This window comes from Melospiza melodia, chromosome 13 (genome assembly GCF_035770615.1).
Source record: "Melospiza melodia melodia isolate bMelMel2 chromosome 13, bMelMel2.pri, whole genome shotgun sequence".
NCBI lineage: Eukaryota > Metazoa > Chordata > Aves > Passeriformes > Passerellidae > Melospiza > Melospiza melodia.
In genome coordinates, this window is record NC_086206.1 from 2,199,107 (window position 1) to 2,271,195 (window position 72,089).

Sequence of the window (72,089 nt, forward strand, 5' to 3'; positions counted from 1 at the left end):
AATGATATCGCTCCCGAAAAAGTTTACTGCTGAAAACTAATTTTCCTAAAAGAAGATGAAGCGCATTTTGACAAGCAGGCAAATCAGGAGGGAGAAGATAAGATTCAACTTGATAAGGACAGGTTATGATAAAAGTGAACATATTGCTTAACTTAGCAGTTCTGAGATGTAGCAGATAGGGAGACAACAGCAGCTGAGGCCAGGAGTCCTTGTTTCATCCAAGGAGATAAATATCCGTGTATTTGCTCAATATCCCAAACAAATGCAAATATCAGGAAATGGAGATGATTCTCCATTTCCTCAGCAATGCCAGCAGCTTGGGTTATATATCCCACATGCTGCTGGGCCCTGGGGGATAACAAAGGAAAGAGAGGATGGAATGGCTTCTCAGCTCCTCTGGGACCTTACAGAGGGAAGACACAGGCTGTTAATTGTGTCCAATTATTCCTGGAAGGTGCAGCAGTGAAATTTTGTAGGTTTTCTCAAAGCTAGACTGCTATGCTTAGCTGCAGACACTGCCAGAATTTTGACATGTTTAAAAACCTCCTGGCAGACATAGGCAGAACGAAAATAAGCTTTTAAAATACAGCCTCACACACTTGATCCCATAATTAATATACCCTTTCCATTTAGCATCTCCAAGATTCAAATAATCTACAAACTAATAGTTAAGTAGGAATCTCACTGGGTTTTTTTAAGTTTCCCCACCTTTCACTTGGGTCCACAAATAGATACAGGATTTTTACTTTAAGTCAGAAACTTGAAATGCTGGTTATTAAATTAGCAAGTTGCTCTTCTCTCTGCACATTAGCCACTGAGTAGATATCAGACTGAAATACATTTAATCAAATGATTCGTGAAAATGGCCAAGCAGAATGTTTCTGTACAGTTCACTGAGCAGGGAACTGAAAACGCAGGAGGAAAAAGATTTATTAAGTTGAACTTTACATACAGAAATAATTACCATAATATGTGCATGCATCCAGCTAAGTGCTGCAGGTCTGGGTTTGTCTTCCTGCACAGTGACCTCCTCCATACAGTGTCCACCATGCTGCCAGGTCACCTCCTCCCAGGCAGACCAGGGCTGCTCCTCTGCTGGCTGAGCACAATTAGTTCACATCGCTGGATTTTACAGTGTTCCAGCCACTGGAATTGGTAACAACCACCCGTGTCTTGTGCTCAGAATACTTCTGTGAGGAAATCATTCCCCTGACAGGAATGTCTTGTGGTTCCAGTGAGGAGCTGGAGGTGCCCCTGGTGCTCCAGGCTGGTGCTGCCCGTGCTCCAAAGGCCATTTCTCCTGCTGACTGCCCTGCAGCAGAGCAGCAACCTGTGCCCAGAGAGATGCCAGCAAGGCCTTTGGCATGATGCTCTCTGCCTCCCTCCTGGAGCGGCATTCCCAGGTTCCCTCCCTCCAGCTGCCATAACTGCCCCTGCCTGGCAAGCTCATAAAAGACCTCAAAAATGAAAACAAACTCCTGTCTTCCTCTCCTACTGTCCAGTCAGGGCTGTGACTCCACACAATTGAGCCACAAATATGCAGTAATTAGTAAATATAATAAATAAAGTTAACTCCTCACAGGCACACAATCGCTGGCTTGTGGCTGAAGGCACATCCTCAACCCAGCAGGGGTATTAAAAAATAACAGGAATCTGAAGCAGCTTTAAGGAGCTGCCTCCTGCTTGTCAGATGCTCAGCCAACACTCCTTTCCCTTTATAAACACAGCCCTGAAGCTCCAGAGGTGCAGGACCAGGGAAAATTGGAGCACAAGGAAGGTTTTGTTTTCCCACGGCTCACCCAGGAAGGCACTGAAGCTTTTATCTTGTAAAAGCAGCTCCCATTTAGGAAAGGAGGAATTAGGGAGTAGGCCTGACCCACACTCATTAACTCTCAGCATTTGTGTCTTGTCCTCGCAAGGACTTTGATTTAAAAAAAAATAAAAATTAAACAGGACCCAAAACTTAAGATTGCTGAGCAGTCTTTCCCAGGATATCCAGGACATTTAAGTCTCTTGGACCATGAAATATAACTATTCCTTAAAGCAATTCTAGACAGAAGAAATGACACCACAGAAAGGCCAGGATCAGCTGGGAAAGGGAAAATGGGCCTCAAGCACTCAGTCACCTGTGGGCAGGAGGAACTGCAGCCACGTTTGCCCTGCAGAACAAGGGCTGGGTTCCCCTGCTTTTGCTGCAACTGACCCAAAAACAAAAGCAGCTTTGCACAACACAATATTCCTGAGCAGGAAGGATCTCTGAGAGGAAGTTTCCATCTGCAGCAAACAGCACCTGCCTGTCTTGTGAGGAAGCCTCATTATTTGTGTCAGAGCGGGAAACAGGCCTTGACTTCATTCCAGTCCTGCTCACAAGCTTTGAGGGGGTGGTTTGGTGTGGTTTGGTTTGGTGTGGTTTGGTTTGGTGTGGTTTGGTGTGGTGTGGTTTGGTTTGGTGTGGTGTGGTTTGGTTTGGTGTGGTTTGGTGTGGTTTTGTGTGGTGTGGTTTGGTTTGGTGTGGTGTGGTTTGGTTTGGTGTGGTTTGGTTTGGTGTGGTTTGGTTTGGTGTGGTTTGGTTTGGTGTGGTTTGGTTTGGTGTGGTGTGGTTTGGTTTGGTTTGGTGTGGTTTGGTTTGGTTTGATTTCGTGTGGTTTCGTGCGGTTTGGTGTGGTGTAGTTTGGTTTGGTTTCGTTTGGTTTAGTTTGGTTTCGTTTGGTGTGATGTGGTTTGGTTTGGTGTGGTTTGGTTTGGTGTGGTTTGGTTTTGTGTGGTTTGGTTTGGTGTGGTTTGGTTTGGTTTGGTGTGGTTTTGTGTGGTGTGGTTTTGTGTGGTGTGGTTTGGTTTGGTGTGGCTTAGTTTGGTTTGTGTGCAGTGTTTGAAATGTTATGTGGATGCCCAGGTCATTCCTGCAGTGCTCCTGCTTCCATGGAGGCAGCAGATGTGTCCCAGCCTAGCTGGTCTGTCCCTTCACAGGATGGCATTCCCAGGGACCTTGTGGAAATCCTTCTTTTGCACCCACAGTTATTAAAGATAGTCACTCTGGGTGCAGTGACCGCTCTGAGCAGAGCAGTCTCACTGATGACCAGGGATGAAGGAGATCAGTGTTCTCATGCCCTGTCTCTAAATATCCATCTACATTAAGAGCCTTTTGAACTTGGTGTTCCCAAACAATGTATGGGATGTGTATAGCTAATGTGATGGTGAGAAGAACACAAAGCTTTGATGGAGAAAACGAAATACCATTTTTGTAAACTAGATTTTCACAGCTTGAATGAATAGACTTATTTCATTGTTTTCCATTTCTAAAGCACAGAACTGGCTCTTATTAAACAGCATTATTGACTTCTCTTTTGTAAACACTATAACAAGGAAAAATGAAAACTAAAGAAATGCACTTGAATTCATATGGTCAGCAAACACTGACATCATTTTTGATTTATCCTTCATCCTGTATACATTTTTTAATCCTTTTCCTGGAACTCAATTTGTTTCATTTCCATTTTTATTTTCATATTGAAATCTGCAAGAAGGCACAATATGCCAGCTAAACGAGGATTGATGAGGAGCACAGGTGCTCACCTGGGCTCCAGCAGGCTGCAGGGACTCGAAGGGTGCCTGAGGAGGAGGGAGATTGCAGGACTGCAGCAGCATTGCTGATGTGTTTACACTCAGAGATGATCAGCAGCAGATTGCTGAGCAGGGCCCATCTTTCCTGTTACACTTTTTAATTGTTCTCTTTCTGAAAGTTTCACTACAGTGCTGAGAGTTGGGTTCCTCCCCCTTGCAGTAGATTACAGGTTTTTATGACAAACCATAACTTTATGTTCACTGGCGCCAAGATGTACACAGCATCAATTTTCTTTCATTTTTGTGTCTCAAACACTCCACACAAAGACAACACTATAAATATGTGACATGACTAAATGATGAAGCAGCAGCTTCCTGCTGAAATTTTAAAGTGAGATAGACATTGTTTTAGCTGAGGAAGCCATTTAGATAGCAGCTGTTCCCACTGAAAAGATGTGGCAGCCATCAGCAGAAATAAGAAATGCTCTCTCTGTACGTATTGAAATGAGTTTTATCTTCCTCTCCATTCTGCTTTGTGTTCCTCCTGGTGAAAAAGACAAAATTCATTTCACACCCATATTTCCTCGCAAGCACAAACGTTAGGAGAGGAATCTGCAACCATACACACACTTAGGTGAGATCAAAACTTTGAAGCATATTCTGTCTGCAGAGAAATAAACTGCTGAGAAGTCTGGGAGTTTGGAATTAAAGGTAAAAGAAAAAACTCGAGGTCATCTTTTTCCTAAAATTATTTTTCCACGTATTTGCTTCTAGGTGATATTTCTGGCTTGTATTCTAATTAGAAGAAAAAAATTAACTTGGTACATGTCAGATACCACTGCATGAAAAGACAGAATCAGAATGGATGGTTCAGTGACACCTGAAAATAGTCTTCTTTTCACTGATCTTAGATTTAAGATTAGTACTAATCATTACAGTCACATTTTAGAAAGTAACATGCAGTTGCTCAAAGGTTTCAGCTCGAAAAATACCATAGACTGTGCTTATCAAACTTTTCATATGACTATATCTGTTCAAAACAGAATCTTCTAATGGTTGGGACAAAATATATTATGTGGTTTGCATCCAAAAAGAGGTTAAGAAGTCAACAGAGCCAACATTTCTCCCCAGAGATAGCATAAAAATCATTATATCATATTAAAGATTTTGCTTCTTTTGCCACAGGCAATCAATTCGAAAAATTTGATTAAAAAAACCTTGCATTAGTGTGGTATTCTCAAGCTGCTTCTTATTAACATTTGATTGTAGCATACTCTAACGACAACCAGTATCAGCTCTCATTATTCTAAATAAAGAGTACAGTCATTTTCTTCTTAATGACTGAAGAGAAATGTGTCCACAGGGACATTTTAGTTTACTCTCTCACACAATGTAATATCGTCATTATTAATACTTCTTGAAGACAACTTGTAGACCAAAGTTATCTTTGCACAGTCACCAGATTTTAATTTTTAAATATCCATACCCTCAGTCACATGCATTTGATTCATTCCAATACAAATAACACTAGCCTCTAAATGATGCAATAAAACAATTCACATTATGATGCCTGTGACAAAACCAAACAGCAAAGGGAGAAATAGAAGCAAATTAAATTTCACATCCTTGTGAAGGAGGTAATTGCTACAAAACTCAGGTAAAAGAAGGAATATGATTTGCTTATTGCTGTGTCAGCCAGTGAGTCAAATACCAAAGAACTATGACAATAGTTCCTTGGACTATAAACTGCATGAAAATAGGAGCTTCCCTTTTGGTCAGTGCTGAAGGCAGTGACATTCTGAAACATCCAGGATGCCTCTGGATATTTGTACTTCAGCATAAACACACAGGGCAATATTTTTCTACTCTTTCAAAGAAATGCAAAGAAAAAAAATTGTATTTCCTCAAAGTATTAAGCAAAGATCAGCTTTGCAATACAACTGGAGCAATCCAATGGCCACCAAAGGAGCTGCCCCAGTTCCACCAGCTGTCCAGACAAAACTCCCACCCTTTGAGGGCTTGTTCTCTCTCTGGACCAGGCCATGGAGAGGCAGAAGAGTCACACCCCGATGGTTTGGGGGTTACATTAACTGACTATGCTTGTTTTTTCAAAGGAACTTTAGAGCCAAAGGATGCAGGACATGTTTGGGGGTGTAAGGGAGTGTTTAAAGGAGGCTGGAATTGAGCCCCATTGATTTCCAATCCAGACAGGGACCTGCCCAATTCCTCTGCCCCAAAGGAAATCCTCACCATGCACCTCTTTCCATCTGTGGTATGTGACCAGCTCTAAACATCCATTCAGTGTAAATTTTCATGAAATCAGTGGTTACTCAGGACTTTGGTAAACATCAATTAGAAGAAACATCATTCAGAAAATTAGGCAGAGTCTGGGGAGTCTGGCTCTGTTTGGTTATTCTTGTCCTTGGTTCTGAGCCACTCCCAAAATCTGCCAGACCAGGGGCTGGTTCTTCCCAAGCCAGGCCTGGCGCAGCTTTGCACAAACAGGTGGGAACTGCTGCCTTGGAGTGGCTGCCTGGAACAGAGGCTGGGCAGAGCTCAAAGAATAAAGTGGGTGTTTATTAAAGGCCTTTAATAGACCTTGGGCAGTCCAAGAAGGGTCTGCTCCCAAGGAGGACCATGGACACAAGTTTTTCAGACAGATATAAGTTTTGTCTATTTGCATACCAGGGGTTAATTGTCCAATTACAGCTTTGGGTAAAGAAGTCACATTCCCCAGTTTGTTTCCCCCTGGTGCACTTTTGTCTGTACTTTTTGGGGCCTCAGGCCGTGATGGTGACCTTGGTTCTCAGGCCCAGAGGGATTGTTTTGTCTGACCAAAGTGCGAAGAACTCAGCTCTACATGGAGTTCAGAGTTATCTACTAATGCAGTGCAGGATCTGAAAAATAGAAAAGCTAAAAACTCAAGGCACCAGAAGGATCAAACAGCTCAACATCCAGCAGCCACCTTCGCAGGAGGTGTCCCCTGGCACCTCAGGCTTGGCTCAGAGCCCGTGGCCCCACAGAGCATCACCCACCAGAGCCAGCCTGGAGGGTGGCTGTGGGCCCCAGCTGTCCTTGCCCCTTTTCCCATTCCAGCTGGGGCTCTCACTAATCCTCACTGGCACATGGAAAGGCTGCACAGAGCTGTACCCCTGCCTCCTACATGAAATATCCTTGCTTAATTCCACACTGGTTTTGTATTAAATCCTGAATTTTTAGGAGTCATGACTCCTCCTGTTGGTATTTGAATTCAACAAAACTTTTTTATTCCCTTAGCAAACATGTAAGTTTTGGGGGGAAAATGGAGAAGCCATGGTTTGAAAGCTGTGGAAAAGCACTGCCTTTGCACATGCTATCCATGGTCTCCAGGAAGCATCCAGGGGTTTCAATCATCACTTGATTTGCAGGGTTAGTTTCATCTGCAAACTAACATCCTTTGTAACATCCTTTGGGGGTTATTATTGTGCTGCTACTACAAGTCTACTTAAACCCAGTACTCAGCTTTATAAAACTCAACAGCTAATGAAGCACCTCCAACACTGAAGAGGAAGCAGAATAAAAACGGTTCAGATGGAAAGCAGAATTAAAAAATATAAAAATCATATGATAAACAAAGAGGGTCATAAATTGCTAAAAGACGCCACAGGAAGCAGTGTATTATATTTTCTGATGCCAGATTAAATGTATTTTATTATCAAATATTAGAGCTTTTAAGTATCTAAACCCTAACTAATCTGGGAATCACTAGCTGGAAGAAAGCTTCTTTAAAGCCCTGAGCCTACACGATTAATTTTGACTCTTGTTGAGTAAACAAGTGGATATTCTCATCAAGCACCATGCTATACCACCACACACCACAAAAATTCCTGTTGGGATCAGAGAAATGTCCACAATTACAGGGCAGAAACCTGTGGCCAATAATGGAGCTATAAACTTGACACAAAACATCCCAGACTCAGACTTTCTCCCACGCGCACAAATCAACAAAATTTCTGCAAATTTTCATGGAAGCCCTATCAGACACTGGATTTTTTGAAGACCAGAGCTATGAATTGCTTTGTGTCTGCTGGGTTTATTTTTAAAATGTGGCCACCACCTGACCAGCTGGATGTGTGGAAACCAGCAGGTGTGGCAGAAATCACAGCTGAGCCCTGAGATTTTGTACTGCTCTTACTGTGCTAAAAGTGAGGCTCTAATTTGGTTTTAATAAAAAGTAATTGAAAGTAATTTAATACCAATTGATTGTTAAGGGGATACATTTTGCAGTTTATCAAGTCTATAGAAATGCAGTATAATTAACTCCAAACTGCATAGGCAATAATGTAATTATAATCTCAACAACTTTAAATTTCCAAGCATTGTTTAAACAGTTAATTAATATTTTAAAAGATAGTGCTCTGTTACATGTCTATAATGTTAATTGCTAAAAAATGCTAATCGATATTTGTTAAGTAATTCAATTAATTGAGTAATCCAATTTCTAGCCTCTCTGAAGCTAAATAAATACAGCTTCATGGCTGACTTACAAACGGTATAAATAGCCAGATATTGATTTAATAATCAATTACATATTAAATGATTGCAAGTTATTTATTAGTTATAGACACAGGGCCAAGTTGGAAGCAAGCAGATGAAGGCTTCAGTTAGATCATTTTCAGCAAGCTGCACGAACCCAGAGCTCAGTGCTCTGACATTCTTCTTCTGCCTGTGTTGGGTGAAATGTTGTTTACCACGTTGACTGAGTATCTTTATGGCACCCCTTACAACAGGTTAACTCAGCTCAGGCACAGAGCTGAGGTTCCTTCAAAGAACAGGCACAGGGGCCACATTTCCATCTGCTGCTCCCAGGGGAGCCCTCAGTGCCCAGGAGCTCCTGGTGCTCTGCATTTTCACAGGGTTCCAGTTTTCCAGCCCCTCTCCTGCTTCCTCCTCACCACCAGAGAGCTCCATGTTACACAAAGGGACCTTCCCAGCACAGCAAAAGCTGCTTTCAAAATTCCTGCTCCTCTGCTTCTCCTGCTCTTCTACTCTGTGCTGTTAAATCTTCACCATAGGAGAAAATTCATCCCTTTGTCATTTCTCTGTGTGCTATAAAGATCCACCCGAGGTGGCAATTTGCACCTGGAAAAGCTTTATCCTAAATGAGGTATCAGCTTGTGTTTACTGGTGACCACCTGGTGGATGTTCCTACCTGCTAATTTAACATACTTCCAATAAACCATGATTAAATTATTGAACTCTTTTCTTTTCCTCTCATCACTGAGTTCTGTGTTTGTAACACACTGAATGCATCTAAAATAACCTCTGCTCCCCTAATTAGGTACTTGCTCATTAAAACTATGTCAGCTCTGGCTGGAGGACTCACCAGGGCAGAGCCCACCTCATCGGTTGTGTTTGCAGCTCTCAGCACAATGTCAATATTTCCCCCAAATCAAGGTTTCTAAATAGCACTACAAACCCCAGCTGGAATGGATTTGACAAACAGTGCATCAGCACGAGAAGGAGTCAGGAGATATTTTGCTAGATCAATTCTTAAACAGATGTGTTGGGCAGGTGAAATCAGGGGCTGCATGGATAAAGACAGCAGTGCAGTAAGAGATGGCATTTTATTTCTGGAGTTCACTCTTGCAGTCAAGCCACACTCATTCTTCACTTCCTTCCCCTGGGGTTCAGTCCTCAAGGAAGAAATTTATGTCACCAGAGCTTCTTCATGCAAATGAGACAGAAAACATTGCAGGGTCAGAGTGCACATGATGGCAAGCTTGACAAAGGTGCCCAAAAGTTTTCACACTTCAATTTTATGTAATAGGAAAATAAGAAAGATAATCTTTCTAACCTTTGGGCTTGTTCCAGAGGCAGGACAGTAAATAGGTCACTGCAACATCTGGGCTTACCCATTCCTTTCTTCTTATTTGTTTTTGAATTGCCCTCAAAGGGACATCAAGGAGAGGGGAGATGAAAAAGGTAAAATCGCACCCGGGTGCCGCACTTAACACTGCCCACAGCACAAAGCATTCAAGGGTGTGTTGGCCACACTCTATCAGAACTGGGGCTCCTTGTCTGACAGACTCCTCTAAAAACTGTGACAGTTTTCACTGTAAGCAACACTGAAGGACAGGATCCTGATTCCATCATTTCATGGCTGTCAGCCCCACAGACAGGAAGGTATATTTTAGGACAACACACTCTTCAGCAGCTGCTTGCATGAATAAGAACACACTTCCATCATTAGTCATTTAGCCCATATAATGTGACAACAACATTTATTACACAGGCTTGGAGACTCATGACAGTAGCAAGAATCCAGCATTGTTCTTGATACAATTTGCATGTGTTGAGTGCTTCAAGGAGACAAAGTATTTGAACATCAATAACATTTGTCTTCCTGCTACCTTAATTTACTGGGTAGGGCTGAGGGAGGATTGACTCCCAAGGCTTCAGAATCTTGGGATGAAACACTGTTGGGCCAATCCTTGTGATGCCAGGGTCTGGCAGCAGGAGACTCATGGCACCATTCCTTTTGGAAAGTGAGACCAAAAAGGACACTGATTTTAGCAAACACCTGAAAAATAACAACCACTGATGAGAAAGATCTGACTGGTTTTATCTATGGCATGGGGAAAATTCTGATAACAGAATTAACCCTTGTTCCACCTTCCCCGAGCCCACTCTGCAGCATCATCCAGCCTTTCCCAGGATGCTCACACACCTCTGTGCCTCCTCCTGGGATTTCCCTTCCCCTGGCACATCTGCATGGGAAGGCACTGACTCAAGTCTAAGTGCTCACTTCAATCCAGTTGTTTTGCTGAAGCCTCAATTCCCTGCCATCCAAGACATGAATGTGATATTTGGGTTGATCCTGCAGTATTTGAAGACCACAGCTGAAGGAAGCTGTGATGAGCAAACCCTTGAGAGAGAGCTGACTGCTGCAGAATTAAGGTAGCAATTCAAGGTTTAAAGAATTAAAGTGTGTGGATTGGAGTGCATTTACCTCACAGCTTTTCCCCAGGATCTCTGACAGCCTGGGAAACACACACCAGGCACTTGGGGAGGCTTGGCTCTGACAGGCAAATGAGGTAAGAGTGAAAGCCAGACATAATCCACTTGGATTGCTGGAACATTCCAATTAGCCAGGGGAAAGGGAGGAGATGGCTCAGCCCTGCACTGCTCTGGGCTGGGTCCCAGCCACAGCCTCTCCTTCCAGCACCCACAGCTCCTTTGCACTTCAGCTCCCACAGGAAATGTAATTTATGTACCCACACTGGACAGGGAACCAGCTCACTGAAAAACCCACCCCAAACCCCACCAACACACCTCTGAACAGGCACAAAAGGCTAAGAAGGAGAAAAATCCTGGACTCCACACCCATATGGTCCAACCCTGCCACTGCCTGCCCACACCATTCAATTAAGAGAGAAAACACTTTTACTGATAATAGAAATAATGCTTCCCAAATCTCAGTTGTTCTGTGAGCATCAGTAAATACCAAAGCCCTGATAAATTTATGTTGCATCTCATATAGAATTCAAAATATAGTTCTAAGTATGAAAACAAGCCCCACTGCTTGCCATGCACCACAGGGCTTTGTGTTTGTTTTCCAAACAGCCATGCCAGAGATGCTGCAGGCCTACTAGAAATTTCTTAACATCTGATGCATAATGAAAATATTTAATGGAGCATAAACATTCCTCTCTTCTTCCCCCCTCCATTTCTTAAGTGGTATCCAAAGCACTGAGTTGTTGCACATAGATGAACAAGGATTAATTCCACTTAACTGCTGTGTAAAGGATCTTGGAACCAGGATTAGAGATTTCCTACCGGAGAACAGAGGGAGCTGGCACAGTCCAGCAGGAGGACCCAGGTCAGAGCTTTGAAGTGCCCACTTTAACCACAACAACAGCACCTGGAATCCCAGGATTTCCCCTCCAACTCCCCAAAACTGCCCATGTTTCCCTACCAGAGTAAAACCTTTCTGGCCCTTCCAAATGAAGCCTGTAAGACCAGGCTGCCTTTCAAAATTTCATGTCATATGATGCAAAAAAAATAGTTTACTGAGGTTTTTCATGCCTATGAGCATCACATTAAAAAGTAACTTCAGAAATTCAAGGTTCTAGTGACCTATATACTGTCAGCTTTTAAAAAAGCATAAGAAACATCATGGAAGCAGCTTTGTAAATATAGTTCATTTAATAAAAATGTAAATAAGATTCACAGAAGAGACTTAGAAACCTTGAAATATTTATTTTAAATGAAAGGGATTAAGTATTCAAGGTAAGATTTGTTTCTAAACTTGTAACTTCTGTATTCTAGGGCTATTGTGCCTTATTTTATTTATTAAAAGGACAGTTCTTATAATATAAATACATTAAGATACTCTAACATACTAACTGCTACTTTTTATTTCCTTTCAAGGACTTGTGATTGTTGCTGCCTTGGTCTGAATTCAGCACATTGGAGGAGAAATATTCAATATCTCATCACTGCTGTTTTCCAGCATTAGTCATTTCCACAAATACATTTGCCCTTTTGCATTCACACCTGGTTTGGCCTGGGAGCATCTGACACAGAAAACCTGACTGAAGAGGAAACAAAGAAAGAAGAAAAAGATCTAAGAAAGCATCCTACAGAATTCATTTATAGGAAAACAAAGGGAGGAAATGGAAGGGTTATTTGGAACTTCTTTACCTACAAAACAGAAACAGAGATTGATGATCTGAGCCCCTTGATTTACTGACAATACAGCACCAGCAATACTTAAATAGCATCTTGTACTTTCAGTGATGGACCAGCTGTGAAATCGTATTTGCAGTCTTCTAGGAAAAGAAGCTGGTGTTTTTAGGAAATATTTTTATTGAGTATGTGAGGTTGTTTTTCTGCATCCATTTTTACTAACACCTTCTGACATGGAAGTCAGCTGTGCTTCCTGCTAAAGCATTATCCAAGAGAGGCATTGATATCTGCCTTCTAATGTCAAAGTTTCTTTGAAGAGCTGGGAAAAAAAGAAAGGATTGTCAGGAGAATTCTAAGGAGTGGATGAGGCAGATTCTACGCAACAGAAAAAAATAAACCTTGTGAAGATTTTTCAACTGTAGAAAATCTTTACTACTTTTTCTCCCTCAAAATATGCTGTGGAGAGGTAAAAGTAAGAAGTGAGATGTAGAATCCCAGAATCAATCAGGAATTCACGGACAAGCCCTCCCAGCCCACGGAGTGCCAGCTGTGCCCGATGCCCGCCCTGTCCCCAGCCCAGAGCCCTCAGTGCCACCTCCAGCCCTTCCTGGGACACTCCAGGGATGGGCACTGCAAACCCCCCTGGGCAGCCCCTGCCAGGGCCTGAGCCCCCTTTCCATGGGGAAATTCCTGCTGTGCCCACCCTGAGCTGCCCTGGCCCAGCCTGAGGCCGTTCCCTCTGCTCCTGTCCCTGTGCCCTCCTGGCAAGAGCTGTGCAGAGCCACAAGGCCCCTGAGCATCCTTTGCTCCAGGCTCAGCCCCTGCCCAGCTCCCTCAGCCCTGCTGGGGCTCCAGGCCCTTCCCCAGCTCTGTTCCCTGCCCTGGACACCCCCAGCCCCTCCAGGTCCTTCCTGAATATGGAGACCCAGAACTGGACAGACAATCATGACTTGTGCAATAAACAAATATACCAGGTTTCTAACACCAGGTAATTAACGTCACATGGTGCACATTCATTAGGACAAACCAATCCTTGTGACCTTCCTTGCCTAACTCTTCCTGGCCTATTCAGATAGGCAAGAAATAAGATATTCAGAGAGGATCAATATTCAGATAAGATCAATAAAGCATTTAGCTCAAAGCTACAGTGCTGATGAACTCAAGTCTGGGAATCACTTCTGTAGGATCTCCCCACACCAGTTTGAGCCTATTTCTAACAGAGGTTGGTAAGCAAGGCAACAGAGAATTGCAGTCATCAATCCCAGAAAAGGAAAAGATTTGACTCAGGACTTCAGGAGCAGCAGGAGACAGAACTAATGCTCCACCAGAGGAGATGTTTCTCAAATGCTAACGAGATACCTCAGAAACTCCAAGTACTTGAAGTTTGAAGGCTGAGGCAGAAATAACCTGAAACCTGCTATTATCTGCACTGTCATAAACTGCTGGTCATCAGAGCCAGAGTTTGTGGGGGGGATTTAACAAATGTACAGTACTGTGCCCAAATTACCCTGAGCATTGTTTCCCCAGAACCGCACTGCAGGTAATTACACTCTTTATTCTAGGTGCAATGCAAGCACAAAGCCTGGAGAAGAAAATGCACAGAACCTTTAAAATATTTACAGCAGCAGCGCCATTTCTATAGATTCTGATTGTTGAGTTCATGCTGGATTTTTAATTAGAAGTGGTGTTTTCTGGAGAAGCATTTATTAGCTACAGGAAATTAAAAGTAATTATGAGCAGGTAAAGAAAAATGAAATAAAACATTGAAACACACAAATAACAGAAGTCCCAAGCTCATTTGTGCAAAAGCAGAAATTCAGTGGGATTCAGAAGACAAACACTTCTGAATTTTTCTCACACTCCTCCTTCAGGTTATAAAAGGACATCTCAGCTCTTAGGATGCATTTATTTTTCAGCTGCCCTGCTCAAAGTGTTAACAAGGCTGCTAATTTATAAAATTTTTATAGAAGAAACTTGTATTGTGCTAAATAAAATCTACCCAGTTCAGCAGCACTTCATGGCACAAGGAACTCAACCTGACTCAATTCAATTCAGCAAATCACAGAAGGAACCAACACACAAAATATTTGATACATTAACTCAAATTGGTTGCCAGTATTTGATCCCAGCTGCCTTTCAGGTGACATTGATCCGAACAGGGCAAATCTCAGTTACTAAAGCCCGTGAGTGCCCACAGGTGACCCCTCAGCTGCTGCCCTGTCCCCGCCCTCCACCAGCAGCAGCTGGAATATGAGAGATTCCAGCCCGGATCCCTCCGGAGCCTCTGCAGGGTGGAGGTGCCCAGGAGCTCCAGGCTGCCCTGGCACATCCATTGTGCAGCTGGAATAACCCTGGCACAGAGGGAACAAAGCCCAAACCCATGTGCAGCAAGGGCTGCAAGCTCTGCCCTGTCTGCACCGGCCCAGGCTCCAGGAAAGTGTAATTCAGATTTATGAGAAGACATTTCACATCCAATATAATTGATTACCCGCTGTAATGCGAACAGAACCTAATTTGTACTAATGAACCTGTGTGTGATACAGCAAAGCATTTAATAACACGGAGACCACAAAATGCCAAGCCAGATGTCATTGATGGGGAGGATAATTTTCCCTGATGGATAAGCTTCCTCCCCATTTTGCTGCCTTCAGGTTGGAGAAGGTGGCATTTTCCTCAGGAGATGGCTCTGATCTTCCACAGGCATTAGTTTTGTTCCATCACAGCCTCTGTTCTACACCAAGACACTTGCCTGTCCCAGGGAGGGCATGGCAATGCTTGTCTGCCCTGGCAAATTTTGATAAATGTAACATCAGATTAAAAATCATACAACTGCACACGGACAATCTGAGCAAGATTGAAGCTAACACATCTCTTTGGGTCTGTTACAGAAGAAAATCAAGATTAGAACTCTTGAAATGGTTAAAATATTCAGTTGTGGATTTGTTGTGGAAATGAAAGAACACATATGTGTTATACCAATAAAAATGTGCCTTGGTGGGAAAAAAAGCAAAATGTATAGTGTTAAAATTATTCCATTTGTTTGCTTGATTTTTAAATTTTTTACATACTAGGACTGGTAATAAAATGAACAAATTGTAGATCATTCCATGCAAAATAGCAATCAGCATGATGGACAGCCATGGATTCATACACTTTTTTAATATTCCTTATCCTGTTTGCTAAAATTACGAAGTCTTCTCCCAAAGTGTCAGGGTGTGCTGCAAAAAGACACAGAACTGCTCAAACTATAAAATTAAAAGCTGAAATTCAGCTTTGCATGCCAGAATGTAAACTCAGATTCAAAGCAGTCAGAGCCTGTAGCACAGACCTGCACGATTATTTTGGTGGGCTCATTCCTAAACACGTTGAACTCTCTCAATCAATTATTTTTCCAGAAGACAGCCTGCACACATTCTCTCATCTATATGCAATCAATCCTAGTGAAAATTATCCAAAGTAGGTTGTAAATAGATCCCCTGATTTTGCAGGCTTCACCAAATTATACAACTAAAATGGGAAAGGGGAACAGTAGGTCTGGGTAGCAGACGAGGCATTGCTGTTAATGAAGAGAAGGCAAGTATTTAAATTGAGAAGGCATCTTGATGCCTTCTATGCAAGCTGAATAGCACAACATAATAGGGAAATAAACCAGCTATCAGCCAAGATAAATAGGAATCCATCAACAGGGACTGTACAGAATTAGAATGGCGCAGCAAGAGAAGCAAAGACTTTAGAAGAATACACTAAAATTTTTACTTTGCATTATAATGACATCTTAGAAGCAGATGGCAAAATGCCACTAGAACAGGAAGATGTCAAGAAATAATAGTGTCAGCAGCTATATAAAGAGCTAAAGATGCTCCAGACTACCTTGTGTTTGTAAGGCTGTGCTTTACAAAGGCTTAAAATAATTTCATCTATGCAAGCAAAACCAGCAAAGACACTGCAAACCCTTGCCTGGCCCACCAGTCACTTTTAAAAACAAAATCTGGGTTCAGGATCAACCCAGATTCAGGAAACAAGGAGAACATATTAACATATTTATAATATTTAACATATAATAAAGAAGTATTATTGTCATAACTCATTACAAACTAGGCACAGCTCAATACAGGCTTAGGCTTGCTTATTAAATTTGTCACAACTAATTAGGAATTGTTCAGAAGAGTTCGTAGAGAGTGATTTGGGAAAACTTGCTTTAAATGTGAAGGCCACCATCAATGTCATCAATAAATCTTTTGTGTTCTCCAATGAACTGAAAACAAACTAAAATATGGGTCTGGGAGCACATAAGGATTCAGAATAATTCATGAAAGACAATTTTTGGAGCACCATAAGTCCCCCATCCTGCCTTCCTCACATTCCCAGGTAAGCCCAGGGTGTTTGGCTCTCAGTGCCACAGGCAGACGGATTCACATCCAGTGGGAGAAGGAAGGGACAAGAGATGACAGATCAGGAGGGGAAAACGCAGCATTAACAGCAATATCTGCTCAAGGGGCCCTGGTTCTTTAGCTCCACTTGGTGGGGGATGGACTTTGAGGCAGGAAAGAGAGAAGATGGAGGAGGGATGGAGAGAGAGAGCTCCCAAAGGCTCCCTGCCCACCCTGTCAAGCCAGTACAGCCACATGCCAGGGCAGTATAAGGGCTGGTTCTGGAGGGCCTTGACAATAAAGATGAACAATTTCTCAATTGTGCAGCCTGGGTGTGACTCCAAGGAATCCTACACAGAACCAGGACTTGTCAGACAGACCCTCAGCACACACATCCTTGGCTTTCTGCTGATTCTTTGTAAATTTGTCAAATCAAGAGCTTATCCCACACTTTCTGAGAAATACTCATGCTAGGACTGCCTTTAAAATGAACTCTATTATATGGTAAAACTAAAAGAAGCCAAACCCAACATTTTATGTCAAGCTTCACATGCAACAAGTCCCTCAGTTCTCAAGTTTTTATAATTTTATATAAATTGGAGCACATCTGACTGACAGAGCACCAAAAATCACAGTGGGCTTGGTGCAATGTGCGGACACAGAGCAAGGGGCAGCCCACAGCAGTAGCCTCAGCTCCCCAAACCTGCCTGCAGGGAAACAAACCAGCTGAAGCACAAAAAACCACCCCAAAAAATCAGTCCAAAAATACAGCAGTCATTGTAGCTATTAATATTTTACATTTGTGTTTTTTCATGCACCTATTTGTGCATTTGTATTTACAGCACCTGGGAACAAACCCTTGATTCCCAGCTGCTCTGGGGAGGCTGGGTGTGCCCAACTGCAGGGGACTCTGCCAAAACAAAGGGAGAAGTGTTTTGCTGACTTCAGCAGACAGAGTTGAACTCTCTTTACCATTTTCCATTTATAACATGGGGGTTGTTGGATCATTTGGGTAATAAAACACAGATTGTTGACTTGATCAGTTATTTTAGGGATAGAGCACATGGAGAACATATATTTCAATTTATTCCCCCAAAGGCTGTAAAAGCAGCCATAAAGCAATCAGAAAGCAGGTAAAGGATGACTTTTATGGCAGGCTAAATGAATGATAATTAGGCAACAAAACAGGAGGCATAAGTAGATGGAAATCTCTGTTTCCTTGTTCCATCAAGCCTTTAGGCTTGAAAATCCTGCTGACAGTCCTGAAGAGTTTGGGTGAGTGAGGATTATTAGCAGGGACACATTGCCAGAGCCACAGTGCTGGAATCTGGCAATTTAAACCAATCATTACATTCAGGAATGACTCATCAGGGCAACAAATCCAAGGGAAAGGGGTCAGGAGGGAAGTTTCATCTCCAGCACAATTCCCACATTTGAAAGGAAAATTCACATTGTGTTGAAATACACAAAAAAAAAACCAGAAGGCACAAAGGTATTGAAGGCCTTGAGCAGAAATACAGCCCCTTTTCCCTTGACTCTCATATTTGTATCTTGCAAAAACAAATACAGATTTTTAACCCTTTTCAAGCCAAGTTGCCATAGCAGGTAGAAAATAAGAACACATGATATTTTAATATATTATTTCATTTCCTATGTTATTTTCTTTTCTTCAAGATTTGTTCTAAATTTCTGCAAAGTCAGGCTGGTGGTTTTGGGTCACAGGTTTGAATTAGATGCCACACAAACACATTCTGGTTATGTTCTACTACACTCAACCTGAGAGCTGCAAACTTCTGCCTCAGCTCTTTTGGAAGGATTCTTCCACTCAGCAGATAATTCCAGTTCTAGAGTTTCACAGCTACCTTACATAATTTTACCACAAATAATAGCCTTGGAGCCTAAAGTTATTTTTAAAATAAAAAATAAATGCATTGCAGCATCCTTCCTTATTAACTCTTTTTTTAGAAAGAGAGGCAAAAAAATGTAAGGGCATTTCTAACAGTCAAGGTCACAAAAGTGAAAGACAGAGACCTTTCCTCTTGAAATTCAGCCAAAATGTGGTGTAATATATATAAGGTGTTGTGTCTGGACACAGAAGGCATTCAAGGGAATAATAGCTTTTGAAAAAGTAATTTGCACCGTATTTCACAATGTAATGAAGATATTTATTTGTGTTAATGCTTTCAACACCACAGAGCAGGCCTTGCACATAATTGCATCCAACTCCTCCTCATCTCTTTGGTAATAATGGGCAATAATTTCTCATGTATGGTTTGCATGGGTTTATTCTGCCCCAAAACCTGAGAATCTGTATCAGACAAACCAAATTAGAAATCCTTGTGTCAAGCAACGTTAAAGAATGTTTTACTCCAGCTTGGATTGACCTCTTCCCACTCTGCCACACTTCAGACAGATTCAGCCCAGCTGAGGGCCTGAGAATGGGGGTTTATTTACAAAACAACAAATATCAGCCTGGCAGGAGTGCCATGGATGCATGACAGGGGCTGATCACTGTCCAGCATTAACCATCAAGGCACAAATTGGGCAAAACATGTCTGTGAAATTGTTTCATATTGGCCTCTCTGGTGGGTTGCATGATGAGTGTTCTACAATTCCTTCCATGGCCTCCGTGTCCCAGGTGGAAAACCAAAAGCAAAACAAAATTTATGTTGCCTTCTGTCACAGGCAACTCACGTCAGCATGTTTCATTCTCCTGCTAAGGCTGAATCCCAGCTGGATTATCTGCAATCCTCTCAATCCTCAGACCCTTAAAAAAACAGGGTCCTATAAAAGTTACTCAACCTTCCAGCCTGGGGAGGTCGCTCTGTACAGACCCCACTGACTTCTCCTGAATGCTCTCCAAAGAGGGATGAGAGTTTCTCTAACTGTGCCCTTGATTATGTGCAATTGTCTCATTTCTGAGAATTGCCACAGGAAAAAAGTGTGAAAAGCAAATAAGTAAACTTTTATTTTGCCAGAGGCAAACAGGCTTTTCAAGGCAGCTGGTGGCACCAGAACTGGAACCTGAGCAGAGGAAGCAAGTCCTCAGTAGTAGTTAATGACAAAGGTTTGAAAAGAGCTTGTAACCTAGGGAAGCGTTGAATAAGTCAAAGGAGGTTTGTAGAGAAAGGGACAGCCAAAAAACCACTCAGTCTTGCTAAACCCATTTGACACCAAGGACAGGAATTGTGAACTACAGAGAAGTTCTGAGTAAATAATGATCAGAGGAAGAACACTTGAAATAAAGGAGGCAAAACAGAGGAGATTCTGTCACATTAATATCCAAAATTAACCTACACACTGCAGGGTGAGATAAGAAACCTGGGAGAAAAGTCCTCAGCAGTGGAGTAGCACTGAGCAGGAATGAAAGGAGGACCTGTGTGAGGAAATCAGACACAAGGAACTGGTACAGGAGCACAGAAGTCTCAGCATGAGAGGGGTGATGATTTAAACAGAGTGATGTTTAGCAGGAAGACTGGAAAGTGCAGGCTGGCATAGGTGCATAATTATCAACTCTCCTCCAATATCAACATGACAATTCCAGCTCAGCTTCCCTTGCCTTTTTTTTTTTTTTTTTCCCCAAGGAACTTATTTTTCATTAAAACAAGAAAACATAGATGGAGGTTTAGGAAGGCTGTGCCTGGCATCTGGTATTTAATCATCTTATCTTCTAACATTGCAAACTTCATTATGTCTCCCCATAATCTTGTCTGGTGTCATTGTGCATTACAGCTTCTGTTCTCAATAAAAGGATTGTCTGAGCCAAGACTGCATGGAGGATCTCCATGAATTTATGCTGACTAGCCCAAAATTAGCTACAGGTGCCCCTTGCCTCCCTCTTAATAACCCCTGGTGCTGCATTAACACATCTCAGCCTGCTGATTCTTCCTCTATTGCCTAGGAGACACAGAGACCTCAGTGCTCCCTCTTCACACTTTAATCCCCTTAAAATTATAGAATTATTTCAATTTCTCAAACTTTACTAATTGAATAAGTCCTTCTGTGCAATTTGCACAGGAAGGTGGGGAGCTCACAAGAGATTTCACATGGGAATCTGCTTTTGGAAGGGCTCTGCTTGGAGGATAACCTTTGTCACAGAGCATAGCCAGGTACCCAGGGGTGGAATGCCCATCCCTGGAGGTGGCACTCAGGGCTCTGGGCAGGGGACAGGGTGGGCTTTGGGCACAGACTGGGCCCCCTGGGCTGGGAGGGCTTGTCCAATGTCAGTGATTCTGGGATTCAGATGGACCTTGGCACTGGGGAACCCTTGCAGAAGAGAATATCCCAACCATCCTCCAAATAACACATTTTAGAAACAACCAATAAAGACAGAATTTTGGGATCAGAGCTGCTGATCCAAACAGTGACTTACTCCCTCAAACAATCAAGTTTTATCATCTGTGCCTGAGCTGTTTTACACATGCCCACATCCATGACACCTACTTCCATTAAAGTTATTTCTACTTGATCTTCTCTAGACAAAATCCTGGCCAGCTCTGAGGCCCAGCCTTGCTCCAAGCAGCAGCAGGGTGGCCTAAGACATCCCAAAGCACCCAACAGCGACAAGTACTCTGATGTACCAATAAAATAAATAAAATTCCCTATGTTCCTACTTCTACAAACAAACATTGATTATTCAATGGACAGTGTTAGTATGGCCTTAGAATGCCAGTGCTTACAGGACTCAGAGCCTATTAAAATACAGCTGAATACTGAATATTGAACAACAAAGTCAATCTCTCTTATTTTCATCATTATAACTTTGAGAAAGGGCTGTATAAGTTGTTTTTTTTTAATTGTGCCACAAGGTTATTTATCAAGTTGCGTTTTTTGGATTTAGTTTGGGGTTTTTTTGGAGGGGGGGGGTGGGTGTTGTTTTTTTTGTGGGGTTTTTGGGTTTTGGAGGGGATTTTTTGGTTGTTGTTTTTGTTAGTGGTTTTTTGGATTTTTTTTTTTGTTTTTTTCTTGTTTTGCTTATACTCCACATGAAGCTAAAGAAACAGGAGAGGGAAAACCAGCTAAGTTCAATTTACACTGGGTGTTTTCCTGTGCAGTCCTGGGTGAATGTGGCACTGAAGCCAAGCAGAGATCCATGCACTCATGCAATAAGGCACAGGCAATTACCTGTGCCAGCTCCTGTACCCCAAATAAAGCAATTCCCAGGCTGAGGTTTTAACCTGCTGTCCATCACACGAGCTCCTGGAGTTCTAACCCGTCATGAGAGGCAGTGGGAGAGAAAATCACTGACCTGCAGCTTCTTCCTGCCCAGCCCTGGGTAAATCACAGCTGGTAACAGGGACTGCAGCATATTTAGAAACACACAGATTATGGTATTGATCCTCCCCTCAGACTGGATCATGAACATCTCTCTCTTCCACCTGATAACATTTCAATTTAAAATGGGCTTAAATCCACTTTTATGTGTTCCTTTGGTGGCTTCACTGAAAGGCCAGAAATAGGGAAAAAAGCACTGTTATTCCAATTATACCCAATAATTACTTTTTCCTCCTGAACTTTTGCTTTCAATGAGACTCCTTAAAAAAAAAACCCACAAAACCAAACCAACAAACAAACAATAAGAAAAAACCAGTTAACACCAAGCCAAATAAATATAACAGCAATCCCACTGCTGTGCTCCCCTAAGATGATCAATTGCCAATTATGTCAGTTCTTCCCAACTTTTTTCCCCTTTCAAGCAAACCCGTCTGCATATTGTGGCTGGAAAGGAAGACACCTCTATTGCTCTGGCAAAGGACTGATAAATATATTAAATATATATAGGCATGTATGTGCAAGGATAACAGGAAGTATGTTGCACTTGAAATTAGGCCAGAAGAGCAACAAATAATTTTAAGAAACATGAATTAAGAAACAAATTATTACTTTAGTATAGAACAAAAAGAATAATAACCTGAGTCTAGCTAGTATTTACCTACAAGTTCTAATTCTACAGGGCAGCTGAAGTAGTGACTGAAATAGGAAACTCATTTTTTTAAGCTATCAATGATATTAAAAAAGGTCTCACCTAAACCTAAACAAGACCTTCAGGAAGCAAAGGCCAGCAAAATTCTTCTTTTACAGACCATATGAAATGGTCACATGCAGACTACAAACAAAATTAAATCCAAACAAGAAAGAAATACTGAAAAGTCAATATTGCATAATGAATAAAAAAAGGGAAGATATTAAATAACCTGCACTAGAATATTGTCAGTTCAACATAATCATGAGTGTTCAGGAAATGTGTATATAATAATATAAAACAAATTAAATGTATATTACATTAAAATATTTAAAATTTTGCATATTAGGTTGTTTTTTTTTTAATTATAACTATCACCTCACAGAAGATCTACAAGAAGATCTATGAAATAACAGTACAGAAATTACAGAATGGCTGGCGAAAATGAAATAAACTCAGTCTGGTTGCCTTGTGAACAAGTTCTTTTTTCGCATGAAGTGTAGACCCTTATCACATTTTGGGAAAGAGAATCAACTCCCCATCTCCTGGCTGTGCATATATCCCACATCCTATCAGGAATTCAGGAAAGGGGGGCAGAACACAAAGCATGCTCAGGGCTCCCCCACTGTGTGCCCCAAACGCCTCACACTCATCACCACTGTCAGGTCCCAGTGACCCCAGGAGAGCTCGGGGGGTGCCGAACAAAGAGTTTGTTCACAGCAATGGAGTGGATTTCACAGAAAGCCAATCCAGGCAGTAATTTTCAAAAATAAGTGGTTGAGGAGAAATATGATTGAGGTCTATAAAACGAGGAGCAGCTCAGAGATAGTGAATAGGCAATGATTTTTCATTATTTGCCATTATTCAAGACATAAGTGGAATAAAATGAAATTATGAACAAGCAGTTCAAAACAACCAAGAAGAAGGACTTTTCCTTCTCAACTCAATTAAATCATACAGCTCATTACACCAGCATGGTGCTTCTGCCAAGAGTATAAATTTTTTCAAAAGGAATTAGATAAATTCCTGGAGGGAATGTCCAGCCTCAAAGCACTGGAAGCAACTGCTCCATGTATTGGTGGAGCTGGGAGGATGCCATGGAGCAGGACCACCCCAGAGGTGTCACATCCTGTCACCCTGCTGGGGACAGAGCCTGGTACACGCAGGGTGCAGAGCTCCTGTCCTGCTCTGTTGTGTTCTTGTTGTATTTCATATTTCTAGTGTCCCATACTGTACCAAGCTGCTCTTCTCTGCAGCACAGTTCTCCATGTGTCTTCTCAGGGGCTCCTCCTGGGCTCTTGACCCACCCCTTTTTATTCCAGTTACCTTCATGAGCTACAGCTGCTGCCCAGCTAAGGACTTTGCAGCTGTAGCTCGTTTGGAGTAACTGGGACCCACACATAGATCTTGCAATACATAGATCTTAACAGGGACTCTCTCCATAACAATACATTTATTCAGGCCCCCACACTGCTCCACCATCCCTTCATCTCCTGGCACAGCCTGGAGCCCCCAGCCTGCAGAGTGCAGAACAGGGAGCTAAGGGAGGCCTATAATGTTATCATTAATGTATTAGACTCTCAGACTGTCCTACACACACAGAAAACATGATTTTGGCTCAGTTATATCACTTTAACAAAAAAACCCAATGCCACCAACCAGTTGGGATGTAGAAATTTCTTCAGCAGATTTAAGATGACTTTAATGTCACAAACAGTTTGAGGGGAAACATAATACATTTTAACATTTAAATTAAATATTTTTTAGTGTTAAATACCTTAAGACTAATGGGATGTTTGTGGCCACCTTAAGGAAACGCTTGGTAAAAAACTAAAATGGGATTGCAAAGGTCTGAAGAAAAATCCCTTTGTTCTCATTTCATGTCCCTGAACATAAAAGCTTAAATTGTCACATATTTTAGTTTGTCTGGCAAAACTGAAAAAGCTTCTCATTGGCAGGAATTGGAGCAATAAGCACTGAAACACTTTGACTGTTGAGATTACTGTGACTCCATCTTCCATCAAGGCACAGCACAGTGCAGTGACAACTTTGTCACCACCCTAACAAAGAGAGAACTCTCCTGAAAAAAATTCCTTCCACTTGCAGGAGAGCTGTTCCTGTTCTGCTCAACAGTTCAGAAATGGGAGAAACCCCACTAAGGGTGAAGGCCATAAAATAACTTGCAATGTTCCAGTCTGGGAGCCTGGGTGGCAGAGGGGTCAGTGCAGGGTCCCCAGGGCAGGGTGGGACTGGGGGGTCTCTCACCAGTCACATTTCCCCATGGGTCTCTGCCCACTCACATTTCCCCATGGGTCTCTCACCAGTCACATTTCCCCATGGGTCTCTGCCCACTCACATTTCCCCATGGGTCTCTCACCAGTCACATTTCACCGTGGGTCTCTCACCAGTCACATTTCACCGTGGGTCTCTCACCAGTCACATTTCCCCGTGGGTCTCTGCCCAGTCACATTTCCCCGTGGGTCTCTCACCAGTCACATTTCCCCGTGGGTCTCTCACCAGTCACATTCCACCGTGGGTCTCTCACCAGTCACATTTCCCCATGGGTCTCTCACCAGTCACATTTCCCCATGGGTCTCTGCCCAGTCACATTTCCCCGTGGGTCTCTGCCCAGTCACATTTCACCGTGGGTCTCTGCCCAGTCACACTTCCCCGTGAGTCTCTCACCAGTCACATTCCACCGTGGGTCTCTCACCAGTCACACTTCCCCGTGAGTCTCTCACCAGTCACATTTCACTGTGGGTTTCTCACCAGTCACATTTCACTGTGGGTCTCTCACCAGTCACACTTCCCCATGAGTCTCTCACCAGTCACACTTCCCCATGAGTCTCTCACCAGTCACATTTCCCCGTGGGTCTCTCACCAGTCACATTTCCCCATGGGTCTCTGCCCAGTCACATTTCCCCATGAGTCTCTCACCACTCACATTTCACCGTGGGTCTCTGCCCAGTCACATTTCCCCGTGGGTCTCTGCCCAGTCAAACCCACCTGGGTTTAGCTCCTGCTGCTCTCCTGCACTGGTGCCCCCCCCAGCCCTCAGCTGCAGCAATGTTGAGCATCTCCTGCATCTCCTGCTGCATCCCAAGGGTACCAGACACAGGAAAGGCTGACTGGGCTGCTCCCCTCCAGCCACTCCAATGAACAAAGAGAAACATGGGAGAAAAAACCCAAAAGTGTTCATTTCAACAAGGTCTCTGTGGCCCTCTTCTTTGCAGGTTTTTATCCTGATGACCCATTTATTGATAGCAAATCTTGAGAGCTCAGGAAATGTAGATTAACTGTGGGAATTGTCTGCCTCAGATTTCTTGTTCTATTTTCTCTTCCTTTCCCCCACATTTCCAGTCAACTACTTTGGTATTTCTGTCAATGACAAAAAGATTAAAGTCAACTTGAGTGCCTATTTTCCAAATGTACTTTGATTTGAAAGTACTCCCAGAAAGAGAAATCTACCAGATTGATTAATTAATGTTCTTATTCATTAACTGATGGTTGAAAAAAGAATAAAATAAAATTATACTATAATAATGTGGTAATATCCCCTGCAGTTAGCCTGCTGTCGAGGAAACGCTTCAAGATTAAGAAAATAAGCATTAAATATAGTTAACACCCAGCCAGAATGAGACTGAGATTAATTAAAAACCCAACAATATCACTATTTCCAATATACTCTAATTCTGTATTATCCAAGCTTCTAAAAACACTCCTCAATTGCTTTGTTAATTATGTTAGGTAAATACCAGCCATATATTGAATTCACACGTGGTAAATTCAACATGGGGTATTAAGGAAAGTGCATAGAAAGTCTAATTAGGCATTTAAAAAGTTTTAGATGTGCTTTCATGATCAAACAATGCAGTATAAAACAAATATTTAACACTTAAAACATAGCTACTCCGATAAGCATAATTTGGAAACCTTTAATGAATTCACCTCAATTAGCCTTTCATTAAATAGCTCATTAAAAACTGATTTGAATATTGCTCCAGAAGAAATCCTGGTTCAGCTGTTATGATGGGATAGGGAGTCAGTGGAGGTGAGGTTAAACACAAGCTTTGGAACTATCTGAAAGTCAGATTTGTTCCAGGGAAAAAGCCATCAACCTCCTGTGACATCAATATCAGATAAACTGAGCACGTGGCACAAACCCTGGGAAACACTGGGACTGGATTCTTCTGGTTTAATTCCTTTCAGAAGGAAACCAGACTAAGAAATGAACTAAGCCATCTTGAATACGTGCCAGGGTCTTATCACCAACTCCATTCTCAACTATACTTTCAGAAAAGCAATGGTTTTTTGTTATTTTTGCTTTTTAAGAATAATTTTAACTTGTATTTTCAGTGGAAAGATCACGTTACAAACACATGGACAGCAAATCCAGAGGCAGGGAGGCATTTAAAAGAGCAAACACCTTCAAGGGTGCTTGGCAAGTATGGCCCAACCCTGACTGTATTTATTTATTTACAGAAGCTGTGTTGAGCAGCCTTTGTGGCTTAGGGACACAGAAAGGAGAATTTATTGCAGAGGTATACATTGTTTTTATTAAACTAATTGATCAGATGAGTGGAAAAATTCCCCTAATTGCCTCCATGCTACTTCAGTTGATCTAACAAAAGATTTTATTCCTCCATGACCTTCACTTCAAATGCAGCTCAAGGTTTTACACTGTTTCAGGTCAAGTTAACTTGGAAACTTTGGAGAGCTTTAAGTGAAATAAAACGAGACCCAGAGAGAGGAACATAAAAGAGTAGGGCCAGGCTGGAGGCAGCAAAGAGACAAAGTCAAAACATACCTTTGAATGTGACTTTAATAAGTGCACAGCATGGAAGCACTTCTCTTTCTTTTCTTTTCCCTTTTGCTGCACCAAGAAGGAGCCAATTCAGGGACAGGATTGTGTTGTGTTGCCTCGGCCTGGTGTGCACAGGGATGTTTTGTTGCAATACCTGGGAGAGGTCACTGAACAGTTGGACTTGAAATTGTCTAAATCTCAGCCACATTCTGTCACTCACGGATGCTGCAAAGAGCTCTGAGCCCACAGAGCCCCTCTCCATGCCCAGGAATGGGCTCAGGAGCAGCTCCTGCAGGTGCCTTTGGGCAGGGTCTGCACTCCCCTGCACTGCAGGAGGGTCAGAGGGAGAGCAGCCTCAAACAAGGGCTGGCAGCACCCCCAGCCCCTCATGGGCACCTGGCAGCAGCACTGTTAGCACAGAAATCCAATCCAGGGCAGAGCAAACACCAATAATAATGTTGCAGCCATTAATAATTTAAACCAAATAAAAACCAGCACCTCACAAGTGCATGCAAATGCTATTTTTGAAGGCCTCCAAGTCAGCTGAGCCTGGGAAGGCATTTCTGGATGGTTGTGCTTTGTTCCAGCAGTGATTAATGCACGTGGATGGACACTTAACACACTCCCATGGAATCAGTCCATATCCCAGGCCCAGGAAGCCATCCATAACTTCTAACAATGTGTGCAGTTCCCTCTCCTGTCTCTGAGCACACCAGGGCTCCCAGAGGCAGCCAAGGGAACAAATCCAGTGCAGGAGCTATCAAAGGCTGCTGAGCACCAGCACATCACCTCTGGGGCAGGGAATGCAGGGATGCCAGCAGGCTGATGGGGAGGGCTGGGGAGGTGCTGATGCACTGCTCCTGCAGGATTCCCACAGCCCTCCCTGTCCTGCAGACACTGCTCTGATTCACTGTGCTGCTCTCAGGCAGTTTGGACCAAGACAAGTGCTGAGCACTGTATTTGAGCAGATAAATACCAATGATCCCTCAGGAACAAGCCCTGTTTCAGGAAGGCCAGAGCTGCCTGGCAGACTGACCCATCCCTCTGCACAGCTCCTGCATCCCAGGGAGCTTTCCCAAACTCCAGCTCCATGTGGTGATGCCTCAGCATTTCAGCTTTTGTATTTTCCATCTATTTGTCATCCTGCAGTTCTTTAGTGTATAACTCTGAACTCCACACCCAGTGGGAGCTGCTGCTGCCCCATTTTGGGCAGACACAACAATTCCTCTCCAGGCCTGGCATCAAGGACACCTCACTGTCTCAGGCCCCAGAGATGGGAACAAAAGTGAGTTGGGGGAGCAAACTTGGGGTTAATGACTTCATTACCTGCAGCTGTAATTGGGAGATGAACCCTCAATGTGCAGACGGACCAAACTCCTGACCCATTGTCCATTTTGGGTGTAGCCCCTGGGGAGGGCCCTGTCTGCCCAAAATGTGCCTGAAGGGCCTTCAATAGACAGAGCTGCTTTTTGTTCCCTTAATTCTGTCTGGCCCTGATTTAGGTAGTCCCAGAAAGGCACCAGTGGGAGCAGGACTGGCTCCTCTGAGGGCCTTTCCCATCCCAGGCACTCACATATGGGCTCTTGCTCTTTCATTCCATCAAGGCTGAGGGGAAAAGCCCTCAAGGAAGCCCCTCCCTTCTCTCCCTGCCAAGGCCAAGACTGGCACAAACACAACAAACACATCACTCTGCTCCCAAAATTCCCCTCCTCGCCCTCTCCTCCTCCCTGCCCCTCTCTCAAGGCCAGCTGCCCCTGGCACAGCCCCACAGCACAGCACAGGCCCCTCACAGCCCCCCGAGCCGCTCCTGGAGGCGCCATCGCTTTCAAACACTCCAGGTGGATTTTAAAAGAAGATCCTCAGGTAGATGTGGCAATAAGTTACACTGGAAATAGAAAAGAAAGTGAATTGTTGGTATTAGCAAGTTACTTGGGCAGGCCTGACAGAAGAGGATGTAAAATCCAGGAGAGAATTCGCAGGCCTTGCTCATGTGATGGAGCTCAGCCATTCACACACAGCCACCATTTCTTTACCTTCTGGTCACTTCACAAACCTCTATGATTTCATCAACAATGAAACCCCTCATGAAAAGAAAGGCAAAGCCCAGGCCAGCCCAGCTGATTGCAATGACTACTGCTTTTCCCAGGAATAAAAACATCAGATTGCACTTCTCTGAGTGCACTTCAGGTGGAGGAGGCAGTTCCACTGCCGAAGAACATCACCACTGGCTGTAAGCATCTTCAAAACTGTTTATGTGCTTAATTACTCGTTTTAATTTATATTCCATCCTCTTGGCAGCTCTGAAGAGCTGTAGACAGGTGTGCTGATCACAGGAGCTGAGGGGCCTCTGAACACCCAGGCATAAATTCCACTCTCCAGATCTCCATTCACAACAATTAAAGGGTAATGGGAGTGGGGAAAAATTAAAGTAAAAATCACAGCATAGAAATTACTGGAGAAGCAAAAGGATATTTTGGACTCTTCCATGCCATGGAACAATACACAGAAATCTTATTTTGCAACCTTAACAGTGAATGAGCAAGATGACAATCAAAATATCTTATAAACCAGAGAGAAGCAGAGATCGATAGCCAGGCACTACAAGTGAATCCATATTAACCTTAGGAACTATGACAAAACCTCAATCTACAGCTCTTCAAACACAAATCTGCAGGGAAAAGCAGGCAGAAAACACAGCAAGTTTTAATGCCCTAAAATCTATCACATCTTTCCATTTTGTAACTTGGGACAATAATTACTGTTTTCAAATATTGTACGTTTTAAATCTGTAAATTAATATTTTCTCACATCCTCCAATAGATCCAATGGACATGTCTGTGCTCTGTTTACATGGAGTGATCATTTGATTCCACTCCTTCCCACCCAAATATCTTTTCCTCTCAGATTTTATCTATTTTGGATACTGTGGGTCTGCAATCCTGAACAGAAACAGCAGCTTTTGCAAGGGAAGATTTTTTTGATGGCTGCATTCCACTTCAATCTGTTTTGTGATTGATCCACGCCCATCACAGTGGCTGCTGTGGGATGGGTGGTGCTTTGGGATCTGAGCATTCCTGGCAGTGTTCAGGGGCAGCCTGGATGGGGCTGGAGCAGCCTGGTCCTTGGAAGGTGTCTCTGCTCCTGTGGAAGGTGTCCCAGCCCTGTGGAAGGTGTCTCTGCTCCTGTGGAAGGTGTCCGAGCCCTGTGGAAGGTGTCCCTGCTCCTTGGAAAGTGTCCCTGGTCCTTGGAAGGAGTCCCTGCTCCTTGGGAGGGAGTTCCTGATCCTGTGGAGGGAGTCCCTGCTCCCTGGGAGGTGTCCCTGCTCCTTGGGAGATGTTCCTGCTCCTGTGGAAGGTGTCCCTGCTCCGTGGGAGATGTTCCTGCTCCTGTGGAAGGTGTCCCTGCTGCTGTGGAAGGAGTCCCTGCTCCTTGGGAGATGTTCCTGCTCCTGTGGAAGGTGTTCCTGCTCCTTGGGAGATGTTCCTGCTCCTGTGGAAGGAGTCCCTGATCCTTGGGAGATGTCCCTGCTCCTGTGGAAGGAGTCCCTGCTCCTTGGGAGGTGTCTCTGCTCCTGTGAAAGGAGTCCCTGCTCCTTGGGAGATGTTCCTGCTCCTGTGGAAGGAGTCCCTGCTCCTTGGGAGGTGTCTCTGCTCCTGTGGAAGGAGTTCTTGCTCCTTGGGAGGTGTCCCTGATCCTGTGGAAGGAGTCTCTGATCCTGTGGAAAGTGTCCCTGCTCCTTGGGAAGTGTCCCTGCTGCTGTGGAAGGTGTCCCAGCCCTGTGGAAGGAGTCCCAGCCCATGCCAGGTCTCTTTCAGTTCCCTTCCAACCCAAACCATTCTGTGCCTGCAGATGCAGGGCTGGGAAGAGCAGGCAGAAATATGAAGGGCAATGCTTTCCAGAGGAGGGTGGAACTCAGGATGTGCCACAACCCACTGCAGGGGCAGAAACTGCTGCTCCTGCTGAAATACCCCCTGTGCTTCCTCATCTTGTGGCCTGACAGGCAGAAAAATCCCCCCACTCAACCCATGTCCTTCATGTGGCTGCACTGCTCTGTTTCTGCACGAATAAAGAGCTTCTCTCCCTTCATCAGTGCAAACCCAGGCAGGGCTGGAGCATCCCCATCTCTGCAAAGCAGCAGATGCCCCAGGCAGGAGCTGTGCCCATCATCACAACAGTCCTGAGGAGGGATTGTTCCAGGAGGAGATGGAGAATGGGCTGGGAACTGAAGGGATGAGTTCTGCTGCTCCTCCCAATGAAACCCCCTAGCAGCAGCAGCTCCAGAGGTGCCCTGGGTGACACAGAACACCCTGAGGGAGGGAGAGGAGCTGTGCCCAGGTGTGCTCGGTGGCTGTGGCTCCCAGTGTGGCAGGGATTGTGCACACCCTGCCCACTGTCCCCCCTCTCTTCAGGAAAGGAAAGCTGCCTCCCCTGGGCCTGCTCAGGGCAGGAGGGAGCAGTCCAGGCTGCATTATTCAAATACTGCTTTAAAATGCCTTGAAAAATTGGCTGTGTGCTTCTAGGAGCGGGGACTTCCTCTCCGAAAAGGCAGATAAAAGTGAGCTGAGCCCCTCTGGGGAGCTGGGAGGGATCAATGCTCTCACTGCTGCAATTTCTGCAGCCGTTTGGGAGCTGAGTCCAAGCTGAGCCTCCACCAGCAGCAGCTCTCAACTGGTGCTGGGTGAGAGATTCACCTTCCCATTGCCTTCTCCCTTTTCATGTACACACTGAAATACACAGCACTGCATACCTACACAGCACTGAAAATAAAGAGAATTATTCAAGCACTTTTTCCTTTTATTAGTGGAAATGCTGAAGTCTCTTGCTAATGTCTTCTTTTTTCAAACATTTTCAAACAGGATTATTTTTTCTTTTTGCTTTTAATCTTCATGAAATTCAGAATAAAGATGAAGAAGTATCTAATGATCATGATTCCTGATGGAAATCCAAACTAAATGGGACCCATGCAACCTGAAGCACAAAGTTGTCTCCTGGTGTGTAATAGTGAAATTTCAATGGCATGAGTGAAGGTTTGTCACTTATATTTGAACTCAGAATTTGGTCACACATTTTTTCAAAGCAGTGCAACTAAGCCTGTTTTTATGAAGCTGCTATACATGAGACAGCTGCCATTTTTTGAGGCAAAAGAAAAATCAATACAGCATGGAACAAACGAAGACGTGCACATTCTCTTGTTATCAAGGTTTTATACCTCTCCTCTTTTCTACTTCTTTTGAAATTGCTCCCACTTGCATCATAATATTCTTCATGACACAAAAAAATTATATTCTCTTTTTCCCCAAAGTTCTGTTTAGTGGTAAACACCTCCAAGAGTTCCTCAGTTTTGAAGAAAACAGTGTCTAAGTGACACATCTTGGTTAAAATATGTCACGATCAAAGATTAAGTCCTCAGCATGAAAAAAGCAGTTCTTTGTAAGATGCTTAGGAGGATAAAACTTTTTGTGTGACAGATGTCACAATAAAAGAAAGTAAAACTGTAAGATTCAGAAACATATAACAGTATTTTATTCTTCCAGTCGCTGATGATAAATGGGGGAGGAAAGGGAAATAACTTACACACGTTTATCTTGACACATCAGCTTGGCTGCATACAACGCTTTAAACACTCAAAATTTAAAAAAAGAAATAAATAATCTTATCAGGCCTGTATCAAATGGATTTGTCAATGCTTAGATGAGTTATATTACAAATTACTGGTTCAGATTAACACGTCTCTTGAGATTTACTTGTGTACCTGCAAGCCCAAGGAGGGAAATATTTTATTTTCCTATATGCAGCTGTGGCACAGCAGTGCTAATTCTGCCACGCTGCACTGTGCCCAAACCCTGCTGCCTGACATCTCCACATCGTTTTTCATGTCAGCACAGAGGCTGCACCAAGGTGAGCTTGTGGCCAGCACTCCCGAACCCCTCTGTGGAGGATTCTGTGATCCTTGTGCCTCCCAACCCCAGCTCCCATTCCCTTCTCCCCTGTGCCTCCAGCAGGGCTGGGTGTGCACAGGGGAACTGTGACGGTGGTCACAGGGGTTTTCAGGTGAGGGAAGAGACGAGAATGTTGACTCCATGACCAGAAGGCTTGATTTATTGTTTTATGATATACATTACACTAAAACTATACTAAAAAGAATAGAAGGAAAAGTTTCATCTCAGAAGGCTGGCTAAGCTAAGAATAGAAAGGAATGAATAATAAAGGTCTGTGTCTCAGACAGAGAGTCCAAGGTAACTGGGCTGGGATGGGCCATTAATTGTAAACATCCAAGATGGGCCAATCACAGCTGCACCTGTTGCATTCCACAGCAGCAGATAACCATTGTTTACATTTTGTTCCTGTGGCCTCTCAGCTTCTCAGGAAGAAAAAATCCCAAGAAAAGGGTTTTCATAAAAAGATGTCTGTGACAGGGAGCCCCTGAGCCAGGCACCCCCTGCACCTCCAGAGGCTGTCCAGGACTGCTGAGTGAGTGCACTGAGAGAGGGAAAGCCCAGGGGCTCAGCAGGGCCAGGGGGGTGGAGGGGACATCAGGGGGACCCTGAGAGCCTCAGCAAGGCCAGGGGGATGGAAGGGACATCACGGGGACCCTGAGAGCCTCAGCAGGGCCAGGGGGGTGGAGGGGACATCAGGGGGACCCTGAGAGCCTCAGCAGGGCCAGGGGGGTGGAAGGGACATCACGGGGACCCTGAGAGCCTCAGCAGGGCCAGGGGGATGGAGGGGACATCAGGGGGACCCTGAGAGCCTCAGCAGGGCCAGGGGGATGGAAGGGACATCAGGGGGACCCTGAGAGCCTCAGCAAGGCCAGGGGGATGGAAGGGACATCACGGGGACCCTGACAGCCTCAGCAGGGCCAGGGGGATGGAAGGGACATCACAGGGACCCTGACAGCCTCAGCAGGGCCAGGGGGGTGGAGGGGACATCAGGGGGACCCTGAGAGCCTCAGCAGGGCCAGGGGGATGGAGGGGACATCAGGGGGACCCTGAGAGCCTCAGCAGGGCCAGGGGGGTGGAGGGGACATCAGGGGGACCCTGAGAGCCTCAGCAGGGCCAGGGGGGTGGAGGGGACATCAGGGGGACCCTGAGAGCCTCAGCAGGGCCAGGGGGGTGGAGGGGACATCAGGGGGACCCTGAGAGCCTCAGGGCTCAGCTCTGCTGGCCACACACACCCGGTACAAACTCAGCTCCTAATGACAAAATCACAGTTACACAGATGTTATCCAAGTCCTTACAGCCTATAGTACATGTGTGCCAACAAGAAAAAATGCAACAAGAATTTTCTAAATTATGTACTTCAAACATTCTTTTATATATCTCTTTAGAATGGGGGAAAAAAGCTCAAGTAATAGCAGCATAGTATTCCAGTGCAGTACACTGGCAACACTTGTGCCTTCCTTTTTAAAGGCTAACTTTGCATTTGCCTATCAGCTTTGCAGAAAAAAATTGGTATAAGAATATATTAATATATTATAGAGTATATTATAGAATATACTAACAGTAAGAATACTGTTAGTATTCTTATATTCTAAAATTCTTAAATTATTCTTGTGTTCTCACCTGTTAGCTGCTGCAATGGAACCATTGGCCTTGCCCTCTTTTGCAGAGAGATGCAAGATGCTCTTTCATCAGAGCAGACACATCCTGAGCTTTCTCCTACAATGGAAGTGGCCCACACTAAGAATATTCAACACTTTTCCCACCACATAACCCCTGACAACAAAATGTTCTTACTCTGAATACAAAAACAAAAATTTAAAATATTTAAGGGGTTTTTGCCTTTATAGCAACAGTCCACACAGAACTGCCAAAGGCAGAAGAAATACATGATTTTATTTACACACACAGCACCAGATCCACGATGGGAGGAATAAAACCCTCCTAAGCAGCCCTGGCACCTCTCACCCCACCTGTACCCCTGCCCCAGGCACTCCTGGAGATAACTCTTGCATGGGGGCTTTTTGCAGGCAGCCACAGCCTCTTTATTGTTTTACTTGTTAAAAGAAAACCAGCCTGGCACAGGTCTGCAAAGCTGCTGTGTTCAGCTCACAGCCAAGCAGACAGGTGAAAAGAAGAATCTTTCCCTGGGAAAACCCAAGGAAAAGCTGCTCCTCATTCACAAGGAGCCGCTGCACTCTTTGCCCTCTCCCTATGGCACGTGCAGAAACTGCACAACTAAGTAACTTCTCATTTAAGGAATTTTTCCTTTGGAGTCAGATAAAACTCTTAAAGCAACTTTTAGTGTGAAGGCACCCAGGACCACAGCAAGGGACAGCCTGACCCTAACCCTTGAAACCTGACCTAAGATCATGTGGTTTATCCCTTTTTCACCATGGAATTAGACACATTTCCAGCATGTATGTAACTTTATTTGCACTTTTATATTTCACATTCTAAACACAAGGTGACTTTTCCACCCACTGCACTCTCTTCTCCCTGGTCAGTGTGTGGGCAGCATTGCAGGAGGATTTCTTGGAGAAGCAGGACAAGGCAAGGACAAGGTGTTTATGGTAAGAGAAGCTGACCCATCAGGTATCCCCCATGAGGGATTTCACTGCCCCATGGGGTTTATCAGTGTCCCAAGGCCTGGCCCACCCACAGCAGCTCCAGCTCTGTGACACATCCTCAGCACGAGGCTGACAGCAGCAGGAGACTCTCACTGATTAACACACTAATTACTCAGGAATCTCATGCAGAACCAAAGCTCAGACCTCACCCAATTTGCACTTTTTGCAACCATATAAAACATCCTTCTAGGACAGCTCGACCCCAAATTCTAGCAAGCTAAAATAGTTCTCCAGCAAGTTCTAAAGTCTGGATGTGTGCTCTGAAAAAAAACCACCCCTAAAAAGCAGGAGAGAAGTGCTCTTTGTTTCCAGTCCTATTGACTGCAGCCTTTTTTTTCCTCTCTCCATGATAAATTGATGTGTCTGTCTCTCATTCCTAGCCCTGTTCACATGAACAGTGAACTTGTCAGGAACAGGGGATGCATCATTGAAGAGCTGTTGTTTTCCTGTGAGACACCTAAAATCCTGTCAATCCACAGATGGGCAAACAGAACCAAGCACTCCTCAGATCCAGGGGGGAAAAAAACCAACAAACCACCCTCTACGTTGAGATTCAGAGCAAATACAGAGCAAACATTAAAAATTCCTCTAAATCAAACCCAAAAATCTGGTGATCTTCTACTGAAACAGTTGAGATACACCCTGTATTTCTCTCCAGTTTAGGACAGAAAGATTTGCCTGATTACCTGGAGAACAAATTTTTCAGAAGTCAGAGTTTAAGAAAAAGAATCATTCTATTTCTGTTAAAACTCTTGAAATCATGACTACAGGATGCCTGCCTTTAAAAGCCCCGTGGTTAAACCCCTTTTGTCTAAGAGCAGAAGTCACCTTTGGAACATAAAACAAATGTTTTCCATTTTTCAGCAGCTGAACAGGGTTTTTTTCCCACCTCTCATCCATTCTCCTGCTCTTTGAATGCCTTGAAATGCAACTTTGGTCAACTTCTCCTTTTCAGTGATTTACACACATTTCATTTCCTGATGTGCTTTATTCCTGCTGCTCACCTGAGGCAGACACACAATAGCTCCTCTCTTTTCAAATATTGCTGGTGATTAACTGAAGGATTAGATTTCTGCCTCTGTAACGATTTCATTTGAAAAATCTATTTGTGTGTTCAGACCCCAGTGCTTGGGGAATGGTTTTCCTTGCTGGGGAACAGATGTGAGGAGAGAGCACTGACAGCCCAATTTCTTCATTAATATTAAAGGAGCTGCTACAGAGTGGCTGCATTCCTCAGGTGCACATAAAATGCATTTCTCACTGAATTCTGGAGATCAGAACAACTGAAAATAAACAGCACTGGGGTCTTTCAGCTGGAGCAAATGGAGAGCAGCCCCAGAGCCCCCAGCAGTGCTGCAGAGCAGGGCTCAGTGCACTGCCACAAGCCTCTCCTCTGGGTTATCTCCTAAATTTGCCCAGGACAGCCTCGAGAATTGTTCCCACCCTGGGAATATTCCAAGCAGTAAAGCAGAGCACCCCTGGGCCTGTGCATTTGGGGACAGTGTGGGATGGCCTTCCCCAGTGCCACCAGCACAGCAGGGACTTGGTCCAGCAGGGCCTCTCTTCATAATAAATAATTTCAATTTAACCAGAGGAAAACTTCTTCACAAAAGGAAAGTCATACAGCACTTATCCAGTGACATGCTGTGCCCATCTTACCTCTAACACCCCCAGTTTTCCCAATGAGGCAGAAGATTCCTTTCCATCCCTCCAATCCAGCTCCTCTCCTGTGCCATGACAAACACACCCAGAGCCCATAGAAAATTTCACAGGAAAACACAGTTCAGAGGAATTATGGTTTCTAAATCCTGACATCCCCTGTAAGAGCAGGTATGAGATCTCCCTCAAATCTGGGACAACCTAATGTAAATCAGGATGTAAATCTGTTTTCCTTGAAATCCAAACTTTTGGAATTTACACTCACAGGCAGGGCCGCTGCTTTAGTTGAAATATAATTGCCAACATTCAAAACAGCTTCACCATTACTCTGAAAGTAACAATTACAAGGGTAATAGCATAAGTGGTTTATTTTAATATTATTTTCACAATGCAACACAATTAATAAGCTAATTTTTGAACCATTGCACTCCTCCCTCAGTGAGGAGACTGTGGCGCCATTATGTCAGAGATAATTTTGTTTGCTCAGTTACTGAAGTTAGATTTAAGTAATATCAAACAACCAATTGACAGGAAAAGCCCACACTTTTGTGCATAGAACATATGCAAACTTATTTATCATATGAATAAATAAAAATCAGAATGTAATCTTGATGAATTATATCTTCAGAATATACTTAATGTGAAATGAAAAGGATGAATCAACATTTAATTAGCTTTGGATGCCTTTTCACAAAACAGCTGATAAAAATTCTCTGCTCCTTCCCTCCCACGAAAACTTAAAATGATTAAAACATTTTTGGACACTTGGTGGTTTGATCAAAATCTCCCAAAAGGCTCTCCTGTGTCTCCTTTATTTCCTGTACTTTACATCCAGAACAACAACAGAAAATAAAATATTACCAGCTGAACTAACAGAAGTTAACAGCCTCGCTGTAAATTCCAAGAAAATTTGGAGAACAATTCTTTCCTTAAGCACCTCAGTCCTCCACCATCGTTCGCTTGTCAAATCTGTCAAAGTATTGATTTTTTATAATAATAAATAATAGCAATTAGCACAATAGCTAATGACCAAACTAAAAGTTAGGAAATAAGAACCCAGCAGAGTTTTCATTCTGTTTAAGCTCTCTTAGATTGCCTAAAACCAGGACTGGTTTGGGCCCCAGCCCCAATCCTCCCCAGGCTCTGACTAAAGCCAAGCTCAGCTGACTCCAGCAGGGGGTTTCACTCCAGGGCAGGGCCAGGGCTGCAGGCACAAGGTGAGGCCATGGAGAGCCAAAAGCTGCCTCCAAAAGGGATAAAGCTGACAGAAATTCCAGTTCCCTGCCAGGCAGTGCCAGATCCCAAACTCAGCACAGAACAAGTTCATTGCTGGTCCCCACACCACACAGAAAACAAAGGATTCTTTTACCTGCTTCTGCCTTATGTGTTTCTGAATTTATATCCACAAACTAAAGCACTTAGATTTATTTTTCCTTTGCACTCTCTTCTGTTCATTTCCATTTTCATCCAATTTTCCATTTTAGTGACTTAGCCAAGTTATAAAAAACTTTCATTTACAAGCACTAAATATATTAACACTTCTCTTCTGCTCCCCAAGCTAAAGAATACCAGATTCTCTCTTTTGGACACTGACCTCTTAGATGAAGGTCAGTTCTAACATTGTCTTATCCACAAGCTTCAAAAATCAAAAAAAGCCAAATATAACAACATTTTCCAGAAAAGTATCACAGCCAAATAACCCTCAGAGACAGGAGAAAATGCTCTGTCAGGCAATTTGGGATTTGAAGGGGAGTTTTGACATAGTTCTTATGACAGTGTTATCTCCAGATTTTGAAATAGAACTTGATAGATACAGTAAAACTTTGTGTTGTGGTAACAAAACAGAAAGGCACCAGATCTCATCACCTTCTTCACAACCTCGAATTTTCTAGTTGCTGGTTCTATTTTCATTTACCATCTTTAATTGAGAAATAACCTAGAAAAAGTCTTCAAAATAAATTCTCTGGCAAGAAAGAGAAAATTAACCCACCTACCCTACTGGGTGGCAAAGGCTGTGTGTTGGAAACCTCTTCTGATCTCACATAGTCATAAAATCAGATTTTGAACTGTGAGTGGTAGGAGGTCCCACATGGGGGCAAAAACACCTTCCAATTTGGAACGCATTCATTTAGCTGTGCTTCAAAATTTAAACCAAATTTTGCTAATGACTGAAATCCCTGAGCACCTTTTAAATATTCTGATTTAGGTGTGAGGTCACACAACTAGGAATACTTTAAAAATACATCAGATTTGAGATTAAGTCCCACTAAAAGTGAAAAATAGTTCACAAACACACACCCATGATGGCAGCCAAGAAAACCATGCCTGCAGGAAATGTGAAAGGCACAAAGAGTTCTTTCTGCTAAAGTTAGAGAGCCTGCAAAGTTTCAAATAACGTCAGCTTCGCATTTTTGATAGAAATTATTCTGATTGAAAGCAGTACCAAAAAGTTGCACAAAAAATAATCAGAAAACAAATGTTCAGAGAGATTAGGGCAGGTATTGTAAATCAAAAGTGACTCGGACAAAGGGGAGAGAGAATGATGCATCTGACTCCATCATCATCAGAAGGCTGAAGAATTATTTATTATACTATATAATGTACATTGTATCTAAACTGAATCTGCCCTGCACTCACCCTTGCTCACAACTGCACAGAACTGCACTCATCTCTGATTCTCTCCTGACTGTCCCATGACACTCCCACACACACACCTGGCCCTGACACCCTCACTGTGGGTAAACCATCTCCACATTGCATTCTGCTTTAGCACAGCACAGGCACAGCAAGCCAGACAAGAATTGTGTTTTCCTCTTCTCTGCTTGTATCACAGCTTCTCTCTGTTCAGAGGGCATGGGAATACCACAGGCAGGTAAAAGAAAAGATTTGTTAGTTTCAACTTTTATTAATAATTTTTTTTAAAAAAGTATATGACTAAAAGAAGACTAAAATGAAGGAGGGCTTGTTGGATTTCCAGAGCAGCTGGGGATATCCCATCCCTGAAGTGCCCAAGGCCAGGCTGGACACTGGAGCTGTGAGCACCTGGGACAGTGGGAGGTGTCCCTGCCATGGCAGGGGTGGCACTGGGTGGGCTTTGAGGTCCCTCCCAGCCCAAACCACACTGGGATTGTGTGGCTCCCCCAGACCCCACAGGTCAGGGCAGATTTTCCAGAGGGGAGGGAAGGGAAGGGCTGTGGGGCTCTAGGCCTGCTCAGCCCTCCAGGGAGGAGAGTGAGGGGTGCAGGGGCTCTGCCACAGGACCTGCAGCCAGCCCTTGGCCCCTCACTGCCACAGCCAGGACAGGGGACAAACAACCCAAGCAAACACCAGCAGCTCCTTCCTCTGTGTCAGAATAATCACCTCAGTGTCCAAGGCAGGCAGGCTCTCCAAATGCAGCGGGTGCAATATCTCCTGCAAGCTCCAGAAGCAGGAAGGTGTGTCAGACTGAATCCAGCCAGTCAGGGAGCACAGGAGAGCTAAGCAGAGCAGAGCAGGGCTGCAGAGCTGTGCTCAGCTCCCCAGTCACTGTGGGCCCAGGCCCTGCACCCCTGGGACTGCAGCCTTGGAATCCCTTCCCTTGAGCAGGAGTTTTGCTCTCTCCCTGCCAGGGAGGATTATTGCTTTTGGTTCCCTTCCGGCCATTGCTGTGGCTGTCCCTGCCAGGGGCTGTGTGCACCCACAGTGTGGGAACCCAGCACATCCCTCTGGATGGCCAGGATGGCCAGGACCCTGCCAGGGGGCTCAGAGACCCTGGCACAGAGCCCAAGATGCCCCTGTGGGTTGGATTATGACCCGTGGAGCAAATTACCAATCTTAGATGAAGATCAGCAAGCCTCAACAGTTTAGGTAGAATAATAGTGAAGTTATCACGGGGTGGAAAAGTAGATTTGGGGGTTTTTAGAATGGGGGTTCAGGAGGCAAGATGGAGGGAACTGGGTGTGTCCAGCCTTTCTTCTTCTTCTTCTTCTTGGCCTCCATCTCCTGCTGTGATGGTGGCACTTACAGATTGGTTTAGAGTAGAAGCTCACTGTCTAACACAGGTGATGGGTATTGGACAGTAATTGTAACCATTGCACACGTAGTTTTTAGTATAAAGACATAACACTGCCCTGGGGCAGGCAGAGTGCCTGGAACTGTCCTGCTGGATGGACCTGGGCAGGGCAGGAGAAAGAATTTTATAGATAAGGAACAATGAACAACTCTGAGACCGAGAAATGAAGAGCCCTGACTGCTTCTTCAAGTGCTGAGCTGGGAAAAGAGACCTTGAAACTCTTCTTGGGGTCACTCTGACAAGCAAGAGATCTTGACACCACAATTGCAAACATCCTGGTTTTGCAAGAGATTTAGGACATGAAAAATGACACTAATTTAAAAAATAGATTAGTTAGGTGCATGATAATATTTATTTGCAAGAAAGGCTTAGAAAGGACTGGGTTAGAAGGGATCTCAAAGCCCAACCAGTGCCATGGCAGGGACACCTTCCACTGCCTCAGGCTGCTCCCAGCCCCAGTGTCCAGCCTGGCCTGGGACACTGCCAGGGATAATCACACATTTTAACACACACTGGCAAGGTGTTTCAAATTATCCACCAAGAAATTGTTATTCGGAGATGGCAAAAACACCAAGAAGCTTGAAGTTCTTCTAAGGTGAAGAACAAGGAAATCTGACAGGCTTGGGGTTAATTTGTCTTTATTGTCATTTAGCAAATAAATCCTGCAAAGACATTCTTTCAGGAGTCCTGAAGCAGAGCTCTTCTGATTTCCTTGATTGTTTTATTTTGATTGTTTCCCTGTAATCTATTAATACAACCCAGAAGTTTCAGCTGGAAATAATCATTAACAGCCTTTACCTGATGAGAGTGAAAATGGAACAGAACTGGAACGTCCCAGTTTCTGCCATTTCTTCCAAAATGCCTGGCTGTTTTATTGCAAGGCACTCTTGAGATGTGTAGGGTGTTTTCAAGGCCATTTTTAAGAGTTAAACACAAAGGGAATCTTTGCTACCAAGGAAAAAAAAAAGTAAAAAATAAAAGAGAAAGAAGCAGTGCATGAAAATCTAACCCCACCTTTCAGTCCAGGCATTTTCCATGCACAGAAACCCTGAGAATCCCTTGAAAGATGACACACAACCCAACAGAGAAAAACTATGACTCTCTGACTCTTCAAAAGCACGTGGCCTTTTTTTCCTTTGCAGAAGTCTGTGTTCTTGACCTGGACAAAAGTTTTTGAAAGCTGACAAATCAGATTTGACAAGATTCAGATGCTCAGTGTGTACTACTGCTTAAGCAATAGCAGAGGAAAGAATGGTAATCTAAAAAAAGGCACTGGATTAACAAAAGTTGATGGAGAAATGTTACACTGTGGAAGATGAAAATGCAGAAAATGAAATGTATGAATTATTTAGGTGAATGAGCAGTTGCTGAAAAACCACAAAGTGTCAATTAATTCTAAAACTGTTTCTATTCTTGTGGAAATTTCATTTTTAGGCTACAGGATTTCAAAGCTTTTTAAGGCAAAGACAGTTACTCGCTGTACATAATGGAAGACTGAGTGAGGAACCCAGAAATTGCACGACGACACAAAATACAAATTTTGAATTTGGCAGAGGAAACTTCCTCTACTTGTTTTACATTCCTCAGTCTCCGACTTCTTTGTGGTCCTTTTTTTCTCTCTGTGTTTATGTAGAAGAGGATGTGTACATATAAATATATATATAAGTAAATTTATATGCACACAGATATATTTTTATATATGTATAAACATTCATTGATTCATAATGACTAAACACTTTCCAACTTGCGCACAATGGGCACAAACTTCATTAAACAACACTGACCCATATCCTACAAGTCCACCAACACAGAGCTTCAGTAAAGATGAAACCATTCATGACAAGGCCAAACAGAAAACCTGTCCAAGTCTGGCTGGTGCCACTATTTCAGGATGAATGGAGCAAAAATCCTGTGGAGCTACTGCAGAGCAGAGCTCAGCAGCTTCCAGTGAGCTCCACTGTGTCTCAGGCTGTGCCAAATGAGACATGATTGCTGTGATGTGAGGGCTGTAATGACAATTAAAGGATGGCACAGTGCTTGCCAAGGGCTGCTGTAGGAACTGTCCCACCTGATCTCTGCTGTGTGTTTATAAATTGTGCAAGAGGCTCTTTACTGTGAACACGTGCTTGGGAAAGTGCCCGGATCACCCAAAAACCCTCCTGGTGTGAGGCTGTGAGCTGCATCAATCTCTGCTTGAGCACATCAGTGCAATCCATCTGTGCTCCTCAGGCAATTTAGTCCAGAATGCTCAGGCTGCAGAGGATGAGGGTTCCTGTTCCTGCAGGGAGAGGAGCAGCCCCTGCAGCCCCTGCAGCCCCTCTGGCCAGGCGGGTGTGCAGCTCCCTCCCCACACAGGGGCTCTGCCTTTGCCCACACCAGGGAACTAAGGCTGCAGCACTGGGCTGCACACCAGAAGCAGTGATTTGGGATGTGGTTTAAATCAGCAGGAAAGTTGCTCACACTTTTAGCAGCATGGTGTAAATCAGGGCTGGTTTTTAGAAGCTCTTTTCTAAGCTAGACCAGCCCCTGGGACTAGCTGGGTTCTTAAAGCAGGGCTGAACAATTTAATCCAGCACTCCAGGCTCATGTCTGGTGGCAGACTTGCATATTATAGTGTAACAGAAATAACCAGGAGTTTCAGCAGCAATCCTGCCAAATTTCCTTTAGCCTCTCAGCAATGCACCAAAAGTGATAAAATTTGTGCAACAAATGGGTGGCACTTTAAATATTAATGTTTCTTTAAAAATTACTCTGATAATGTACACTGCTGATTAATTACTTCAAGATTCAAATTTTTTATCTCCACTTGGGCATCAGGGTAAGTTCTCTTCTGTTTAAAAACAAATTCCATTTATAATTGCAACGTGGAAGTTTCAATAAAGGAAACCACTGGCAAACAGTGATCCAGGAAAAATTTTTCAACAAGTGTTTTAATTTTGCTAACAGGTTTTCAAGTGGGGTGAAGAGACACATCCTCATCAGACACCATCCCAAAAGGCTCTCAGTTCAAGGCCAGCTGTGACTTTTTGAGTTTTCCAAACTTTTAATGCAAGGTGCAGCTCTACAGTGGAGGCCATGTGAAGGACAAAGCAGGTTTGGCAAGTGTTACCTGTGCTCTGCAGGATCCCAGCCGGACAAGACAGCAAGGAAAAGGCAGCTCTTGGCTTTACTCAGCCCCTGAGTGCTGAATGGGAAGCACCAAGGAGCCCAGGCTCCCATGAAAGGTGCAGAAGGCAGCACTGGAGCAGTTGTGCTGCAGGAGATGCTGGATGGCAGCTCTGGGACGGTGTTTGCCACACCAGCACACAGGGCAGGGTCTGGGGACGCTTTTGCCCCACCCGTGGGGATCCTGATTGCTCACTGCAGAGCAGTTTTGCTTCTGGCAGAGGCAGAAGCATCTCCACACCCACAGAGCACGAGGGACTTCTCCCAGCATGGAAGGAGTCACAGAACAATTATCCCAGTCTCTGATTACATTAATAACCTACGAGTTGGCTTTGCTCTGAGGAGCACAACTCTCCTTTATTGCCTGAAGCCACAAAGCTCTTTGGGTGATTACAAAGTCAGACAGCAGGTTTGTGCCTGGCTGAGCCGTGGAGCAGCTCCCAGCCAGGCTGCAGGGTTTGGAACATCTCTGGGTACCCCTCTCACATCCCTGTGCCAGCCTGGGGAGGCTGCTGCATCCAGGCCCTCTCTGGCTGCGGATGGCAAAAGCCTTTTCCTGCACTGCCTCCTCCTGAGCTGAGCCTGAGCTGGGAAATGGGGAACAAAGGACCAGCCCTGCTGCTGATTAAAGAGCTGGGATTGAACTGTAGGAAGTTTGCACATCTGGTTCTTTGTCTCCATTTCTGCTGCTTGTACTATTGCAGAGATTATGCACTCTGTGAGTCACAGTGTAACTTCTAATATTAACAGCCTGATTTCCCACAGTTGCTGGGGTTTTTTCCCTCTAGAAGCATGAATTACAAAAGATTTCTCCTTCTTCTTCACTTTTGAAGGCAATTAAAAACAAACTATTTAACAAATCACTAACTGCCAAGAAGTGTTCAAATTAGATCTTTTCATAGCCTTCTTACTTTTGATTTGGAACAGAACCAATTGGCTTTGAGATCTCTCCTCAAAAAGATACTTCTGCTAACATTTCAGTCTATTGAAAGTTGTAAAACAAAAGAACTTTTAATGTTTTACAGTATGGCTTCAACGAGCTAGAAGACCTTCTAAAGATGTACATTTACACCAGGTACTGTTTGGATTTAATTCCAATGTCATGTTCCTAGATTCTAAAACATAGATGAAGGTTTGCTAATATCATTCTTTCCTGATTATTCAAATAAATGTTGATGCAGAACAGAGGCAGCAAAAAAAAAAAAAAAAAAAAAGAAAATGGAAGGGGGAAAAATAATCACTCCCTGTTTCTTAATAGTGTGGATAAGATGGATTTGTATGTTTTGGCTTTTGGTAGCAGAAGCAGAATTGCTCTATAAATGTCAGTTTGGGCAGCCAGATCCAGCAAGCAGCTCCCCTACCCCCACCACTTAATTCTGATTATTGCCAGACAGAACTGCCTCCTTCCAAGCACACTTGGAGAATGGTCCCATTGTGCAGGGGCACAGGGGCTCCTGCTCCAGTGGAAACTCTTCTCTCCCAACAGCTGCTTGCAGTTAACTGCAGCCCAACCTAAAGCCTTTAAAGTCTGCTCCTTGTTTAGTCTGGGATGCATGGGAATGGCTCTGGGGAGGTTAACCTGTTGTGGGCTGTGGGGACAGTGCTGAGGAACTGAGAGCTGAGCAGGCTGCACCTCCAGCATGAGCTCCCCAACCCTGCGAGTGAAACTTCTCCTGCTCCCTCTGCCTTCCACAGCACTCAGGGCTAATGGAAGGTTCAAATTGCCAGAGCTAAGTCAGCAGATGCCTCTCCAAAACCATTGAGACAACCCTTAAAAACCCCACACATAATGTAGAGATTTTGATACTAAAACATGGGAACTTGAAGAAAGGGAAAAAAAAAAGTGAATCTTTTAGTTCTCTCTTTTCTCCCCCAACAAAATAAAAGGCTGCCTTGACAGGTTTTCATTCCTTTTGATTTTAAGCTTTTCCTTGCAGACAAATACCAATAGTTGCTTAGGATTCTTTCAGAAAAACACAAGATTTCTTGCCAACAGTACTTCTCTCCTGTTGATTCTTACAAACCTTAACAGGGAATAATCTCACTGCTCAAACTGCTCCCTGCCACTTGGCTGAACTGTGAGCACACCCAGGAGGAGGCACGAAGGCTTGGCTGTAATTGGAACGTGCTGCTGCTGCTGGGACACTGCAAAAGGAGCTGGGAGAGGAGGAATGCTCACACTCACTGCTGCACCTGCAGGGGGGCTGCAGGATGGACCCTCCAGTGCCACCCCACTGCCACCAGCAAGGTGTGCTTCTCACCAGGACCAAGCTCAGTGCCACCAGCAAGGTGTGCTTCTCACCAGGACCAAGCTCAGTGCCACCAGCAAGGTGTGGGTCTCACCAGGACTGAGCTCAGTGCCACCAGCAAGGTGTGCTTCTCACCAGGACCGAGCCCAGTGCCACCAGCAAGGTGTGCTTCTCACCAGGGCTGAGCCCAGTGCCACGAGCAAGGTGTGCTTCTCACCAGGCTGAGCTCAGTGCCACCAGCAAGGTGTGGGTCTCACCAGGACTGAGCTCACTGCCACCAGCAAGGTGTGCTTCTCACCAGGACCAAGCTCAGTGCCACCAGCAAGGTGTGCTTCTCACCAGGCTGAGCTCAGTGCCACCAGCAAGGTGTGCTTCTCACCAGGACTGAGCTTCTCACCAGGCCTGAGCTCACTGCCACCAGCAAGGTGTGGGTCTCACCAGGCTGAGCTCAGTGCCACCAGCAAGGTGTGCTTCTCACCAGGCTGAGCCCAGTGCCACCAGCAAGGTGTGCTTCTCACCAGGCTGAGCTCAGTGCCACCAGCAAGGTGTGCTTCTCACCAGGGCTGAGCTCACTGCCACCAGCAAGGTGTGGGTCTCACCAGGCTGAGCTCAGTGCCACCAGCAAGGTGTGCTTCTCACCAGGGCTGAGCTCAGTGCCACCAGCAAGGTGTGCTTCTCACCAGGACTGAGCCCAGTGCCACCAGCAAGGTGTGCTTCTCACCAGGACCAAGCTCAGTGCCACCAGCAAGGTGTGGGTCTCACCAGGGCTGAGCACATCTCAGACATTGGGGTTTGAGTGACCCCAGTTCAGGGTTAGAAGCCCCAGTGCTCCTTACCTTAGCTAAGTGCAGGCTGCTCTGGAAATGTGCAGCACAAGTGACTGCCCCAGCAGGGGTGGCACAACACCACCTGAGGACTGTGCTCCTCCAGCAGGACCTCCACAGCCATCTCCAGATGGGAAGGAACAAGAGGTTCAGTGTGATTCAGTTGTTCCTCTGCCATCTCTTTCCATATTCATAAGTAAAGCTTCTCAAATGTTGTATTTTTACCAAGCAGACCTCGTGTGGCCCAGTATCACTAAAAGTTTAGGCACACTCTTGTTACTGTAATAATTTACAAACTATTTTGAGCAAGCAGTTGCAAACAAACAGCAAGTTACATTTTCTAAGTTTGCAGACTCCTCCTGTGCCAAATAAGGAGAGCTGGCTGAGTCCAGCAGGACTATTTCAAATCTTACCTTGTAGAATTCCATTGATTTGGACATTCTTCAGTGCTCACTGCCATCCTCTCCACTACAGCCAGCAGGTAAAGTGGCACAGATGTTTTCATGAGACTGTACCAGGTTACAGGGGAATGTTCTCTGCCTCTGCCCCTCTCTCCAGCAGAGCTCTATAACACACTCAGCCAGGTTTACCAGCCCCTGCTGCCCCTGCTGCCCCTGCTTTAGGTTCAGGATGATCTGCAGTTATTTTGCATTGCTTGTTCTTCCTGAGAATTATTGAATGGCTCAGGAAATTGCCCTGAGCACCTACAAGCCCTCTCCCTATGGTTTGAACGTTCCCTTTTGCAGCCTGGGATCTGCCAGGCACAAAGCTTTGGGTGCTGGGACCTTTGGGAGAGACTGAGCCATGCTCAGAGTGCAGAGCCTGGGGAGCACAGGGGGGCAGACACGGATATGGGGTGTCCACCCTGAGAGCAGAGATTCTGGGTGCTCACTCTGAGAGCAGAGATGTTGGGTGCCCTGAGAGCAGAGATGCTGGGTGCCCACCCTGAGAGCAGAGATGCTGGGTGCCCACCCTCAGAGCAGAGATGCTGGGTGCCCACCCTCAGAGCAGAGATGCTGGGTGCCCACCCTGAGAGCAGAGATGCTGGGTGCCCACCCTCAGAGCAGAGATGCTGGGTGCCCACCCTCAGGGCACAGATGCTGCGTGCCCACCCTGAGAGCAGGGCTGCCCTGACCTGCAGCCCCCAGCCCCTGCTCAATGAGGAACTCACATTTTGGGCCGCCAGAGTAGCACCAGGTGGGAGGCACATGCCTCAAAGTCTAACACAGATGTGTGCTGAGCTCTTCCTTCCTCTCTCTTCAGTCATAGCTGAGCACATTTTAAGTTCAACCCCCAGATTTTAAATTTAATTTTTTTATTACTCACACATAAACAATGGAAATTCTGTATGGGTTACAAAACCCCCAACACAGCACCAAACAAGGAGGACATGTGCACATTTGGGTGTGCCTCTAGGCAGAAAGAGAAATCCCCATTTCTCCTGGGAGTTCAAACAATGCCCCAAAATTGGGTTCAGTATGAGTTATCATTAATGCAGAACACTGCATCCTCCAAGGGAATGAACTGCCTTCAAACAGAGTAAAACTGAAGGAAGTGATGTCTGATCCAAGCACCAGCACCAGCCAGCACCCAGCAGAATGTGGGAACATCACAAGCCAAGACTGCCCCACTGACACAGGGATGGGCTCCCAAGGCCTCACAGATTTAATTAGAGATGAGCTTTTTCTGAGAACAGTGGGAAAGATTTGAAGGATTGGCCTTCAGCATGACAAAGAGCTGAAATACATCATCAACCCAGGGCACAAGCAAATGAATTGTTCCCAGAAATTTCTTTCCAAGAGACAATACTAGCGATGAGACAGAGGTTTTCTTTGGTTTTCCTTGGACAGTCAGGCTGATGTCAGGCTGTCTCGATGACAGCTCAACCACCAATTTATTTTCCACAGGCTTTCATACCCCAAGAACACATAAAATCAATTAATTGAGGGCCTGAATGTCCTGTGAGATCAATGCAAAGGTATCTGCTGACTTCCCTGAGTTTTACAGCTGGTCCTTCAATTCCTTGGCTGATCCACAGTGAATGTTGTTTACAAGGCAGGACATATTTTTAATTTATAAATGCAGCTCTTCTCAATATGACATAATTTTGGAACATTTACATGGGGAAAAAAAACACAGTGCACTAAATCACTGCAACATCCCCACAGAAGAGCAAGATGGATGTCTCAACATATTCCCCTTACCTTGGTGTTGTAGTAATGAACTCTTCATTCCAAACACAACCCTTGCTCTTAGGAAACATTTGGCATTGTGCTTAATGAAATTAGATTTTTTTCAATATAAATATAAATAATCTAAATATAAATATACATAAACAGAAATAATATAAATATATTATTATTATATAATATAATTATATAATATATAACATATAATATATATGTTGTATATTATATAATATATAATATATATTATATATTATATAATATAATTATATAACATATAACATATAACATATAACATATAATATATATTATATGTTGTATATTATATATTATATATTATACAACATATAATATATATTATATGTTATATATATTAAGATAAAACTAGATGCATGACTATAACTATATAACTAAATATAACTATTACTATAATTATAAATATAACTATAATTATAAATATAAATATAGACATAAATATAGATATAGATATTTATATATATTTATAAATATACATAAATATATAGCATGTGAGGATGCCCTGGTTTATTGCACATGCACAAATTGGTCCAACCCTGTTTCTCCAGCATCAGTGGAGGGATTAATTAGAACAGAAGGTGGTGGATTCAGAGGAATCTGGTGGATTCAGAGGAACCTGGACAGCCCCACAACCAGCAGAGGTTGCAGAACATCCTCTGGAGCCTCCTGACAGGACATTCCTGGCAGCCTTTGCCCCTCTGCTGCTGCCCTGTGGCTGAGCCAAGACCCTTCCCATGCTCTGACACTGAGGGGCCCAGAGCTGCTCAGGGTGCTCAGGGTGAGGCCACAGCAGTGCTGGCAGCAGCAGGGTGATCATTACCTCAGAATGATCCAAAACAGAAGGGGTTCTCTGGGTTGCAGTTCAATATTATTGCAGTGTGTATTTTCATGGCATTTTCCATCACTTTTCTCATTTATCTCATTCTTCCCCCTGTGACAGAACTGCATATTCTATTAAAAACAGTGGGAAAGATCAATAGAGGTTGAAAAATCCTAAAAGCTTGGGTTTTTTGTGCAACTTCTGTGCAAGAATTTTAGCTGGATTTATCTGAATTTTTGAAAAGATTATTGGACTCTTAAGATTGTTCTTATCCTTTCATAGTTACCTCTGCTCATGGATGATCAGAGAAACTTGTAAATTGAAATTTTTCACACCACTCAGATATAAATTGTGGCAATCAGGGAACTATTCTGGATGCAAAAAGGAATTTTAGTTAGGGCAGCTCTGTGAAGCCCAGCCGGCACCTTGCTCAGGGTGCCCTGCAGGTGAGAGCAGCCCCAGCCCTGGCTCAGTGCCCACATGCACTCCCTGCCCCAAAAACCACTAAAAATTTACCCTCAGCTCAGCTCGAGCCCTCCTGGGTGCCAAAGAGCTGGGGTGTCTCAGAGCTTTGCCAGTGCCCCACTCAGAGTGTTTCCAACACCTGGGTGACCCCAGCTGTGCCCCAAACCCAGCCTGGCCCTGCCTGGGCTCCCTTTCAGTGACTCCCATCAACAATGAGCATTTTCTCCCTTCACCCCCCCAACCCTCACAGAATTCATTTCAGTTCCTGTGTGAAATGGAATCAGGGTGTAAGAGGTCACTCACAGAGAGATGATTTTTGCTTTCAGGATCTCTTTCCATTATGCTAATTCCAAACCTAAGGTCCATGACCATTATTAGCCCACACTTTTTATTCCTGTAATGCTGTGCAGCAGGGCATTAAAGAGCCTGCCAGCTCACGTTGTCAGTGTGGGCAAGGAACAAAACTAAAAAAGCATCTTTAATAATGCTATAATGATCAAAATTCTGCTCAGGACTGTAGAATATATGCAGCCACTAGAGCAGCATCAAGACATTCAGCAAATCTTTAGTTTTTCTCATCTCTCTGCTCCTGTGTTGGTTTTAGTTTTGAGACCTTTTATTTGTATTTTGTTTATTTTTTTGGGTTTTATTTCCTTTGGATTTTAATTCTGTTTGCTTTTAATGAATCCTTTTGCCTAAGAATTGTAAAAAACTCTAAATTTGTTTTCATCTGCCATAATTTAAAGGAACAGAGTTTAGTTACACTCTGGGCCTGTACATAAGTGACAATCAAATTACTACAAAAAGGCTTTCAGATAACATCCCCACAAATATAAATTCTCAGTTTCAAATTCTCTTTGACTAAAACTTAGTCCATATTTTCTTAAAATAAAGCATTTGCTTAAGCTTCAATTCTGTACCAGGCAGGGACAGGGAATTCTGCAGGTGTAAGGTTTGTGCCTTATCCAGGGTTTCTGTCAGGATTAGAGGCCTGAATTAGCAGCTCCAAAGTAGCAGCTGCTCAATTCCATTTCTATGGGAGTTTCTCACCTGAAGAGCCAATCCACACTGGGGAGGCAGCTCCAGTGGAGGAATGTCCACCAATGCTTCCAGCTCCATGGAATCCCCAAAACCAGGGACAGGCAGGGTGTGGGGAACGTGTCTGCACACAAAGAGTGTCTGGTTTTATCCTCAGACACAGCTTTGGGTAATCTTGAAAAATGTGGAAATAGCCTAATGAATTGTGGTTTGTTATCCTGGGATTTAACTGCTCAGAAGTGGTAAAATATCAATTAACATTTGCAGGGCTGATTGTGTGTGTTGGCCCTTTGTTCCCCTCTGCTGGCCTGAGGCAATCCAAAGGCAAGAACAATTTCCCAAGTTAGGAAGAGGGATGGAACACATTAGTAATAAGGTCAAGATTAGAAAGATTGGAATAGAAAGAAAAGATTGCTAAGAGAGCTTGCAAAAAAAAAAAAAAATCCATGCACCAAATATCACCATTATCTGCTGAACACAGCAATGCACTTTGGGTGGTTGAATTTCGGTTTGTGACAGTGAGTTAGAAAGGAATACCCCAAAATATAATTTTCTTAAAAGGCATCAAGAGAGGGAATTATACAGATCAGTCTGTGGCATCTCAAGAATTTATCTTGGATACAGAAATATATTTAAATAGAGTGGCACCAGCTGTATCCCAGTGTAAGACGAGGTGAGAAATTATGAAAAAGTAGGAAAAAACCCATCTTCCCTTCCAGTTTGAGTGCAATGTCTCCTAAAGTAAATGAAGGGAGGAAGGGATAAAGCCCTTGGATAAGTTCAGATTTCAGAACAAGTATCTTTGGTGGCTTAGGGAGCTGAGCTTTTGGAAATCGTTGTTCAGAGTATCCCGTGGCTGTGAGAACCCACGAGGGCTCATCCTGACCAAGAGCAGGAGAAATGCCAACAATGCTGTCACCTCATCCTCCCTCAGGCAGGGCCACCCCTGCCTGCCCTCTGGCTCCAAGCTGAGGGAGCACTCATTCGTGGGGATAATGAGCGCTAATAAAGCATGTTTACGCAAGCGATGTGGGGAATGCCCAGGTTCTTCAGCACTGAGCTGAAAAAAGCACAAAAGTCAAAATGATGAAAAACTCTCTGCAGCCATCACAAGGCCCCACACCACCCACTCCTGCTGGAAAAGAACATTCCCTTGCCATGGCAGCCCCTGGGACTGGGGTTAGGGAGCATCACAGCCACACCTGAACCCCATGGTCTCATCTGGCACCTGCCCTCCCTGTGAGATAATTCTGCTTCCCTCTGCTTGTGGCAGAGCAAATGAGTGCTTCAGTCTCTTGAAGAAATCAGAGCATGTACCAGGATGGCTCAGCCTGGCCTGGGCAGCCTTTCAGGGATGTTTCCTCTCACACCTGGGGACACCAGCACTGAGAGGGCATTAAAAGCTCATTTCCCCTGCTGTAATACCAGGGTCTCTAATAGGGACTCATCCAGAAATTAATCTGCTAAACTTATAATCAAGGTAAATCTATGCAAGAAAACCCCAGAGGGCACACAAACTGCTAAAAACTGATTTTGCTGGGGCTCCCCTCCTAATTGCTGAGGTGTTCCTACAGTGAACCTCTCCTTGCTACTAACACTGAAAACCAGTTATGAAGACAGCCACTATAGTTGTTTCTCCCTAATATTTTACAAGTTTGTGGTTTGGGTTTTTTCCCCCTCCCACAAATTTACAGAGTTGTCATTGTGAAGATAAAAAGGTTTGGGTTTTGGGTTTTTTTTTTGTTTGGGTTTTTTCCCCATCCCACAAATTTACAGAGTTGTCATTGTGAAGATAAAAAGGCAGGATAATACCTGAGACCATTGGTTTTGGCTGAGAAAATAAAACCCAATAAATTCCAGATACATGATTAAAGAGAGATGTAAGGAGACAGGTGAGAAAGGGATGCTTTAGGTTTGAAATACCAATTCAAGCTGAAAGAACAGGATTGTCATGCAAGTGTGTGGCACCTTTCCTTGCACTAAGTTCCTGAGGGGCATCTGGGGGTTTTACAGGGCTTTAAAAATTTATTTATAATAAATTTACTGTTTACTGACATGGTCTGAAAGGTTTCTGACAGCAATCTTTCAGTTTATTTACACAATCAATAGCAATCTAACTTACCAATATATACTTTCAATCCTCCTTATCCATTCTTCCAGAAATCAAAGTCTTCAGGTTTTGCTAACACCAAGTTTTTCTCCTGAAAACTCTGGAAGCTCTCAACTAATTAGCATTGATGTAAGGCTGTCTTGTTTCTGTAAATGATTTACAAGATGTGCTCTGATTGTTCTTCAGTACCTGATGCATTCCCTTCTACTCAACCCCATTTAATGCATTTCAATAAAGGCACGAAATTATCTCCCCAGGAATGTGACTCAGCCAGCAATGTCACGCACTGTAACACTGAAAGTTTCTGCTCCATTCTGCCTTGCTTAATTATAAATGTTTTTTTCTAATGGATGCATTTTGAGACTAATGAAGAGAAGGGATTCATTTCTCACAGAGGGTGACAGCAATCATCCTTAGGTGTTGAGCAGACATCTATAAAACCAGTTAGCAACAACAGGACTGTGAAAAGTTTATAGGAGAGGCTTTCACAAATTATTGTCTGTTGTAGCTGCCTGTTTAACAGATTCCCCACCTCAGATGTGTTCCAGGCAGCCTTTTGAGGACAGAGAGGGTTTCTCACTGTCACAAGCACACAGATCTGGCACACAACTTCCTGGCCAACACATGGAGCAAAAGATGTTTTGGCAGATGTGACCCTTTGAAAGGAGGAAGAGCTTAAAAGAAACCACCCCAAAAGCAGATCTGGTGATGGTGGCCAGATGTAAAATGGCATCCTGATGCTGAAGGATCACTTTTGGCTGAATTTTACAAAAATAAAAAGGCTTACATTTTAAAAAAAATACACAGATAAGTGAAAGAGAAAGGAACTTGCAGAGGCAAGGTCTCTTCTATCATCATAAAGAAATTTTTCGTGGTTTTGAAGGATCAAATGCTGGATCCAGCAACAATGCTGGGAACCTGTGAACTGAAGTTTCCTGAGGGATGGATTCGGTCACAAAACCTTGCTTTGGGCAACTGCTCTAACCAAGATTGTTGTTAGCAGGTCTAAAATCCAGAGGGAAATAAGGAATAACCAATTCCCTGGACTAAAAGTGGCTGAACAGAATTTAAAAACTTCAGACCAGCAAAATTTATGGTTTTAAACCTGGTTTAACACATTCTAGAATGGTGATTATTAAAATTACCATGGCCCATGTTGCCAGGGATAATAGTGCTTTATGTCCTGTGCCTGTGCTCCCAAATCCTGAGCTAATCTTCATGCCATGCCTTGATCCTGTTTTATCAGCAAGAAGCATGCTTCAGAATTAAATGTATTTGCCAAATCTGAATCTGTCACCACCAGCAGATCATCTGTCTGTCACAAAAAACCCCATAAATCTTACAGTGAATATTTCTAGAGCATAAACTTGATACAAAAATGAATTAAAAAATTTTAGAAGACGTGTAGGCTGGAGCACCCACTACTAGGTCACTTCCACCTTACATTCAGTAATTGCTGGTTTACAGGTACAGATCATACTGGGGACAAACTCCACGTTTATTTACTCTTTGAAATGTGTTTTTAACATGTGTTGATCAAGGCATCTCCCTTCCTGAAGCAGGAGGGCTTAGACTACAACAAAAGCATGTATTTATATCCTGGTAATGCCCTGTCCCTGCACAGAGAGCAGCAAATAACCAGCTCTCAGACCTCCAAGAACAAGAACTGGTGGGGTTTGTAGGCAAAGCTCTTAGGAGGAGTCAGGGAACAAGAGAAAGCTGAAATCCCAGAGCAGAGCACGGCGTGATCAGAAAGCAGCACATCCATATCCAGGGCAACAATCCCCTGTCAGGAGGCTCGGGAGGAGCAAATGACTCCGTGCTGGCAGGGCACAGGCAGGGCCAAGGCACAGCTCTGCCTCAGGAGCAGCAAGGCAACGAGGGAACGGCTCCATTTCCACCCCAGCCCCCCAAAAGTGTCACCACAGGGTGTCCAATCACTGACAAATCCCTACACTGCAACTGCAAAAAAAGCACTGCAAAGTTATTGCTGTGGCCTCAAATACATATTTATGAAGGTAAAGTAAAGAAAATAATACATCATCAGTTTTCAAGAGGTTTTATAGCACCCCCTTATCCCATTAACCCCTGGTAATTTATAACAAGCTGTCATATCATTAACACAATAAGTCAATAATTGCTGCCACTACATTTCCAACCCTGTACTCACAGTGTTCCCCACTTCAGCAAGAGGGATGATTAATGAAGCTTTTGCACAGCCTCTGATACTTGTATTTATCTTTCAGCAAACACTGAGTTCAGTTGATCACAGCACATGGGAAATTTACTTTCTTTGGCATCAGTTGCCAAGAGAACCAGGATGGCCATACCTGGAAAGTTATTTCATTTCATAGTAGAAGGGAAAAGGAGAATAAGAATAAAATGCTTGTCAAGGTCTTTTTAAACTCACATTTTCCTCATATAACTGTTTTCTGTCAAAACAAACCTTCATTCAAAAATGAAACTAGCTCTCTTCACTGGAGAAATAACCTTCACTATGCAAATCAATTCACTTTCCCAACCTTGCAAACAAATGCTCCCAGAAAGAACAAAAAATAGCGAGAATCCCATTAGCAGCTTTGCTGCTCCTTGCACCCAAACCCCCAATAGCTGCAACCAAAGCATCAGGAGCAGAGCAGAGCCCGTGCTGAGCATTTGGGAAAGTGAAAGTGGAGTCAGTGTTACAGCTCAGATCACCCAGTGCTAACTGCAATGAACACAAGAGTCAAGCGAGTCACAGCTTCTCCCCACCTGCCTGTCCCAGCAGAAAGGGAGATTCAGGTACTCTGCAAAATAAAAATTGAAAAGCTAAACAAATACTGGGATTTCCTTATTACAGCTTTTCTCCTTTTCCTTCAAGGGCTAAATTTTAAAGTCAATTGAGAGACAGATCTGTTTTTCATAAAGCTGTCACAATTTTTTTGTATTTTGGGGGGTATTTTATGTTGCTGTGAAATTGCCCAGCTTCATTGCTCCAAAGGAACAATGCATTAGTCCCAAATTCAGATTCTCATGTTCAAACAGTAGCCCTGCCACAAACCAAGCCATGCCAGTGCTTTAAGCAAAGCAGCCCCCCAGAATGAGCCCTTCCTCGTGTTTGAGGAAATTCAGAATGTGTCATTAGGCTCTGCTGCAAGGAGCTCAGGTGCAGAATAAAGAGCCAGACCCATCAATGCCATGAACAAGGAAGGCATGAAAGGACATGTGTGAGCACTCCCAAATTCACTGGCACACCAGGCTTGTCTGCAGCAGGAAACGTCAGCTTGAAGGAAACTGTAGGTATGAGAATATCTCATTAATCTCATTAATAGCTTCCTTCTTTACTGGGACATTTAGCATTTTAAAACACATTGTATAAGCAACAATCAGATTTTACACCCTGGTGTTCAAATATCAAGAGGAAACAAACTCAGGTTTAGAATCTAAATATGATTTTTACAGTGCAGGTGCCGGTGAAATGCAGATCTTTGAAGGAAAAGAACATCACCTACATGAACATTATCTCCCCCTTTGTTGACTGTTCTCTGGAGAATTTCTACAAAGGTTTTATTCAAACTTCTATGAAACACTGATTTTAACAAAACAAAAACTAAACCCCCAAATCACCCACCTCAGAAGCAGTGGTTCAAAATTCCTGCCTAGAGGCCAAATGTTATTGATCCATTTAGTGACAACATTCATGTGCACACACATGCATTAGAGAAGATCCTTTTCCAAGGCATTGAATGCAGTATCCTAGGTATTTGAGTATTTCTTTGACAGACTTTAAAGTACACCAAATTTACATTCTATAAATGCTATTAGAACATTCAAAACATCTGACATTTCTGCAGAAACACATTAATGAGACACTCCAGAGACTAAGATTCATGTTAAATCAGTCCCCTCAAAGAAAATTCTACATTAAATACATAACAAATACTGTCTCACACAGAGGAAAAATAGAAAACAATGCTTAAGTGAAAGCATTTTATTCATTTGCTTTCAAACCCATTTTCTAAACATTACTATTTGTATCAGTAATGTTTTATAACTCACTGTGAATAAAAGCTGCATTTATTGTTTATTCAAAGGCAGTTTTCAAACACTTTTGCTCATCCTTGTAGGGCCTCAGATCAGTCCTGCCAGGAGTGGATCTGAAAATGGACTGGAAGGCTGAGAGAGTCACTGCAATCCTTAAATCCAGCACTGGCACTTGGCTGAGCCCTGGCCAGCCAACAAAATGTATTTCCAGGTCAGAAACTCTGCAGCCTCTCTCAGCCGCTGAGCATTGCAGCAAATTCCTGCCTTCCACAGAGATGAGACTGAGGGCAGAGCAGGACAGGGAGGCAAAGGCACCAGCTGGCCCAGCACACCCTGGTGGGGGTTCCAAAAACCCCAATTCCAGACAGAACTGAGAGCTCCAGCTGAGGTGGGGCTCAGGTTTGCAGAGCAGGGTGTGAGGGGTCAGTTCTCAGTGCCCAGAGGGGAAGGGAGGGAGCACTGGCTGTGCTGTGGGGCGCTGAGTGTCCCGGCAGCCCAAACCCACACCCAGGGCTCGCTGCCCCCTCCCAGGCAGCCCCAGCAGCTGCAGCAAACCCCAACTCTGCAGCAGCCTGGACCAGATCCTCCAGTGGAGCTGGGTCACCTGCTGCTCTGAGAAAGGCTCCCAAGGTGGGGCTGCACCCACAACACCCAGAGACATTTTCTGTCACATTTTCTGGTCACCTCTGCACAGGGAAGACCCAATGACGTGTTCCTTGTTGCACAGAAAATCCACTTCATGCACTCATCCCTAAGAGTCCTGGCCCAAGGTGGGGGAGAATATTTCTTTTAAGCTGTAATTTAGAACCTCTCCTGTGTCTGATTGTGGGCATCAGGGCCCCATCACTTGTACTCATGCAAATAAAAGAAAATTTTATACCTGTCAGGTGTTGGCTGCAAGTCCATCAGAAGAAAATCAGGATGTTGTCCCAAATTCAAGGAAGATATTTTAAACACATTCCATCTCAATTAGCCAGACCATTCTGACACCCACAACAGGTCTGACACAGAGACAAAAAGGGTCTATTTTCACACTGGAGGAGGCAAGCTTCCCCTCACACCACCTGTGCACTGCAGAACACATTTGCTCTCATTTCCAATAACATGCAAAGAACTTTGAAACGATTTGTAAAAATAAGACAATTCATGTTCATTTCTTCATACAAAAATAGCATCTCTAAACATCTTGCCACTGCCTAGGAGAAGAATGCATGAAAAATATGCAAAAAGTAGGATGGAAAATCAGCATTATGCATTGGAACCTGTACCCCCCAGTTCTGACACTACACTCCAACCAGAGTGCAAAATCCAGTGGGAAGCTAAATTAATGTCTCTCATGGCATTGGGACTGGAGATAGATAGATAGATAGATAGATAGATAGATAGATAGATAGATAGATAGATAGATAGATAGACAGACAGACACATATATATAAATACATGTACATATACATATACATTTACATATACATTTACATATACATGTTTAATTAAATAAGTAATTTAAATAAGTATGCTTAGATGTTATGAAGTCCAATTCATCTCAGCTTGGAAACCTGGATGTTTTGTGTTCTTTTTAAACTCACTGCCACATATCTGTATTGACAAAGAAAGGAAAAAGCCCAGAACTTCCCTAATGTAGTTATGCTATAAATCAAAGCAATACAAGAGCCCTTTTACCTCCCAGAATGTCTGTGTCAGCCCTCCTCCAGCCCTCACCTTCCACGCCTCTCCTGAAGTCCACAGGAGAGGACAAACCCCTCTGCAGTAACAGGAGGCACCAGGAGGTACCTTTGGGGACAAACCCCTCTGCAGTACCTGGAGGCACCAAATTCCCACTTTTGGGAAGGAGGGGCATTGCCATCCCTGTCCCAAGGCCCTCCCTGTGGATGTTCCCCTTTCCCTGCTCTGCCTGGGAGCACCAGACTGGAGCCAGGCTGCCCCAGTGACCCTGAGCTAGGGGCAGAGGTTGCACAGCTGCTCAAGAACAAAGTAGCATCTTATCAGAACCTCTTTTGCTGAGAATTGTGTGCATTTAGCAGCACCTTGTGAAGCTCCTCTGCCCCTCCCAGCCCTTCACCATTTTCCATGCCTGCTTTTGGGGCTAAGGTCATCCAGGGACTGCCTCAATTATCTGCCAGCCCTCAGCACTGGGATGCCCACCCACACACTGCACTTTCTGTGCAGTGCCACAGGATTTCTGGTTTGCTTTTATTCAGGTTTACAGAGCAAAACAACATGAGTGTTTGCACCTTGCAATATTATAACCTGATAAGAGAATATCCCTCTGCTGGAAGCTGCCAGCCTTTCTCCCCCAGACCTCCACCACACTTCTGAGCCCACTGCAGAAAGTGCTCTGTGTTTGTGTGGATCATGGTTTTGTACAATGGCCACAAGAACTGTGTTTATGCAAACAGAAGGAATTTGCCAGGTAGAGGTAGAATACAACAGGAGCATGGCACAGAGCAGGGTCTATTTCTGCCTTTTCCCACATTTCCTGGGCAGAATGACAGCTTCCTTTAACACCAGCCAGCCTGAGTTTTTAATAGGGAACTGTAATAGCTGTTAATCCCCAGGTCACCTTCCAAGCAAGGAATCCATAAACTGGTTTCTAAAATAACAAAATCATGCTTGAACAGGATTGTGTACTCGACACATCAATGCTCTGATATAAAATAACTGCTACTTAAAATAGACTATTTCTCCTCATAACTAATAATTATTAATTAGATATTTAGTATTTCACTTTATGGCAGCAAGCCCCAAAACCTAAGCAGTCATTTGAGAGCAGCATCACCCCTTCCAGATATTTGGGGGGAAAAATCTACTTACTGTGTGAAAAATATTAGCTTTTTCTTTTCTTTTTATAACTGTTCCCCTTTCAGATATCATAAGCAGGAAGCTTGCAAGGCACAGTATGTGAATTATCTTGAAAAGAGGCTGTCATCTTTGGTTTATGGAAATGGAGTAAATCTGCAGCTTAAACAGAACGAGAATAATGACTTCCTTTATATTCCTTCAGCATAGCCTTAAGAGCAAACACAAATCATCTGGGTGATATTTCAAAATCAAACTGAAATACAGGCTATATGTTGCAGCCATCACATATAGAGAGGCTGGTGCTGTTCTCTGAAAATATGATTAACCAGGTTCAACAAGTGAGCAAAGAGCCAGTTAAACAAATACAGCTTTCCCTGCAAGTTCCACTTGCTCAGCTGGGCTATTTTCACCTCGGATTAGAATTGCCATTTCCATGTCACAGCTCAGCAAAGGCACCAGGCTTCAGGGCAGGCACAGCCAGCAGGGCTCCAGAACTCAGGAGCTGACAGCTGCTAAACCAAACCTCTGGTGGTTGCCAGAAATGTCTGGTTAATTGGGATAGAATTGGTTTAAAATATCTTCCTTTTATTTGGGACAACACCATGATTTTCTTCTGACAAACTGGCAGTCAGCACCTGACACCACCTCAGGGCCCCTCTTACTTCCTTTAAGGACTGGGACCCAAAGTCTCCAGAAGAGGCTCAGTACTGAGTACATGGCTGAAGTAAGGATGAGTGTAGTGCTGCTTTTCCACAAAAACCCCAAAAACTTCAGTGCAGTTCAGCTGCACAGAAACTACAGAACAAACCTTGGATCACAGCTATTAGGAACACATCTTGATCTTTAGGAAATAGAAAAGCTGTCAGGTGCAAAGATGCACAGAATAAGGTACCTGACAGCCCGTGGTGCCTCCCTGTCCCCCAGGACACTGGGGCCTCCCATCACCAAACATTCAGGACAAGCAGGAGACAACACAAATTCCCTCCCCACTTGTTGTCCCTTTTGTTGTCATAGCAGCAAGGCTTCTGGTCCTTGCAAACTTGGACTTGTTGCTCCAAAAGAAACATAAATAACATATCTGCTGCAAATATAAAAGAGTTGGCAATTAGCTGCTTAATGAACCACATCCAGCAGTTCATAATTCCCCTTAAAGAGCCTAATAAAAACCACTTATCTCAAAGTGGCTTCACTGCCTGATAAAGACATAACCAGAATTCTTCTGGTAAACTCAAAAGCTTCACCATCCTCAAGGTATCCCACAGTGGTGGGATTGTACATACAGCACCAATTCTGAAAAATGCCATTTAAATCATGTTTTCAAGAGAACACTCCCTGCCACTTTAAAGATGACACAGGGAGCGTTTCTCGTGCTTTCCCATGCAAGGAGAGAATTTGCATTGCTTGAGGTGATTTCCACTTTGAAAAACTTTTAAATCACTGAGGAGCTGTCCCCAGACAAAGATTTTTACATCTTTGGGTAACTGCTTTCCCTTTGAGAGTTTTCTTGTTATTGTGTAATTCCCCTTTTGAAGATTTGCATATTGATGATGGAGCTCCTTTGAAGATTTCCACATTGTTGGGATGGGAGCAGCTCTTGGAAAAAAGCTCCCATCCTGGAAGATCTACCTCCAAAATAATGTGTACCAACAGGGTATTACCCTCCCAAAAACTGTGTCATTGCCATCTTCATTTAGTGACACAGAATGTTCTTAACGCACACAAAGCTCTCACTTTGCAAAGCTCCTGGAACACAGATCACAAAAAAAACTGAGTTCTTTGTCTGCAGAAGTTCTAACAGGAATTACCAAAGAGGAAACAGGGAGCTGACAAAGTGTTATCAGTTTTCTCCTGCCAAACAATGATGGTGTCACTACTGCAGCAGCAAAGGTCCCAGTGGGCTGGAACTGGAGCTCTGTGTGGGACCCTTCAGGACAGCAGCACTACAGGCCCCTCATTCAGGTAATATTGCCCTAAAACAACCAAATGTTGATTTTGGGTTGTATTTGCTTTTGTTCTTTTTTTAAGACACTTTTTTACTTAGTCAAACCAACCCATTCTAAACCACCAGATTTTAGCAAAAAATGCAACAAAATAATTTGGCAACCTTGACTTAACAACCAAACTACACCCAAAACCCAATTTGCAAGATGCTTTCCAGCTCCAATTAAGCATGAGTGTCCACTAGCACTTCCAAGTGGAAGAACAGCCAGGAAAAAAACTGATTTTTTAGTATTTCATTATGTAGCTAACATTCTGCACACAGCAGTTAAATCTTCTGGCTTGCTCCATATGCCAACAAATAGAGCAGTTAGTGGTGGAAGAAACTTTTTTCATATACTCTTGTGGAATTCTAAAGTATTCATTTAAGAAAATGCAAGAGAATTCCCAAGCAATTACAAAAATATTAATTCAATGTATGTATGAATGCATTGAGCCAGCCTCAAGTCAACAAACCCTGAAATAAGTCAAAGTTGGTGACAGGATAATCTTCTGAGGAACCCTCAGTATCCTGAGGTCCAAAATAGCTCAGCTGATGCCAGAGCCACGTTTTCAAAGCCTCCAAAAAACCAAATCTGGATGTTTTCATTAACAGAAATGAGGTTTGCAGCCATTGGCTCTGTTGGACATGGAGAACCTGGAGTTTCTCTTTCCACACCTCCTGAAATGATAGAGAATTCAGCCACTGTCCTTTTGAGAGGAGAAAAGGGACAAAAGCCATTAATGCAGAACTGGAGAGGGGAGGAAGTGGGAGGAGGAATAGCTCCATCAAGAAAAGGAGGGATTGAAAGAGTTTGATCTGTTGATTCAGGAGAAAATGAGGATTATGATCTCAACTGAAGCAAATATCCTGGGCATGTTTATTCATAGCGATTTTCAATAAATCACCCCAGTTGTAAGTTAATTGCTATGAAAAATAACATTATTTTTCCCATGCATGGCCATGAGATGGCTTTGTCCCTGTAAGCACGAGCTTGGCTGTCAGTGATAATTTCCTGCAAGCCTCTGAAGGTTTCCTATGGCAATACAGAAGCAGTCATTCTTAGGGAGCAGGGCAGGGCAAGGCAAGGGAGAGAAATGAGCATTAACAGCCTCCATTCATCAGCAGGAAGCTGCTAAAGGCTGGCAGAGATTAATCAGATTAAGTAACTATTGACCAGCCACAATTAAAAAATATTTAGTGGCTGCTCTAGAAAGCTGGAAGGAGATATTTTATCTGCTCTCATATAAATTCAATTCCTTGGTTTAATGCAGTGTGTTTGACCTTTAAGCCTAAAATCTGGATTTTTTAGTACTATCTCCTCAAGTTCATGTCAAATTATTTAACTAATATGATTTGAAGACCCCAACCCATCACAACCTTGAAATGGACTCTTTGAAGAGGTACTCCTGTGGGAAGTTTCAGTCTCTTTTTCCTCCAGCATCTTGAATTTTCACCATTTCTCACCCAGATATTTCCTCATATTTCAAACTAACACAGCATATAACATTAGTTTTAAATGGCTGCCCACTAAAGTTAAGTTCTCTACATAATTTCTGACAAACCAGAAATTCAGTTTCTAATAAAGCATCAAATCAAGGTAAAGCACAACAAGAACTGCTGGAAATGCTCCACAGAGCTCCAGTTTCTCTTACTTGGACCTCATCAGTCAGTCAGGAAGCAGATTTTTAGTTTCTAACAAAATGCTCCCCTTCCAAGAAAAGAAACACCAAAAAAACCCAAACAAAAACTCAAAACAAACAAAAACCAAACCAAAACAAACCACCCCACAAAAACAAACCACCCCAAAAATAAAAAAAAAAACAAAAACAAAAACCCCCAACAAAATACCAGCCAAGAAAACACCAAAAAACACCATACCCACCAAAACTACTTACCAAAATCAACCCCTTCCCCCCAAAAAAAGAAACCACACACGCAAAAAAATTCCCACAAAAAGCCAAAAAAATTTCCACAAATAAACAACCAACGAACAAACCCCACAAGAAAAAACCCTCAAAAATCTGAAAATACACATTACAGATAACTTTGGCTCTGAAAGTCAGTTGAGGTGGCAAAAAGAACACTGCTCTTCTGTTATGCTTTTATTCAAATTTTATTTCCGCCCATTTCCCCAGTGGGGGCACAGACCTGTCCTGGGCAGCCTGAGGTTCTGCTGCAGCCCAACCACCCACAGGACAAAGCTGCTCAAACACCTGGGCAGCTGTCAGCAGCACCTCCTGACAATTCCCAGGCACAGACAGGGGTAAAAAACCCCAAACCCACAAATACCAACAATTACAAGGCCAAAGAGGTGTCACCCAACCCTTTAATACTCCACCTATGCCAGGGGAAGGAGAAAAGCAATCCAAATGGATCCTAAAGGCTCCTCCTGACTCCCCAAATCCAAACTATTATCCCCAGTGCAACACCCCACATAAACCACTGCTCACTGCAACCCAAACCCATCCTTCCAGAAACACCAAAATTCGTGTTTGGGCACGTGCTGACCTCTGAGCACAGTAACACAGCCCCCTAAAGCTCCACGAGTACTCTTGCCATGAAATACCACAGCCTTAAAAAGGGGCCAGTTCACACTTTAACCACTGGCTCAGAGTTCAACTGCAGCAGTTCCAGCAGTGCCTACCCCCTCACAGAGCATCATAATGGCATCTTCTGGCTCTTAATTGCTATTAGTCACCTCCAAGGCACAATGGATCTCCCACATGAGTGAGAGATCTCACAGAGAGGCTGAAATATGTGAAATTCAGTTTCACTCACTCCAGCAAGGTTTGCAAATTTAAGATTCACCATTAGTTCTAAAGCAGACATTGTACCTCTAAAATACAGGTTATGGGTTAAAGCACCCAGTGGCTGAGACTGCTCTGAGATATGGCCAGGACACATCAGCTGCTTCACAATTAACAACAAACGTGGGGACAGGCTTCAACTGGCCAGTAGAGCTGGACATTCCTCCAGAATGCCCCTGAATTGCTCCAGGCTGGGCCAGAAGGGCTGGAAAGGCACCCAGAGGAAACAGGCCCAGGGGTGCAGTGACAGGGCTGGGCCAGGGGCCCATGGCTGTGCCAGCCTGGGGTGACACAGCACAGGGCAGGGACTGTCCCCTGTGCTGGCCCTGCTGGGCACCTCGGGGCTGTGCCCAGCCCTGGCCCTCACAAAGAGGGACATGGAGGGGCTGGGGGTGTCCAGGGCAGGGAACAGTGCTGGGGAAGGGTTTGGAGCCCCAGCAGGGCTGAGGAAGCTGGGCAGGGGCTGGAGAATCCCTGAGGGAGCTGGGCAGGGGCTGGAGAATCCCCGAGGGAGCTGGGCAGGGCCTGGAGCCCCAGGAGAGGCTGAGGGGGCTGGGCAGGGGCTGGAGAATCCCTGAGGGAGCTGGGAAGGGGCTGGAGAATCCCTGAGGAGCTGGGCAGGGGCTGGAGAATCCCTGAGGGAGCTGGGAAGGGCCTGGAGCCCCAGCAGGGCTGAGGGAGCTGGGCAGGGGCTGAGCCTGGAGCAAAGGAGGCTCAGGGGCCCTTGTGGCTCTGCACAGCTCCTGCCAGGAGGGCACAGCCGGGGGGTCGGGCTGTGCTCAGGGCACAGGGACAGGAGCAGAGGGAACGGCCTCAGGCTGGGCCAGGGCAGCTCATGGGGGATAGTGGGAACAATTTCCTCACAGAAAGGGTTCTCAGCCTGGCACCGCTGCCACCCCTGAGGGATTTAAATCCATATGGATGTGGCACTTGGGACATGGGTCAGTGGTGGCCTTGGCAGTGCTGGGTTAATTTAAGATCCTGAAGTCATTTTCCAACCCAAGCAGCTCTATGATTGCCAAAGAAATTCCCTCAGTGCCTGTCCTAGGCAGAGCACCCTGGCTGTCCCTGCACACACGGAAAGAAGCAGCTGGAGGTCCCTGCACTGTGACCAGCAGCACAAGAGCCCTCCTCAGCTCTCCAGATCCCACCAGGGCATGCACCATGTAGGGATCCATCTTCTCTTTAGGGCACAGCCCTGTGATGCCCCTCATGCTGTCAAGTCTCCTCACATGCACTCGTGTGACAGGACATGCTGTGGTTTGGATTAGATATTGTCACAGAGAATGTCTTAAATAATGAAACCTGGAAACAGTTTCACAATTTGTTATCCTGAATACATCCTGTAATTTCGTCCCAGCTTGCCCAGCTTTCCTCCCATATTCTTTGACATAACCAAAATTTCATGTCCATTTTTCATAATTTTGTGTGAAGCATGTCCCAGAAATGTTTGGGGTCTTGGGGTCCCAGTGGAACTTACACAGGGATCAGTGACAAGATCACTACAGGCAAAGTGCTCCACTGTGGGGAAGATGAAATTCCTCAGCTTTTTGTCTGTTCTGGAAGAAACAACTGAACTGTGAGCATGCAAGGTTCTCTATTATAAATGTAGGCATTTGGCTGCAAAACACTGATGAGTTTGTAGGTATGTTTGATACAACCACATTTTCCACGGAATTGAGACATTTTTTGGCTCTTCTATTTCACTAAAGATACCCAAACAAACTGCACAAAATGCTTCATATCCAGCAAATATTCCAGCCAGCAACTGAAGTGAACATTGCAAGACCCAGCCCTTAGTTCATGCTTTAAAAAAATTCTTTGGTATAAATATGGATTTAATTATTTTCACCTTGCTTCCTTGTTCCCTTTAGAAATACAAGGCCATGCAGTTAATTATTCACACAAAAATCTCCTCTCCACACAATTACAGAATAATAATTAGGTTTGTTCAGACATTTGCTTTTTCAGAGTTTACACACCAGTAAGAAATGAAAATATTTGAAGTGAAATTAGTTTTGTGCTGACAACTCATGAATTATGGGCCTTCACTTTGAGTTGGGATGACAGAGCACCTACCCTTTCTACATTCCTATTCCAAGGCAGAATCATCTTGAAAATACAGCCCAGGCAGTGAATTGCCTCTTCCACTGAAAATCAGGTGACTTTCATGGCTTGGGACTGAGGCACAGCTTAACAAACTATTACAGAATGGTATCTTTGGTTTTAAATTAAATGTCAAGCACAGTTATACAGTGGTGGAGTAGCCTGGGCTGTCTGGCAGAAGTGCAGCATATTGCATGCAGAACGTCAGGAGATAAGATGGAGAAACGCAGCCAAGCAGAAAAGCTGAGCTGCTCAGGGATGAGCCAGAGCAGGGCCAGACAAGCCCTACCACTCCAATTTCCTCAGAGTTGCTGTCACTCAGCCCCTCTGAGCCCGGGCACCAAACCTGGCACAGGACAGGGGGCAAGCTCAGAGAGGTTTGCACAGCAAAGGAAGGATTCAGATACAAAAGGAGGAAGCTTCACATTTTGTTACTGAACAAATTGTTAAGGGAAAAAAACCCCAGAAAAATAATTTGCACACAACTGACCTAATGTTCCAATACATGAAAATTTTTGTAGCATGTGTGGGTTTTGGGGTTTGTTTTATGTGGTTTTCTCTTTTTGTTTGTTCATTTTGGGATTTTTTTTGTTTGGGTTTGGTTGGGGTTTTTTGTTTGTTTGGTATTTTTTTTCAATTTGTAGCATGCTTTTAGCATAAGGCAAGGAAAGGTGTCGCAGACATTTCTCCACAGAAATCCTTTCTTTCGGATTTCTGCGTCTTCTGGAGGCCTCAGAAGACAAGGGAAACAATTATTATCAGATGCTGTGGAATGCAACAGGAACACCTTGATTGGCTCATTTCCTATGTTTATAATAAAGGGCCAATCACCAGTGCAAGCTAGGGGACTGAGTCCCTGGACACAGCTTTGTTGTAGATTGTTTCTATCTATTCTTAGCTAGCCTAGCTGCTCTGCAAACCTCTCTCTATATCCTTTTAGTATAGTCTTAATGTATTATATATAATATCTTAATAAATCAAGCCTTCTTATTCAAGAAACAAGATTCACCGTCTCTCTCTCACCAGCAGCGACCCACTCAGGTTGCTGTAATAGAAAGGCACAAGTGCCCTTGTCTACAGGTATGAGGACCACCTTTAGAAGCCCAAAAACTTCATTATGCTACTTCTTCATGGTTAGATCTTAAAGCCCTTTTCCAACCTAAGCAATTAGATGATTCCCAGAAAAATGTGCTCAGTGTTCTGTGTCCCCAGCAGTCCCCTCTGCAGGCTCCAGGGGAGCTCAGCCCTGAGCAACCAGACCCCAAACTGTGCTGGTGTCTGTTCCCTGGGGTCACCTGGGGGCTGCAGGGACCTCTGTGAGGAGGGAATGGGGCTGTCCCACGTCACACACATTTATAGGTTAGACGTAGGCTCACAAACACCTTTCTCTTCTGAGGACATGTCCCTGTCCAGGTTGCCCTTGGCTCACCCAGTGCCCGAGGGGACGAATGCTGGCTGGCCCCTGCTCCCTTCCAGCAGCACTGCTGGTCCCCAGGAGGGGAGGACATATCCCTGTCCTCTTCTGAGGACATATCCCTGTCCCCTTGGCTCCCCCAGAGCCTGAGGGGATGAATGCTGGCTGGCCCCTGCTCCCTTCCAGCAGCCCTGCTGGTCCCCAGGGTGTCCCCACAGACAGCAGAAGGTGAACCCTCACTTCCTCACATGGGGCACCATTGCAGGGATTGAGAGCACGGACCCCACTGTGCCAGCAGAGCAAAGCTGCTTATTACACAGCTTACCACTATTTAGAGGTCACTGCATTCATACAGAATTCTCCACTCTGACCCCTTTGTCCTGGTCCCCTTTAGAAACACAATGCTCTGATTATTCTTCTTAAGCAAATAATGTCCTTTGTTACCTTTTCCACCTGGGAAGTCCTTGTTGCATCTTCCTTGGTCAAGGTGGTCAATGTTAGAAGGACAGAGTGACCAGACACGGTGTCTTCACTTCTGTTCCTGCCTTGAGTTTATCTCTCCCTCAGCTTTCACTGTACCAGGGCTGCAAGCTCAGCTTCTGCAGCTGTCTGATCTGTGAGAGCACACTGCCAGTGCCACCACAGCACAGTGACACTGCCCAGCAGCAAGGGAGAGAATGAGACACAACCCTGGAAACACCCAAAAGACCAGGGAAGAGCCCTGTTATCCATCAGAGAAGATATAGTTTGTACAACACAGAATGGTTTGGAAATGGGTGGAAAGGTCCTTGAGGATCACCCAGTGCCACCCCATCCATGGCAGGGACACCTCCCACTGTCCCAGGCTGCTCCAGCCCCAGTGTCCAGCCTGGCCTTGGGCACTGCCAGGGATCCAGGGGCAGCCCCAGCTGCTCTGGGCACCCTGTGCCAGGGCCTGCCCACCCTGCCAGGGAACAATTCCTCATTGCCAAGATCCCACCCAGCCCTGCCCTCTGGCACTGGCAGCCATTCCCTGGCTCCTGTCCCTGCAGCCCTTGGCAATTGTCTCTCTCCATCTTTCCTGCAGCTCCTTCAGGCCCCCACCCTGAGCTCACCCTAAAGCTTCCTCTCTCCAGGTGAACAATGCCAGCTGTGCCAGCCTTACAGGTACCAGGAGAGCCACGTTATCCCTTGGATAGGAAACAGATTTTATACAACATGAGGCAAAGCTGACAGTGAGGTTGTGGCAACACCTCACCTGATCAATGGTCTCTGTCTCTTGTCACCCATCACCACCAGAACCAGGGTGTTTATGGCACACTGAAAGCTCCACTGCAGGGCACAGTGGGAACAGCTGTGTTTTGGCTGCTTTATGGCATTTAGATTTTCCAGCCTTTGTTAAATCTTGTTGCATAGGTGTGCCAGTAAGTGATTGAGAGCTTCAAATAGCAATCAATAATCCATCCTCCTGATAGCCTGCCTCCATCACAACTTGTGCCATCTGAGGCTGTCACATGAGATGTTTTATGCAAAGATAGAGAGTGATTCTGAAAGGAAGTTAAAAACCTGGTGTCATTCTCTAGGCTTGTGCCAGTGGGTGCAATGGGGGATTTAATCAGCCCACCAAATAAAAATGAAGGCTTTGTGTGGTCGTGACTGACCCACACAGATTTCATTCTCAAGAGGCAACAGAGCAGTTTAAAAGTTTGAACCATACAGCTTTTATAGGTACAGTTAATTTGTGACTTTTTACTATGAAAACATTTTAAACACCTGTCATTTTTAACTTATGAAGTTATTATCAGGCTCAGCTAACAACAGAATACTGCATATTACTGCAGTAATTAGTAACCCATTTTCTCAAAAGGCTGAATTTTTTAAGAACATGACAATGAGCCCTTTCATCTTCTTAAACTTTCAGGATCCAACATTGACAATTTCATTTCCAAAAGTCTCAGGTGACAACCTGCTACCTCCTCACCTGTTCCTGACACAGGTGCCCTGCCCTGAGGATGCTCAGCCAGGTGCTGAGGTGTTGCTTGTTCAACCACTGCAGCTTCTAACTGGAGTCAGTAGCTATGAAATTTTCAGGCTCGAGCTCAAGATAATTATCTATTTCATGAAGAAAAGCTGATAAAGAACTCTTAGAACTCTGATTCCCCTTAGCAGCAAACCAAAAAACACTTTGCACTGCCAACCATCCCTCCACTGGGTGGTTTTGTGTTCACATCCTATGATGACTTTATTTTAACCCCTCCTGGTCTGGTCAGCTTCAGTAAAACACGATTTACCTGTGTTACAGATATTTGAGCAGGACATTTGCCTTACTCTGCTTTAGGCATTCTGGCTTACATTTACAGCCATAAATTATAGCCCATATATAATTTACTGCATAACACACCACTGTTGTCTAATTAGGTTGT